At 36.8% G+C, this 72,089-nt stretch overlaps 3 protein-coding genes, 1 long non-coding RNA gene and 1 pseudogene across 7 annotated transcripts; 1 reads left to right on the top strand and 4 right to left on the bottom strand.

Moving 5' to 3' along the window:
• The first annotated feature begins 3,700 nt into the window (after nt 1–3,700).
• LOC124838236 (homeobox protein knotted-1-like 6) lies at nt 3,701–12,595 on the top strand. Of its 2 annotated transcripts, XM_047313789.2 has the most exons (6): nt 3,701–4,102; nt 4,281–4,663; nt 4,814–4,933; nt 5,149–5,284; nt 11,797–12,035; nt 12,226–12,595. In XM_047313789.2, the coding sequence occupies exons 2-6, from the start codon at nt 4,346–4,348 to the stop codon at nt 12,382–12,384; spliced, it is 972 nt and encodes a 323-aa protein (XP_047169745.1). In that variant the 5' UTR covers nt 3,701–4,102; nt 4,281–4,345; the 3' UTR covers nt 12,385–12,595. The 2 variants fall into 2 exon arrangements, with proteins under 2 accessions (XP_047169745.1, XP_087960314.1); XM_088104188.1 differs by lacking the exon at nt 3,701–4,102 and having other exon boundaries at nt 4,119–4,663.
• Nucleotides 12,596–18,131: 5,536 nt separating this feature from the next.
• On the bottom strand, nt 18,132–19,004 carry LOC148206254 (uncharacterized; annotated as a pseudogene).
• A 552-nt stretch (nt 19,005–19,556) lies between these two features.
• Nucleotides 19,557–24,041, bottom strand: LOC124838232 (cysteine-rich receptor-like protein kinase 2). Of its 3 annotated transcripts, none has more exons than XM_088104189.1 (8): nt 23,663–24,041; nt 21,831–22,520; nt 21,607–21,720; nt 21,231–21,370; nt 20,940–21,150; nt 20,610–20,844; nt 20,298–20,448; nt 19,557–20,183 (listed from the first exon to the last, which is right to left on the bottom strand). In XM_088104189.1, exons 1-8 carry the CDS (start codon nt 23,853–23,855, stop codon nt 19,848–19,850), a joined length of 2,070 nt encoding a protein of 689 aa, XP_087960315.1. In that variant the 5' UTR covers nt 23,856–24,041; the 3' UTR covers nt 19,557–19,847. The 3 variants fall into 3 exon arrangements, with proteins under 3 accessions (XP_087960315.1, XP_047169740.1, XP_047169741.1); XM_047313784.2 differs by lacking the exon at nt 23,663–24,041 and adding an exon at nt 23,044–23,598 and having other exon boundaries at nt 19,560–20,183; nt 21,831–22,666; XM_047313785.2 differs by having other exon boundaries at nt 19,561–20,183; nt 21,831–22,666; nt 23,663–23,803.
• Nucleotides 24,042–45,039: 20,998 nt separating this feature from the next.
• Nucleotides 45,040–49,107, bottom strand: LOC124838235 (cysteine-rich receptor-like protein kinase 3). The gene is made up of 7 exons (XM_047313788.2): nt 48,163–49,107; nt 47,409–47,522; nt 47,193–47,332; nt 46,906–47,116; nt 46,580–46,814; nt 45,947–46,091; nt 45,040–45,835 (listed from the first exon to the last, which is right to left on the bottom strand). The coding sequence occupies exons 1-7, from the start codon at nt 48,956–48,958 to the stop codon at nt 45,509–45,511; spliced, it is 1,968 nt and encodes a 655-aa protein (XP_047169744.2). The 5' UTR covers nt 48,959–49,107; the 3' UTR covers nt 45,040–45,508.
• Nucleotides 49,108–49,323: 216 nt separating this feature from the next.
• Nucleotides 49,324–51,972, bottom strand: LOC148206255 (uncharacterized). Its single transcript, XR_015785937.1, has 2 exons — nt 51,761–51,972; nt 49,324–49,577 (listed from the first exon to the last, which is right to left on the bottom strand). It is a non-coding gene; the product is annotated as an uncharacterized LOC148206255 (long non-coding RNA).
• Between the last annotated feature and the right edge of the window lie 20,117 nt (nt 51,973–72,089).

Raw genomic sequence — 72,089 nt, forward strand, 5'->3', positions numbered from 1 at the left:
CCATAGAGCAAGGCATCCCTAAGGCTCAAAGGTTCTTGGAAGCGTATTCAGAAGAATAACAACTTTATCTTCATCTTCCAACCTCACGTCAATATTTTCTAGATCATCAACAATCTTGCTGAATTCTGCAAGCTGCTCCTCTATGGTTCTTGATTCTGTCATCTTGAATGAATAGAGTTGTTGCTTCAAATACAACCTATGAGCCAACGATCTCGTCATGTATAAAGATTCCAACTTCGCCCAAATTCCAGCCGCAGTCTTCTCCTTCGCAACCTCTTAGTGCTTTATCACCCAGACACAATATGATTGCGCTTCTTGCTTTATCAACCATTCTTTTCTTCTCTTCTTGCGACATCGCAACACCCATGTTCAACTCACCCTTCAACGCTTCATCGCATCCCTGCTGTATCAAGATAGCCTCTATCTTGATCTTCCACAGCCCGAAATCATTAAAACCATTGAACTTCTCAATATCGAACTTGGTTGCCATTGCTTCTTGAGTTTCTTGATTCACTGCCCCACGGTGGACGCCAATTGTTGGATTCGAGTGTGAAACGGAGAAACATAAAACCCAAAAAGAAAAGAAGAGAGAACACAAAGTGAAAAATGATCTGAGTATTTTGAGATTGAATTAAATCGGTAAAACAAAGACAAGCTATAATATATAGCTAATCCAAGCGACAGAAATAAAACTGAAGGATGGTAAGCAGTAGAGGCCGAACGTAGGCCGAGTACAGCAAAGACCAAACAGCACAACCAAGAACAAAAAAGAACGTACATAACCGAACGCTCACACTCACAAGAGAACATTCGACCACAAACGACCAGAACAAGCCGAATCATTTAAAAATAATTAAAAAATCATTAATTTGATCTATATAACCATTTATAACTAATTTATGGTATTTCTTTTACATTATTCTGGACAATGATATATACTGATGATCATTATAACTACTATTTTATATCTTTCTGCAACTTGTATCTGATTTTTTGATCACTTTTGAACATTTCACAACAGTCGAAATTGTAGTTTATAATATCGCAAAAAAGAGGTAATTTTAAAAAGTAAATATAACTATAGAAATTCACAAAAAAGCACCCGAGTCAAGTCTTAAACCTTATCGTAACAGCATCTTACAATATCAGATTTCTATCATCAAACCTATTCTGGAGACCTATAAAAGCTAATTCAAAATTAAATATAAAAAAGCACATATGTTTCAATAGTACCAAAATCTATTATACGCGCATAAGAATATATTTTTTTTCTTGCCCTAATTTTTCTTAAGTGTTTATAACTAAAGGATAAACATGTTTATGGTATTATTATCTGATAAATTTCTACACACATAAGAATTTACTGCACAATAAACCCTTTAAATATCTATTTATCTCATAAATCTATTATATTCACATTTGTCTGATCAATATTATATTAATTAAATATTGATACATGCATTTTCCCATGTTTTTTTTTATTAATTTAAGAAGATTTTTAATTGAATTTCTCACTAGAGTTTCCTAAATTAATAATTTTTGTTTCTGCAAAAGATTTTGTGGTCTTCATAGTATGTTTTTATAAATACATATACTCAATTTTGTTTCTAGAACTCTTTTAATAAAAAAAACAGTTTTGTTATTTTTTTAACTTAACTACGTGTTAAATCAATTTTACTTATAAATTTATTTATCTCTACTTAAAAGTTATATTTTTTTTATCTAAACAAATAGTTTTTTTGTAATCAAATTTGTTGAAATAAAACAATAATACATATATTTTCAAAAATTAGTTTCTTAAAGCAAATTCTTTCAATTAATTAATTACAGTTAAGTTAGGAAATATCTTGCTTTCAACCTATAGATTTAGGTGTGAGCAAAATTTACCAATTGACCTGACTATTGTAAAGCTAAACCAAATTTCTAAAGTCATATGAGAGAACTGAATTGATTACCCACAGACATTTTATTATATACTTTTCAATATGTAAATTTTACTTAAGGCAATTGTAATTAAGAGGAATTCAATTTATAAAACCAAATTAATTCAGTCTAGCTTTTGTTTTGAATAGTTCAATTCAGTTTAATATAAAATTGGTTTAGTTCGAATACTTTGGAACAGCTATACAATTTAAAAAAAAAAACCTCCCAATTCTGATGACTTTGCAAACTATGTTTATTTATAAAAAATCTGGAGATACGATCTGTTGAATAAGGAAAAGACTATGTGATAGAAAGGTAGAAGCTATTTTGTAACACGAAGCTTGTTTATTTGAGTGCAGAATTTGAATATATGAGTGGAATGGAATCATTATGATGAACAAATAAGGCTCCTTTCACATATTCCACATAAATATTGGTGCTTTGGTCAAGGTACGCTTTCTCAAACAGGCAAATTAAGACCCATTATTCTATCATAACTAATGTTCTACAACTTTATCTAATAACATCTATAACAGCTTCTACCCTATTTTTTGTAGCTTAAAAGATACGACTTATTCAATTTCACCCACATCGCTTGTCTAAAATCCTTCTGTGTTTCATGCCTATATCATTGTTATTAAATCTCAGTTTCTTTTTTTCTTTTGAAATATGTGTTTCACATCTGCTATGGAAGATTATTTGAAAAGAACAAAGACATCTTCTAAATTGGAGACACAAACGAGTATTGAATATGTCCAAAGTTTGCTCAATAGGGCAATTCTAACAACATAAAAAGGAAAATTAAAGTAGCCGAAGCTTCTTCTCACAACTGAACTTTGTGACTATGCAAAAGTCATGAAATGAAATTGAAAAACGACAGTGAAATATACGACCGATTTAAAGGAAAGGAAAGATCTGATACAGATTGATAGAGAAGGGAGAATTATTTTCAATCATATATATGGAGAGTCTAAATTTAATATTAAGTTTGTTTTTGGACCGATAATTATTTATTTGTTTCAACAAGTTCAACTCACAATTATTTTTCCTTCCATTCTCTGTTCTTAAGTTAACTTTATAATTCTAGTCTAATATCAAGTAAAAATAATAATTAAACACTGTATATATAGAAAGATTTTTAAATTTATTATCTTAAATTTTAAAATTAGAAATTATATTAATTATTTATATAAATTAAACTGATACCTCGTTAGTTACATGTCTTATAAATAACTGGGCGATGATAACAAAATTTAATAAAATTTGAGAAAAATGTTTTCAATTAATGTAATTTTTGTTTTACAAAGTTAGTTTTTTTGTGTGCTAAATATGTTTTTATTTTTTTAATTTTTAATGAAAATTAGAATTAATTTTTTTTTAATTTTGAACTAATTTAATCTTGAGGTTTAAAAAAAGTTAGTTTCTCTACTCAATTAATATTAAAAAATAAAATGTCAACAATTCAAATGTTTTTCTAAAATATGTTTAAAATGTAATTTAATAAAATTTAATTAAAATGATTAAATTCGCATATTTTTATTTTTAAAATTCCGAAACTAAATTAAGTTAAAGTTTTAAAAATAATTTAATTTTAGTTTTCACTAAAAAGTTAAAATACAAAAACATATTTTTTTATTTAAGATGATAATTGTTTAAATAAAGTAATATGTGAACGTAGGCACGTAAAAGGTGTATAATTTTGAACTTGGGAAGTCGTATATGGAAGTTTACGTTTAAGATGATTTTGGGTGAGTGAAGGAGGCAAACAGAAGTGATAGAAAATAAATCACATAACTAAGATGAATCCAAATGCACTACTGAGAATGTGAAGATGAGTGTTTCCTTTGGAAGACATATAGGAGCAAACAGAAGTGATACCACTACCACCTTGGCACAAGTCCTTTTTATTTTCTTAATTTAAGTTTTCGTTTTCGTTTTCGTTTACATCACTACCTGTGCGTGGCTGCTTCTCTCTGTTGTTGTCGTTGCACTTCCTCACCAAAACAAATCACGCTTCTCGATACACCTTTTCTCCTTTCCGTTACTCGCCAATCCTAAACTCGACTGCCATTAATATTAATTTAATCTTATTATTTTATTTCATGTCAGATTAATTTATTATAAAAATACATAATCTTCGTCTTCATCGATAACTGTACCACTGTGCTCACCACCGAACGTAAGTATGCCGATTTCAATTTTTTTCTTCCATTCTCCTCAGTTTTTCTAAAATAAAAACAAACCCACTTAGCGTTAATCATAATCATCGATATAAAACCCACGCTCCACTGAATCCTTCGTAACAGTATAATAATATCCTGATGTTTTGCTGTTTGCTTTGTAATTTCTTCTTCTAGAACACTGACTCTGCGACACTACGAAGACGCCACGGAAAGGTACAGAAGCTAAACCACGCACCGTCATGGAAGACGAAATGTACGGCATGCCATCGACGGCGGAGTACTCGGAGAAAGCCTTGATGACGCCAGAGAGCATATTTCCTGCCGAGTACCACGGGTTCCTAATGTCCTCCGGTAGCCGGATTCCGATGTTCGGATCCGACGAGTTGCTCTCCGCCGCTGTGGCCATCACCGCCGCCAGCGGAGCTGAACCCTACCCGAACGTCGCCGTCGTACCCGAAATTCAGCGCCACCACGACACCTCTTCCCTCATCAAAGCCAAAATCGCCTCTCACCCTCACTACCCTCGTCTCCTCCAAGCCTACATCGATTGCCAGAAGGTAGTTAACCTCTTCAATCCTCACCTTATTTTTCACTGGTTTATTTATTTGTTATAACATTATTTTTACTATTTTGGTTTGGTTTTCTTTCGTTGTTGCAATTGATAACTGTGTGTAACAAATGCGGCTATAACAAACCGTTTTCTTCAGGTGGGAGCGCCTCCAGAAATCGCGTGTTTGTTAGAGGAAATCCGACGAGAAAACGACGTTTGCAAGAGGGACGTTGTTTACACGTGCGTTGGAGCCGATCCCGAACTCGACGAGTTCATGGTCCCCTCCTCCCCTTTCTCCTTCTCTCTCTTTCCTGCTCACGCACGTATATATGTTTATGCACAGATATTTTAACATTTGCATCACATAAACACGCTAACAAACATTAATTAACCGAAGAAGCCGAATAACAGTAATGCGAAAACTTCGTCGCTGTTTTATTATATAGATATTTATTTATTTATTTACTTGTATGAATGTGTCTGATGTTTCAGGAAACCTACTGTGACATGCTGGTGAAATACAAATCCGATCTGACGCGGCCTTTTGACGAAGCTACCACCTTCCTCAACAAGATCGAAACGCAGCTTACGGATCTCTGTACTGGTTTTTCTCTTCCAACCCTTTCCGGTTAGTGGTATTCTTTTTTACTCTTTCTTGTTTTTACTCGGTGTTTGTTGATATCTGCTCTAGCTCGCTGCTGTGTACTCTCTCTCTCCTTTTTTTCACGTTTATTGCGCTTTAGCATTAATTTGTGCAGAAACCAGACTAGAATAGAGGTTTTGCTTGACCCCGTATTCGTTGATTGCTTGAAAACTTGAATACTGCTCGTATAACAATCGTAATTTTCTATGTCCTTGCAAATACTACTGTCGCTAATAATACTACATGACGCGCAGCTTTTGAAACTAGATAAAGAAAAATAAAAGAAAACCCTAATAAACCTATTGGACGGACTTCTCTCTCTCCCTCTCTTCCACTGGTTTATGCATAACTGTTACACTGCTTTCTGCGGTTAAACCCATGTTTGTATGCGCTTTCAATGCGAGACCGTGACCGCGCTTCTTTCGTTGTTGGATGAGGAAGTTTAAATTGTTTTGTTCATTCATGGGTTGCCATGTGTTTGTATATATGACCTTGTTTTTCTGTCTTAACAACATCATCTTTATTGGCTTGCATCGTTGATTAAGTGGCAGGATCTTGGAACCAGCCTTGCTTGGACTTGTTTTAATTCCCTCTTTGTTTACTATTTATTTTCTTTATGTATCTGTCCTGGCCGTGAATTTCTGGTTAGACGAACATCGGACTTTGCATCTGGCTTTCCAATTTTGTTCTTGCAGACATGTTTTTTGGATGCTTTACACTGACCAAAGAAAAGATAGGTGTTATTTGCGAACACCCAGTGGTTTAAAGGGGCATTTTTCGTCCTCACAACTGGCGCATCTCGTCATATGGTCTTTTGTATTATTTTAGTCTTCCTTTTTTGTGTCTTCCAGCCTATAGACTGAGTCTGTTTACAAATCTTCGACACAAGTTAGTATGGATCGTAGCCTAAAAATACTTCGTTTCTGGTTATCCGTTATGATAATGACTCGTGACTGCTATTCAAAACGTGTCCGTGTCCATTCTTGGGAACAATTTCTTCTTGTGACTACGACGTTGTTATCTTTTGCTTCTCTTATGAAGTCCATCTATTATCACGTTTTGGAAATTGACTTTTCTCAATCAAAGTTGTGCATGTCATCAAGACTACTTCTGTAATTCATTGTTAGTTGTTGGTTGGTATTTTAAACATGATGAGTTTTTTTCCTCACGATGCCAAAAACGAGATTAAGGGATGATGACTTTTGGGTCTTGTTAATCCCACTTTTTATATCTGAAATTCACTTCTGTCATGTCTTTAGATGATATAACAGAACGTGTGATTCAACACTCTGACTTAATGCCATGGCACACAGCAAATATGGTGATATCTCATCTCTTTTAAAGAGTGCGGAATATAGATGAGACATTTTCTTCTTTCTATCCTTGAAGATACACGAAATCTGTGGCTCTAGCTGTCTTTCAATAATCTTGTAACTTTTCAATTCGCCCATTTTGGATTTGAGAATCATAGATAACTTGAGCATATATTAGGATGTAATGATGTTTGGTGACTACTCACCTCTTTTTAGGTGTGTGAAATAAGGATGGAGAATTTTCTCTCTATCCTTCCTGTATACACGAAATTTTGGCTTTAATTGTATTTTCTATTATTTTGACTTTTCAATCTGTCCATTTTGGATTTGAGCTCATACATGACTTGTGTACTATATTAGTATTTAACGATGTTTGATCTTATACTTTAAAAGAGTATCGAGTTACAGCTGAGCGTGGGTGATAAAGGTTGTTGTGAGATTTAAAGAAGTCCCCACATCCCCCACGCCCTGGGATTAGCTAACGATATTGTCTCCGGATCTAAAGTAGTTTTAGATTCTTGTAATTTTATGAACTACAAGGCTATGTTAAAAATTATGAGTGAACCCAGTATAATTGTTGTTAGGCTTATTCGGTTTGGCCTTATTACTTTCAACATTAAATTCATGGAGTTTCGAATTATGTTAAATAAGGTTGGAATGCATTGCCTAACTAAACGACTGAAGCCTGTTGGAATATCATGGCTATTCCATCCTTTGTTTCTCATCCTAGACATGATATATATTATCAAACATTAGTAGATATGGATTGCACTGATTTCTATGAGAAGTAACCAACTTGCGTTAGGATTTTCGCCCTTCCTTAATGCTATGGCCAAATTGCTCATTATGTTGAAGCTGGCATACTGTGGGTCTTGGTGATTAATTATATTTTATTTGAAACAGAAACGTTGCAATGCAAAGTATGATCACGTGGGTTATGGTTGGCAGCTAACATAATTTATAATTTTATGTTTGGAAGTACAGATTACCTTTTAAGTGATGTTTTAACTATTAAATTGATTTGTGTTGCATGCTTGGATGGATTCTCCTTGATCATTCTTTTTGCAAACTTATCTTTCTTGAACGTGTGTCTGAAAAGCGAAATTGACAGGACCTGAAATTCCTTGATTTCTTTCCCCTTTGTTCTTTTGATATTTTTATATGCCCTTGTACTGCAATAGCAGCAGTCATCAAAATTGGATCTTGCATTTATAGAAGCAAAAGTGGTGCTAGCTTGAATTTAAAGTTAAGCTGCCAATGCTAAATTTATATTTTACTCGTAGGACTATGTTAAGTTAAACTAAATTTATTGCTTTCTTGAAGCTCCTTTTTTCAAATTATGTAGTTTTGACTATGTTGTCATTGCTGGCTTTTATGTTATTAGATCATTTTTAATTATATTATCAGATTCTTGAATTCAAAATCTAGATTTTGTAAAGAATTTTCTTCATAACACGCTGATGTGAGGTGACTATAATCTTAAATTTAAAAATTTGAATCTTTTATGAGTATTAAGAATAAGATATATTTAATTATTAATAAGTTAGTTTTTTAATTTATAAAGGCCGATGTGTTACTAAAATATTTGTGGAAGTAAATAAAGTAACAAATATGAAATAAAATAAGATATTATAAGATTTATATTAGACGTTTTTATGTTAGTTAACTTTAATCACGGGCTAGTCTTGCAAACTACTAAGCATAACTAATGTGATCCCCAGAAGATCCATTTGTTTGTCTTAATTTGAATATTGCTACCACTAGAATCTTGCATGTAGTAAATGTCAAGTAGCTCTTTACCAATAGTGTGTTTTTAGGCTTTATTAGGCATGCATGGGACTTTCCCTGGGTTAACATTGGTTTGGTGCTTTTCACCGTTGGACACATATCCTTTCGGTTTAAATTTCTAATGCATGATTTGTTTTATAGAGATGGTAAATGCATAGGATGCGAGGAAATTATAGAATAATTGCCTAATTATAGGCACCTCTGCTAAATATAATTTAGCTATATATTAACTTTGCATTGTTATTGCAATGCTATCAAATCGGTCTTTATATATGGTACTTGCATTTGATGATTGGGAGGATTAATTAGATAGAAGTCAGAACTTGAATAAAGTAATATAAAGATAGCGTTAATATATATTGACATGGTTGTTGCATATATTTGTTGTGATGGTTCTTTCCCAAAGCTTGTTGGGTTTTGGAATTACTGCAAAAGCACGAGATAGGAGAAGAGGAGCAGGTATGTGAGGTAGTTAAAGTGTAAATAATGAAATTCCCGTGTGCAGCGGGTGATTTTAGAGTTAAAACTTTCACATGCACTCGCGCAATTGTCGCTGAGATGAAAAGCAGCTTTTATATTGATAGAACGTTCAATGCCATATAGATCTTCCCCACGCACTATTCCGTCCCTGCTCACTTCTGCCATTGCCCTTGGATATTTTGTTCTCTTCTGCCTCCTTGTGGTTGTGGGCCTCCCCTCTCATTTGCCTTCTGAATCTTCAACTACTCATCACATTTGTCCATCTCCAAATCATCTTTCATTTTGGGAAACAGGCCCCCCTCTTGCAAGGAACACAAACCCTATTGTCTTCACTCGGGTTAAACTTTATGCCACAAAATAAATCTACCGTAATTCATTTAAAGGATATGTCTTTTCGTTACCCAAAATAATTTTCTCTACTAATTCGACGCATAATTATGCCATTTATAATTTATTTGGGCAGGTGAAAAAATTACATAAATAACGATTCTGCAATTATAGATACTTTAAACTTTGTAATGAAATCTAATTTTGATAAGTTTGATATATTAGAAACCTACCTATAGACTAATTTAATATTGGATCAAGAATTGTTTTGACTTGTGAAATTTTTATTTTTATAAGCAGATGACATAATGAAAAGTGATTTATTTTTTATATATAAATTTATTATGAAGAATAGTTAATCCATCATGTACAAAACAGATTCACCATCTAGCATTAAATATAAAAGTATAATATATCTAGTGAAATATCGAAAACAGTTGTCTAATTTTGTCTGGTGATCAGAGAGGACAAAAGAGAAAAAAAATGGCTGTTTGGCCCCTCATGTATCTGTGGTCTATTGATGTAGGCGTATTCGTGCTGATTTATTTTGTAGTGATATCCTGGTTTGTCTTCACTCCTGAATTAGGATCAATAATAATACATATTAAACTGTAGTTTTACCAGGGTTTGGAGGGATGAAGATGGGGTTTTTAATTTAGATGAAAAAAAAAGTAAAAGAAATCTTTGTTTTTTTCTTTTATCTTTTCTCAATAAAAAATACATAATTATTCGTGTTTTTTGTCTTCCATTTGTTTTCTCCGATTCCATTTCGAGTGAACATAAAATTAAGAATGGTGGTGTACTCGTGCTTGGGATGCATCATTGTATCCTTTTGAGGCACTCTCCTTTGGCACTGATGACTGACAACCGATGGAACTTGCCTCTGAACACTGATTTCCTTTTTTATTTTCGTTTATTTCTTTCATATCTAGGTCAGGTGTGTACAGTGTACTCCTATGTGCTGGTCAAATCCTTGTCGGATTGAGTGACTATCATCAACATCCACCTGTGTCTATGCCCACTAAACCATCTTTTGCCATTCCCACCAAAGAAGAAGTGGAGGAAGACAACTAATTTTATAAATTTGGTTGGAGAACAAATGGAGGATAATTAATTTTTAAAAATAATTTTATTCATTTTACATTTTTTAAATTGTTTTAAAATATTTTTATTTCTTCTAAAATCAATTTAATTAACATTTTCAAAATATACTTTCTATTTCTTACATATTTATATTTACTACACAATTATATATTTCATTCTTTCTACTTTATTCAAAAGGAATCAAATCATACCGTCACCCTATGGTCAATTATGCCACTGAGTTAAGAGAAAACGGGTAAGGTAACAATTAAATGAAAATTAAGTTAAAAGGATAAGTGAATGTAAAGTACGAGGTATTTTGATGTAAAAAAGAGAAAAGAAAATGGTAATGTTCAACAGATAGTCCTTGGTATTTGTTTAAAGAAAGAGGAAAATTTTTAGAGCTCCACATAAAAAATAAAGTAGAAATTAGGGATAAAAAGGTGAATATGGGGATCTTACTTTTGTTTTGTAGCAGAATATTAAACAGGAGGTGTGGGTTCCATTTGTTAGAATATAAAGAAATGGATTAGGGTGAACTAAACTAGAAAGTAAGGAATGAACTATAAGAAAAATGTGTTTAGTTTAAGGAAAAACGAGAACGGCAAACGGTCAAATAAAAACGTGTTAAATTTAAAATATCTAGTGAATACTAGGTCAATTTGTTTAGCCTCTTTCCTCCACTTTTTTTTGTTTATAACATTCGGATCTTTATTTTTAAACATGTATGGTTTTAATAATCTGTTTTCATGCCTATAGACAAAGGGCTAGGAAACGAGGAAAAATATTTTGGAAATTTTAACACTGAAACTCAATTTTAGTCATTTTCTCATTACGTGTTTAAAAAATATAGCTAATGGTTTTTGTTGTTTTCTTTCAAATTATCTGCGAAAGTGGTTTTTCATAACTAATTAAAGAGGATAAATTTTCATACTGAAAACTATTCTCTCATGATTAATGATACGATAAAAAGTTCAAAATATTAATCGTGAAAAATAGTGTGAAAGAAAATGTCATGTCATATTTTTCTATCTTTTTGTCGTAAAAGATCAATGATTTGATTAGGTTGGAGGTTGTGCAAATCCTTATTTTATTTTCGGAAAACAAATTTAAAAAACTGTTAGTGATCGAATGCAGTGTTAAAAGTTTATTTAGAAGGAAGAATTTTGGAAACTAGGAGTAGTGTTTTTCATCTCAATGAAAAACTTCACCGACCATGTTATGGATCTTTTAAATATTTATTTTTTGAAATGTCTGCTGTCATAAAATTGCCCACGAGTTATATTGTCATTATGGGATGTTTAAGTTAACAAACTTGGGTCTGTGAAAATTTGGCATGTTGTATTTTAATATACTGTTTAATAATGGATCTCTTTTTTGTTATCAATTTGATTAAAACAATGTGTATTATGACTCATCTCTTGAAATGATAAAACTATTACTTCTTTAACAAATGATATCTATAAAAGAGTTATATAGCTTTGGTTTTGTTATTATTTTGACCAGATGATGGAGGTGTATCTTCTGAAGAAGGATTTAGTGCTGGAGATGGTGATTTTCAAGATGAACAAGTGCATAATGAAGATAGAGAGTTGAAGGATAAACTCTTCCGTAAGTTTGGAAGTCATATTGGTTCACTAAAATTAGAATTTTCCAAGAAAAAAAAGAGAGATAAACTGCCAAAAGATGCTAGACAAGTGCTACTTCAGTGGTGGAATATTCACTACAAATGGCCTTATCCTACGGTAATTATTCTCCACTCAAGCTACATTTTCATGGTATAAATCTTTGGAGTAAAAGGTGTTTAGATTTGTTTAATGTTCGTAAAATTGTAGACCCGTTGCATATACAATCTAAAATAGTATGTATGAATGAATATATGGAAAACGTTGGTTTACTTGTCAAACAAAGCCTTGTTTGTGATTGATGTTCCAGGAAGGTGATAAGATTGCACTGGCTAAATCAACTGGGTTAGACCAAAAGCAAATTAACAATTGGTTCATTAATCAAAGAAAGCGTCACTGGAAGCCGTCGGAGAATATGCCGTTTTCTATGGTGGATGGTCTTACCGGTCGGTTCCTTACGGATGAGTGAGGTGGTATCTGCATGGTTCTTCCACTCAAATGTATATCCTCATTAATTATTTCTTGTGCTTTCCTTTGTAAATCCTCAAGGCAGAAGGGATTTGACGTTGTAATATGCTTACTTCCCTGCAAAAGTTAGGGAATAATAATCTATTAGCTTCATTTGTATTCATAAATAACTACTCCTGACATTTGGAAAACAATGGTTTTCTTGTTTTGGTTCCGAGTATATCATCAACCTTTTTCTTTTCTTCTCCTTTTGATAGGTTAAAATATTAGTTTTTTATATTTTCGTTGATCTAGGTTAAAATACTAGTTTTTTATATTTTGATTGATCTTTATTGACTTTCTATTTTTGAAAAATGCGATGATGTAATTTAGTTTTTTTTTTTTTATTAAAGTCATGTCACATATTAGTTTTAGTTTGTGTTTTTTTTTAGTTTTTTTTATGTTTTAATTGTTTTAAAATTAAAAAAATTGTCATGTTGAGTGAAAGACTTTTCGCATGATAGAGGCACTGTGATGTAAGTGATTCTTTTGTGTTATTGTTGTGATGAGTATTATATGAAGAATTTCAATTTAGTTTATGAAGAATTTCAATTTAGTTTATGAAGAATTTAATTTAGTTTTAATTTTTTAAATTAAGGTAATTTTATAATGATAATTTATTAATATTTCTAAAAATATTAAATTTATTTAAATTTATATTTTAAATTAATTTTCATTTAAGTTTTATTTTAAAATTTTAAATATATTTATTTTATATTGATACAAAATGGTTTGAGAATTTTATATTTGAATTTATTAAAATTTTACTTTTAAATTAATTCATATATTTGTATAGAAGTTATTGATATATAATGTTATGCAAATATTTAAAATATAAATTTAAAAATTTGTATACAATTATTTAAATATAAATTTAAATAAAAAAGTAATATTAAAGTTTGATGTAATAATATATTAATTACAAGTACATTAAAATTTTTAAACGAAATTTAAACAAAGTTTAATATAATATATATAAATTTAAATAAATATAATCATATTAAAAGTATTTAATGAAAATATTAATATAATATTTATATAAAAATTAAATTTATCTGATATAAAATTGTTTCATTTTGAAAGAAAAAATTAGAATCGAATTAAATAAAAATAAAACATACATAAACTAAATTGGTATTAGAATATTTAGATTTAAAAGTCAATTTTTTTAATATAATATTAAAATTATGGATTAGAATGCAAGATGTGTGTTTGTTTAGCATATCAATTAACCTCTTAGGGGTGGGTCACTATCAAACTAGCAATTAGTGTCTACTTTCATGTACAAGATGTATATAAGAAGGTGTATTGGAAGTTTCACGTCGATTAAAAATTGATGTAAATATCACCTTGTAAGTTTATTTTGTGTGGTTGAGTTAAACTTACAATTTGCTTCTTAGCACATTTAATGTAATCGTGACACGTGTCTGTCACATTATATTATATCTGCCATGTAGCAAGACTCCCTTTAACATGTGACGGGTTTTTTCATAAAATATTAATGCATAAGTTTCCATCATTAATAATGTATTAATAAAAGCAACTGAAACCAATTAGGCCTTTAATTTTGTTTTCCTCTATAATTAACCTGATTTAGTAATGTCAAATTTTGTAAAGAAATATGAAACTTGTTTGAAACGTCAAATAACCAAATTTAGTTAAAATGATTAAATTTACATATTTATAAAATTAGAGAATTAAATTGACCAAAATTATGAAGATGACTAATTCTAATTTTCACCAAGTTAAGAAACAAAAGCATATTTAATCCTAGTATTGTACACAACTCGTATTCCAATTTTACCCTTTATAGTAGAATTATTGTTAACTGACCTTTTAAGAATAATGATTGTTTTAATTTATTTATTTTTAAATAAAACAACCATTAGTTTCATTTTTTTTCACTATATTTGTAGTTTCTACCATTTAATAATAAAATAGATGTATTTACCATTTAAATAAATTTTGTTATGAAAATATATGAATAATAAAATAGATGTATTTACCATTTAAATAATGTAGTTTAATTTTTCCTCTTCATTATCCATTTTATTAAGAAAATATACGAATAACTTAGATATATTTTTACAGTAATAAAGTAGTATTATTATTCAATTTTATCAAACAAAATGTTGATATTAAATTTTAATTATATTTTCATAAATTTAAATTTATATAACAGAGATATTTTAAAAACAAAATAGTGTATTAAATGGGTAGAGTGGTAGTTATAATATAGATGAGATGCAAATTTTATTTTACTCAATTTAATGAGATTCAATTAAGTATATAATATCACCTACTAAGATGGTATTAGTATTGGAACTCGGGTATAAACTGTTCTCATAGAAAATAACAGAGGGACTTACTTTATTTGATAATGAAAGATGGCTTATATAAGTCTTACAATGAAACTGAAAAGCTTAAAGTGCGCATACTGCACAACAGAAAAATAGGAACAGTAACCGAACACTCCTAATATCTAGATAATAAAAGACTGATTCACCCAATAAAGTAGGGATCTTTTACTAACACACGTAATTAAAAAGCAAAACTAAACTTAATATTAACATTCCCTCTCTTAAGCTATAATAATTATATTTAGCTTATTTTAGTAACTTCTATGACCCCAAGCATGTGTCGGATTCTTTCAAATTGATCAAGCTTTAATGCCTTAGTCATTATATCTACTACTTGCTTATCAGAGGAGCAATAGATCAAACGAATTATGTGGTCATGTACTAAGTCTCTGAGGAAGTGAAATTTCACTGTAATATGCTTACTTCTTCCATGAAAGACAGGATTCTTGGATAATTGAATGGTGGAACTGTTGTCACATAGGATTTCTGTTGCTTCTTTTTCTTCTGATCCAATATGCTCTAATATTTGTCATATCCAAATGCATTGACAAGCGCAAAATGCTGCAGCAATGTATTCAGCCTCAGTGGTAGATAAACTTACCACAGGCTGTTTTTTTTATGCCCATGAGACAACTCCATTCCCAATCAAAAATACTGAGCCGGAAGTACTTCTTCTATCATCTAAGTCTCCAGCATAGTTGCTGTCACTATAAGCTGTCATACCACTGTCTGTTCCCTTTTTGTAAAATATGCCATATTCAATAGTACCTTTGATATATCGTAGGAGCCTTTTTACTGCAGCCCAATGTGACTCCTTTGGGTTTGCCATGTAACGACTGATTAAGCTTACTCCAAACATTAAATCTGGCCGGGTAACTGTTAAATACATGAGGCTTCCAACTGCTTGCTGGAATTTTGTGGTATCCACTGCAGTACCTTGATCATCTTTGGACAGTATTGTACCTGGTACGATGGGGTTTCGCACAAGGTTACTTTTGATCATGTTGAATCGTTCTAGCACATCACGAGCATATTGTCTTTGACAGATAAAAATTCCTGTATTGCTTTGTATAACTTCAATGCCAAGAAATGTCTCATTTTACCCAAATCAGTCATATCAAACTCTCTCTTCATTGAGCTTTTGAATTCATCACACAAACTTTTACTATTCCCAATGAAGATTAGATCATCAACATAGAGACTAATGATGAGAATAGTACCTTTAATTCTTTTCGTGAAGAGGGTGTGTTCACTGGAGCATCTTTCAAATTTCTCTTTTGCAAAATAAGCTTCAATCTTGCTATACCAAGCTCTTGGAGCCTGTTTGAGGCCATACAATGCTTTTTTGAGTCTGTAAATTTGATTTTCACTACCTTTTTGGATAAAGCCTGCTAGTTGTTGGACAAAAACTTCTTCGTGAAGTTCTCCATGTAAGAATGCACTTTTTACATCAAGCTGAAACACATCCCATGTATTTTGAGCAGCCAATGCTAGTAGTATTCTCACAGTGTCAAGTCTAGCAACAGGAGCAAATACTTCTGTATAATCAACTCCATACCTTTGAGCATAACCTTTGGCCACTAGTCTAGCTTTGTACTTCTCTACTTGACCATTTTCATTGAATTTTGTCTTGAAGATCCATTTAACACCAATAGGTGTGACCCCTTCTGGAGGATCTACCAGTTCCCACGTATGATTCTTTTCAATTGCTTTCATTTCTATATTCATAGCTTCCCTCCATTGCGGACTTTTACAAGCCTCTTCATAGGATTGAGGATCTTTAGAGTCTGTAATCATCATTGCTAGTAAATTTGCTTCATCTACCGAGAGATGAGTTTCGTAATCAGCCATCCATACAGGTTGCCTTCGCGTTCTTGTGGTTCTTCCTTCAATTGGAGAATCATCTTGTTCATAATTTGAGGCTGATTCGGGTTCCAACATTTCTAGGTTATCAACACCGTCGGATGTTATTTCGTTTGATGGAGACTCTATATTCCCATTGTCGGTGGCTGCTTCATTTTCCCAGTCAAGAGTTGCGCTTTTCTCTACATTTTCATTCCAATTCCAGCTTTTGTCCTCTTCGAACACCACATCCCTACTCACAATTACCTTTTTTGTAACAGGATCAAACAATTTGTAGGCTTTAGATTCGTCACTTACTCCCAATAGAATGCACGGTTGGCTTTTGTTATCAAGTTTGCTGCGTTTTTTATCTGGAACATGAACGTGAGCGATGCACCCAAACGTTTGAAAATAATCAACTCGAGGTTTGACACCACTCCACATCTCTTCCGAAGTGTATTGATTAATGGCGGAAGTGGGACTTCTGTTCTGAACATGTATACACCATCGCACTGCGTCAGGCCAGAAGGGTTTGGGCACCTGTTTGTCATGTAAAATAATACGAACAACATTCATGATAGTGCAATTTTTTCGTTCTGCAACTCCGTTTTGTTGAGGAGTGTAGGATGCCGTCAATTGCCAGTTGAGTACAAAATTCTACAAATTCCTTGGACGTGAATTCACCACCTCGGTCTATTCTAAGACAGGTGATGTAAACTTCTGCTTCCTTCTCAACACAAGCTTTGAAGCTTTTGAAAGTAGCGAAGGTCTCAAACTTTTCATGTAAAAAATAAATCCAAGCTTTGCGTGAGTAATCATCAATAAAACTTAGAATGTACCGTTTATTGCTGTGTGAGGCTGGTGAAATAGGGACGCAGATGTCAGCGTGAATCAACTGAAGTTTTGTCGAAGCTCTCCATGAACTTTGCTTTGGTATAGGATCTCTGTGTTGTTTACCAATAAGACAGGCAGTGCAAATTGTTCGAGGATGTTTTATTGGTGGTAACCCAATCACCATTTTCTTCTCTACAAGAGTGCTTAATGCATGAAAATGAAGATGCCCAAAGCGTTTATGCCACAGATGCATTTCTTTTTCTGATTCGTCTTCAGCTTGGAGACACCTGGAGTGTTGAGGAGGCATTGAAGCTGAGAGATGGAACATTCTATTACCCTTCATGTTGGTGTGAAGAATCAGGCCTCGCTCAGGATGAAAAATTTTACATGTATCATTTTGAATTAGGATAGCTAGCCCTTTCTCCTAGAGTTGCCCTAGACTTAAGAGATTAGTCTTAAGCTCAAGAACATAATAAACATATGAAATAGTGTGAAAGATGCCATCAATTTGAACACGAATGCTTCCTTTTGCAGTGACAACCATTGTAGTGTTGTTTCCAAGTTTGATTGTTCTGCTGAATTTCTCTTCCTTTACTTCTGTGAACCAGAGCTTATTTCCAGTCATATGGTTGCTACAGCCTGAATCTAGAAACCAGTCTTCCATATGAGCAGATTAGGTTACCTCCTCATACGCTACTAGTAGAAGTTCTTCTTCAGCTTCTTCTGTTTCTTCTTCACATGTTGCATATTGAGCTTTCTTTGCCATCTGAGGACACTCGTATTGAAAATGACCTAGCCTATGACATTGAAAGCATTCAATGAGAGCTCTGTTTAACGATTGTCTCCCGCGACCTCTCCCCCGGTCGCGCCCACTTCTGCCTTGTCCTCGGCCAGCTCCAAATTTGACATCATGAGTGACTTTTAACACTTGCTCTTCTGGTTGAAGATTTTTCATTCTTTGTTCATGGACGAGTAAACTTCCATGAAGTTCATCAATACTCAAAGTGCTCAAATCGTTAGACTCCTCGATCAAACGCACCACGTAGTTAAATTTGGAGGTTAGTGAACACAATACTTTACTAACCACTGTGTTGGAGTCTATCTTCTCACTGTTGGATTTCATCTTGTTGACGATACTGAGTGTGCGTCCCACTATCTACCGTCTCACCATCTTTCATGCTAATAACTCGAACTCGTGCCGCAACGCTTGAAGTTGAGCGCGTTTTACTCTCGTCGATCCCTGCTACTTCTGTTGCATGGACTGCCATATTGCCCTTGATGAGTTTTTGTCCAAGATAGTTTCCAGAATCTCTCGGTCAACGGTCTGGAACAGGTAGTTCTTCACCTTTAGGTCTTTCAGAGTTGCCTCGGTCACACTTTTTCGTTGGGCTTCAGTGGGTGTGGCTTCAAACACAGGTACACCATCTTCTACGAGCTCCCACAATTCCTTGCTTTGTAGGAAGTTTTCCATTGTCATGGCCCAGAAATCATAATGGCCATCAAACCTAGGTATGGCTAGTTGCACAAATTTCTCTGAGATAGACATCCTTTACACTCTCACTCTTGGATGTTTATGATGCTCACACTTTTAATTTCTCACTCTCTGTATCAGGCCCCTTGCGAAGCTCTGATACCAAATTTTGGAACTCGGGTATAAACTGTTCGGATAGAAAATAACAAAGGGACTTACTTTATTTGATAATGAAAGATGGCTTATATAAGCCTTACAATGAAATTGAAAAGCTTAAAGTGCGCATACTGCACAGCAGAAAAATAGGAACAGTAACCGAACACTCCTAATATCTAAATAATAAAAGACTGATTCACCCAATAAAGTAGGAATCTTTTACTGACACACGTAATTAAAAAACAAAACTAAACTTAATATTAACAATTAGTGTCTTTGACAATCTATCTTCAGAAGATTAGTTGTTACTACTGTATTTTATATATTATCGGATTTCTACTCAAGTATTCATCAATATCTACCTTTGCATGAGGGGTTATATTTGAGATCTCACACTCATTTCTATCAGAAAGAAATTACTAATCTATTCATACAAATAAACTAAACTTGATATGATTTATCTACCGAGTAAATCACGTTACAGTGGCGAGTAACATAAAATCACATTTTGAAAAGATAAATTGTACCTTGTAATGAATTTTAGTATAATACATTTTTCTACAATCTCAAAATCATACCTAGATATGGCATTGTTCATCTTGTGTGCAGGCATGAACTTCAAATAGTAACTATTCAAAATTTCAAATACATTGGTAGAAAGCTCCATGGCATAAGCTTGAGCATGGCCAAGTTATTTGGCATGGAGAAATGAATGTTGTCAGCAGGCATATATTTAGTGTGTTTTTCCCTCTATTGCATTAGTTACCTCGGATAAAATGAGCTGTGGGAAATAGTAGCCAATGAATCTGCTACGTTGAAAGGAGAATATGGGTCATCATTTTGGTGATGGAGTTCCATGGTACTTTCATCTATGAAGGGTGGATTGGAAGGTGCTTCCACATGCTCCTCCTTCTTTGTTAGCATCTTTAGTGCCTTTGACATACATGGTCGCAAGGAACACATTTCTTGGGTGCATAGAAGTCCTATCTGCACCACTCTTAAAATATCATTCTTAACATTGCTTCTATGCTTCTCATCCAACAACAGATATGGATCAATTAATTCTTCTGCACTCCCTGATTGAAAATGCTTCCATGTCTGATTTCCTCACAACATAGTATTCAAACACAAGGACAACTCAGTTCACCATCGAATCTTGTCTTACCTACTTTACAAACAATACAACAAAAAAACTCATATTCTGCAACTTACCGTTACTACTAGGCTGTCTGAATATTCTGATGCTTTGCTCCTGTTATTCTGTCTCCCAGTAATTATTTCTAACAGTAACACCCCAAAGCTATATACGTCTGCTTTCTCTGTTAACTGACCGTGTGCTAGGTACTCTGGAGCCATGTAACCTCTGCAGGTCCACAAAATTAAAAAAAAAAAATTTGAATAGCACTACTGAGATATAATACACAGTGGTTACTGTCTTTCTACACTGGCTCTAGCTTTCTAACAAAATTTAGTCTGATGCTCGTATTGTTGACGATAAATGTTCTATTGGTAGAAGATACTTACAAAGTTCCAGCAATAGCTGTGCTAATGTGGCTCTTGTCATCTTCAAAGGACCTAGCCAGACCAAAATCAGCAATTTTAGCGCGAAGCTTTGCATCCAATAAGATGTTGCTGGCTTTTATATCTCTGTGGATTATTCTAATATTGGAGTTCTCATGCAGGTAAACTAATCCTTCAGCTGTCCCGATGATAATGTCATATCTCTTGTTCCAGTTTAGTTCTCTACCCTTGTTTTGATCTTGCAAGTGTAGAAAAAAAATGTATTAAGTTGAAATTTTATGACTAACAATCAAATGGGGAGATTTTCAGATCTGAAAGGAAAAAGCTTGTTACCAAATATGAAGCGATCAAGACTCCTGTTAGGTAGAAATTCATATATAAGAAAACTTTCAGGTCCTGAACAACTGCATCCTAAGAGTCTGACAAGATTTTTGTGTTCCACACTACTAATTATGTTGACTTCATTGTAGAAATCAGCTGCTCTATGCCTGTTGTTGAAATATAATCTCTTGATAGCAATCTCTCTTCCATCAGGCAGAACTCCCTGCAGTTAAGAAAATGTTAAGAATGGCTTTGAAATGTAAAATATGGTGGGGATGTAAGTCTGTATAGGCAAAAACTTACTCTATAAACTGCTCCAAATCCTCCTTGACCAAGCTTGTTAGCTTCATCAAAAGAATTAGTAGCCTTCTCCAGTGTAGAGTATTTGAAGTTCAAGCTGTTGCGGTGAAGACTTTTGGCTAACTTTTCTGCATCATTTGAACCTGAAAAGCAGAATGACAATGAGCTTAAGGAAACTCTAGAAAATATTTGTGCTATAATACAATGGTAATTCCAAATTTTATTAAATAGGTCTGAGATGAATATGAGATGGGGACTATGATATATATATATATATATATATATATATATATATATATATATATATATATATACACATGAGTAATAAGCACATAATCAACACTGTAATAAGCAAATGTATAAAATTTAAATCAGTTACCTCTTCGTTTCATTTGAACGTATCTGTGTTTGCGGATACAAAGCAGAAGGGATACTCCAACCACCAAAACAATAGTTGAACTGACTACTGCAATCACTATCACTAATACATTATCTGCAATGAACACATACTGTTACGTGTAAAATTTTCATAACTCTAAAAGCAGGATCCTCACAAATAACCATAATACTCAATTACAGTGAAGAAAGTTGCAATCTATTTACCTCCTGAACTCCCATTTTCCTCTTCCTTGTTAAGAAAATCTGTGTCTGAGTACCTCATGAAGCATCCAGTGTTAAGTGCTCGCCCTCCTGACCAGGGAAGGCACCCCAATATGGAAGTAGATGCATTCTCAAGACAAGCTTTGCAAGACTTTGCGTCCAAGCTCCTCCAACAATTAGCCAGAACATAAGCTGAGTCATTTGCTGTTCCTGCTACAGCAACCTCCGTCCTAGCATACCCTTTATTGTTTGGTGCAGCTTGAACTGCAGTCATAATAGCCTTCTTCGCTGCTGCTTGAAAAGTTGTATTCTTCCTTGTTGTATTTCCACAAACAGCCTTGTCTCCCGGCCCTGTGTACTCATCAAAGAAGCTGTAGTTTTCAGCCCTCATGAAGCAACCATCAAGGTATATGCGACCACCATTGTAAGGGAAGCATTGGGGAAGAACCGTACGTGCCTCGGCATAACATAAAACACAGTCAAGCAATGAGAGATCACCATAGCACTGAGCCAAGCCGTAGTTAGTGTCAGGTCCTCCTGTCCCTACAACTGCTGTGCCATAACCAGTGATTCTCATCAGTTCACTAATCTTCTCCATCGTTGCAACAAAATTTGGAACAAAGATAGTGGAGTTGTGCTCTAACTTGTGGCCACATGTTGTATTGACAGTATTGGCCCTTGGTTCTGCTATCACTGTTTCCGATAACAACACAGTCTTCATGAGAAGGAAAATAAAGCATTGGAAATAGACAACTGGGGTTGTTCTTTCCATATTCTGTGATGATAGGATCTAATCACTTTCTCTGGTACTGATGAAACTAGGCCTTCTGAACTACGATCTGCAGAAAACAAGTGATAGATCACTTGTCGTGGACATGTCTGAATAAATTTCTACAGAGGTACTTGTAGAAGAAAAATGGAAAAAAGAAAAAAAAAATTGTCCTACAGTTTGCTTTCCTCATTTTCTTCTCTCAAATAATTACCAAGAAACTTATCAAGCAAACCCTATATGATTACATCGTTCACTAAGGAAGAACATTTTACAAAAATAAATGTTGCACGTAATAACACATTTTAGTCAAACATCATTAGTTATTCCTAGTAATGAGATTCCAGAAGTGTTATGTTCCTCAGAAAGGAAGGGCAATGGGAACTCATTTGAAGTTGTGTGAAAAGGCAGAAAACAAAGTCGGCTGACAACTTTCTTGGTCCTTACCTGAACTTCCCAAACAAGTGAAATGGAGAAATTCAGGACCACCAACCAATCCGGACATGATAGCTAACTCACTTCTTTTAAAGTAGAAATATTGATCATTTCACGTAAAGATTGATAGAGAGAATACAATACTTTCTTGTGTCTTTGGCAGCCTGCCAGTATTGAAAAAGCAGATCTTGGGGGCAGTTTATTTTCACACTTGCACAGAGAATAACTTTGGTGAAAGAAACGTATACTTAGTGCTGTTGAAACCGACCAACACTCTGCTAATGGCAAACAAAACAATCAATATGAAAAAAACATTTCTTTTTACTCTTAAAACTGTTCAGAAAAAACGCGGTTGGTGTGGACACTGAAAGTTTTATCTAGAAACTAGAAGGGGGTTGCGTCAGAATCATTTCCATTCACATGGCAGAGCTTTTTCAGGGAAAAAGAAAATAGAAAATGTGTGAAGAAGGAACACAAGTACGCATGATCATAGTAGCTGTATAAAAATGTCATCAAAGACAGCGAAGACAACCAACCAAGTAAAGTGAATTAAAAACGATAATGTTTAATCAATGCTTAACATGTTCTTCCTGTTGAAGTTTGTGAAGCATTAAAGAAGTGAAGTTGTTACCTGTGCTTTGTGTGGTGAAGGCGTGAATGGAGTTGATGTCTCCACCAGATCTCACATCATATTGATTCCATTTTACAGAGGAAATTAGAAAGTCAATGATTATATAGAGTGGTACGGGAGAGACAATGTGGTAGTTTGAATGTTGGTTGAAACTTGAAAAGAAGAGTTGAAAGTAAGCAACACAACGTGACATTATGTTAAGTCGCAAAAGATAGATAATGCATCTACGCGGTTAGGTCCCACATTGACCATCCAAACAAGGGTTCAACTTTATCTTATACCTCATTTTTTTAATAAAAACCAAAATCATATATACACCTTTTATTGTACCAAAGTACACAATATAATTAGTGTTCTAGCGAAAGATTCTCCGATACCAAAATCAGTTGAGAGTAATGACATTTTTCTATCGAACAGTAATAAATGTGCAGTAAATGCAACCTATCTACCACTCACCCTGGATCTGTATTTATAGTTTTCACTATGGGCTTGAGATTAGTGAAAAGTTAATCACGGTCCAAATTCAGCCTAATAGCTTTTAACCTCAACTTACCTTAATCCTGGTTAATTAGTAGTGCGGCCGGTCGGTCTCTCAAAGTTTGGCTTTTGAGCCAACCAATCCCTATAGGCAGCATGGTTAGCAAGCGGTATGACCGGCCGACCTCATCGTTTATCCGGATGACGAGGGCAAGGTTGCGCAATCGCGGACGCACGGGCGATCGCGGACGCATGGGTGTAAGACCCTAGAACCTCATGAACTTACCTAGTTGTAAAAAGTTTAAGTTATAATGTAAAAATAAAGTGCTGTCAGACTTGACATGGTTTACTATTTTAATTATAACTTTTTGTAGAAAATATCAATTTAGCTGATTCTTCTTTTATTGGATAGTAGACTCAAAGAGCTTCGATTTGAGTACTCATACGCGTATTTTCGACTTCGGTAAGGGGGTCAACCGGACTGTCAAAGTTGCGGTAAATTTTGCTGCTGGGGATTTGCGTGAGCAGTAAATTTTTTTGGATTGTAGGCAATGTGAGCTGGCTTGGCTGCGGTTCCTTTTGTGAGAATATTTTGGGGACCCTTTCAGACATTCCCTCCATGTTTTGGGGCTGGAAAGGAGTATGGGGCATTGTTTTATTGAATTATCTTTGCTAAATAACAATTCCATGGGTCCTTGTGTGTCTAGGAATCATTTCCTTTAATTCCAAAGCTGAATGAGTGTTTTGGACAGCAGAGAAAGGCCCTTAGTTAGAGTATTTCGAAATTTCTAAGTGTGCTAAGTGTGGAGATTGTCTTGGCCTGTGAAAGAAGAGAGGGATTCCAAGAAACTAGAGTTCTACCAAGGTTGTGGAAGAGATCAAGTTAAAGTGTTCAAGGCAAAAAGGTAAGGGGGTTTAACTTGGGATATAACATAGTGTATGATGGGTAGAAGGTAACCATACAAATTGTTTCATGCTTTCTTCCTTGTGTGTTGAGATTAAATTTAACATGTTGAAGCATGTGTTTTTCTTCTTGGTTGTGAGTTTTATGAGTTTGAGTATAACATGAGTTTTGGATATAAAACGCAGAATCTAAAACTGAACTGTTGCGATTGTTCCCAGATTTATTTGAGACCCTTCCCGATATCCAAATCAGTCTTGTGAGTAGTCAAATTAAAGATAATTGAGTCTAGTTTCCATAAAAGCAAGAATCAACTCAATTGGAGTTTGGTAGAGAGAGTAATGAGCAAAAGAGTCATCAAAGGTCAAAGCTGAAAATACCTGAGCGTGATTAATGTTTCCGAGTTTTAATGATTTTACTGCAGCTAGCCCTGTAGTCCAAAAATTTAGATTTATATGTCCAAAGAAAGATATTTGAGTCTAGTTTCCAGAAAATCAAGAATCAACTCAATTGGAGTTCGTTAGAGAGAGCAATGAGCAAAAGAGTCATCAAAGGTCAAAGCTGAACATACCTGAGCGTGATTAACGTTTCCGAGTTTTAATGACTTTACTGCAGCTAGCCCTGTGGTCCAAAAATTTAGATTTATATCTCCAAAGAAAGATAATTGAGTCTAGTTTCCAGAAAATTAAGAATCAACTCAATTGGAGTTCGGTAGAGAGAGTAATGAGCAAAAGAATCAACAAAGGTTAAAACTGAGAAGACCAGAGCGTGGTGAAAGTTTCCGCTTTTTAATAATTCTACTGCAGCTAGCCCTGTAGTCCAAAAATTTAGATTTATATGTCCAAGGAAAGATATTTGAGTCTAGTTTCCAACAAAGCAAGAATCAACTTAATTGGAGTTTGGTAGAGAGATTTATGAGTAAAACAGTCAGCAAAGGTTAAAACTGATAAGACCAGAGCGTGGTGAAAGTTTCAGCTTTTTAATAATTTTACTGCAGCTAGATCTGTAGTCCAAAAATTTAGATTTATATGTCCAAAGAAAGATATTTGAGTCTAGTTTCCAATAAAAAAGAAATGAACTCATTTGAAGTTATGTACAGAGAATTATGAGTAAAATAACAAGAAAAGGTCAGTGTAGACATCACTCAATTTTAATCGTTGGGAATACTTATCTACACTCTTTGGCCAAGAGTGTGGGTAAGAGGGTATTGAGAATTCTCTTCCATTGTTGGAAGAGGAAAGAACGAATTATGAGAATGAGAGGACTGAAAGAGATTGAGGTTTGAGTGTGATGGTGAGACTGTGAGAGCAAGCGTTCTGTCATTTCCTTAGAATTCTTGTCGAATCGATGGTGTTCGTATTGCGATACGATAGTGTGTTGAGTCTCTGCAGAGACTGAGATTCGAGTGTCACCCTTTCCTCGTGCGCGGGGACTAGAGGGGGTTGAATGTCTCGCCCAATGACTTCGGCTCGTGTGAGTATAGTGCTCGGTGGGTGCGCCTAACCGAAGTTTTTACTCGTAATTCCTTGAGAGGTCGGGGAGATAGGTCTGAAGTTGCGATGGAGGACGGCTCGAATCGCCCTGTTTTGCGAAACAGGTTTGATACGACAAAATTCAAGGAAACAACAGAAGCTTGAGTAAATGATTGAGTTGTGAGCTTAATATTGTGATGTATTGTAATATTATGATCTTGATAGTCTGAGTGGTGATGGTCTGAGTTACGAGTAGGATATTGTGTTGTATTGTAAGGTTGTAACTAGGATAATCTAAGTTATGATATTTTGATATTTAAATTATATGCTATGTTAGGTTCCTCGTTACTCACCCTGAAATGTTGTGGTTGTGGTTTCCACCTACGATGATCGTACTTGTACGGGAGTAGATGGCGTTGCAGATGAGGCAGAGATGAAGTAGCATGACGAGAGTTATGGGAATGACTATGGGGGACTTATCATGTTTTAAGTAATTTTATGTTTTTGAATATTGAATTTGATATTTGTAAGGTTTTAACTTTATGTTGTAAAATGCTTAAACTTTATGTTGTAAGACGCTTAAACTTTTGATGGTTTATTTCCGCGATGTTAATTGAAGAAAAAAAAAATTGGCGTAAAAGTTTTGATTTCGTTATTTTCTAGTGGCACCCTGATAAGGGGTGTTACATTTGGTATCAGAGCCAGGTTTAAAAAAAAAAAAAATCTTTGGGGCTTTTGGGGAGTGAGCTCGACTAGTACGTTGATGTAATCTTGATATTGCTCGTGTGGTTATTTTTCCCTGCTTATCTTTTGCATTATAAATGAAAAGGATGTCGGGACGACCAAGAAATCCTACTCCAATAGATGTTACTGCGGAGCTGGCGCAAGCAATGCGGCAGATTGCTCAGGTTTTGCAAGCACAACAGGCACAACAGGCTGAGCAGGCACCAAGGCCGAGAGTGGGTATGAACGACTTTTTACGTCACAGTCCTACAAAGTTCAATGGCAAGGCAACTCCAGATGAAGCAGATGACTGGATTTGTAACCTTGAGAAGATATTTGAAGCAATCGAGTGCACTGAGGGGCAGAAGTTAGTGTTTGCTACATATATGTTGGCAGGAGAAGCTGAGTACTGGTGGCGTGGGATGCGGAGGAGCATGGATACCCGAGGGGAAGTTGCTACTTGGGAAGACTTCAGAGCTAGATTCTTGGAGCGTTACTTTCCGGCTAGCGCTAAGCAGCAACGAGAGTCGCAGTTTCTGGCTCTTCAGCAGGGAAGTATGTCTGTTCAAGACTACAAGGAGAGATTTGAGTATTTGGCTCGTTTCTATACTCAGAATATGAGCGAGGATGGGAAGTGTAGAAGGTTTGAGCAAGGATTGCGCCACCATCTTTTGAAGGCACTTGTTCACTTGAAGATCAATGAATTTCCAGAATTAGTGGAGCAGGCCACGATAGCTGAGAGGTTGGATGAGTCTGGGTGTGTGATGAGGAACCAGAAGGGAAGCTTTTCTTTGGGCAAGCCACAGAGGAAACCGTACGAGAGGCCACAACAATTTAGGCCGGGGTTGTTGAAGTGCTTTGAGTGTGGTGGAGATCACCTCCGAAGAAATTGTCCAAAGTTGAGTGACGTCAAGAAGGAGGCGCGAACGTGTTTCACATGTAATAAGCCTGGGCATATATCTCTTTATTGCCCTCAGAAGAGGTCAACTGGTGGAACGCCTCAGAAGTCAGCTAATGGTGAAAAGCCGCAGGTTGCTGGCAGAGTGTTTGCCATGTCTGGAGTAGAAGCCGAGAAGTCAGGTAACCTCATACTTGATACTTGTTCCTTGTTTGGTAGAAATGTGCATGTTCTGTTCGATTCGGGTGCGACGCACTCGTTTATATCATTGTCGTGTGTTGAGAATCTTGGACTCTCTATGTTTGACTTGGGGTGCGAGCTTGTTGTCTCCACTCCAACATCCGGACAAGTTTCAACCAGTTCAATCTGCGTTGGGTGTCCGATTGAGGTGACAGGTCACAAGTCCAGAGTCAATTTGGTGTGCTTACCGCTTGAAGGTCTGGATGTGATCTTGGGGATGGATTGGTTAGCTGATAACCATGTTATGATTGACTGTGGACGTCAGAGAGTAGTCTTCCAAGAACCAGAGGGCATTAAAATGTCAACGTCAAAGGAAGTTGTTCAAGATCTCAAGAGTGGAGCTGTTTGCTTTATGTTGATAGTGAAAGAACAGAAGAAGAGCATAGACGAGCAGATCAGTGGAATACCAGTAGTCGAGGAATATGCTGATGTTTTCCCTGAGGAGGTACCGGGTTTGCCACCGAGTCGTGAAGTGGACTTTGCAATAGATCTAATGCCGGGTACAGGGCCAATATCTGTAGCTCCATATCGCATGGCTCCAGCAGAGTTAGCAGAGTTGAAAAAGCAGATTGAAGATCTGTTAGAGAAGAAGTTCATCAGACCAAGTGTGTCTCCATGGGGTGCGCCGGTGTTGCTAGTGAAAAAGAAAGACGGAAGCTCAAGGTTATGTGTGGATTACCGGCAACTTAATAAAGTCACTATCAAGAACAAGTACCCGTTGCCAAGAATTGATGATTTGTTAGACCAGTTGAAAGGAGCTGGAGTGTTTTCAAAGATTGATCTACGGTCAGGATATCATCAAATTCTTGTCAAGCCTGATGATGTGCAGAAGACAGCGTTTCGTTCACGTTATGGGCACTATGAGTATGTTGTAATGCCTTTCGGTGTAACGAATGCTCCAGCTATATTCATGGATTACATGAATCGTATCTTTCGTTCTTGTTTGGATAAGTTTGTCGTTGTATTCATTGACGATATTCTTATATACTCAAAGAACCGAGAGGAACATGCTGAACATCTACGGGTAGCGTTGGAGATTTTGAGGGAGCACCAGTTGTATGGAAAGCTGTCGAAATGTGAGTTTTGGTTGGATGAAGTTCAATTCCTTGGTCATGTGATATCTGCTCAAGGAATATCAGTCGATCCAGCCAAGGTTGAAGCTGTGTTGAACTGGGAGCGACCTACATCGGTGACGGAGGTAAGGAGTTTTGTTGGACTAGCAGGTTAGTATCGGAAATTTGTAGAGGGTTTCTCCAAGATAGTAGGTCCTCTGACTCAGTTGACGAGGAAGGACCAACCGTTTGTCTGGACTGATGAATGTGAAGCAAGCTTTGAAGATATGAAGAAAAGATTGACAACCGCACCAGTGCTAATTATTCCAGATATAGACAAGGCATTTGAGTTATATTGTGATGCATCATATCAAGGACTGGGATGCGTATTAAGGCAAAATAGAAGACCAGTGGCATATGCTTCTCGCTAGTTGAGGATACACGAGCGGAATTATCCGACACATGACATTGAGTTAGCAGCTGTAGTGTTTGCATTGAAGACTTGGCGTCATTATTTGTTTGGAGCGAAGTTTCAGGTTTTTAGTGACCACAAAAGTTTGAAATACCTGTTTGATCAAAAAGAGTTGAACATGAGGCAGCGGAGGTGGATGGAATATCTGAAGGACTACGACTTTGAGTTGCTTTATCATCCAGGAAAGGCAAATGTCGTGGCGGATGCTCTAAGTAGAAAACGGATTCAGATGTCAGCTCTGATGATCAAAGAGTTAGAGCTGATAGAGAAGTTAAGGGACATGAATCTCGGTGTTATTTTGGGTCGGGATCACATGTGGTGTAGTCATCTCACAATTACGAGTAGTTTCTTGGAACAAGTGAAGTCAGAACAAGAAACTGATCCGGAGCTGCAACAAATTGTGGGGTTGTTAGGAACTGATCAAGCCAAAGATTTTGCTTTATGCCAGAATGGTATTCTTCGATTTCGAGGAAGAGTGTGTGTGCCGGCAACAGCAGAGTTGCGAAAGTTGATATTGGAGGAAGGGCATAAGAGTAGTCTCAGTATACATCCAGGAATGACTAAGATGTATAAAGACCTAAAAGAATCTTTTTGGTGGAGCGGAATGAAGAAGGATGTTGCAGAGTTTGTAGCTTCCTGTTTGGTATGTCAGAAGGCAAAGATCGAACATCAAAGACCAGGTGGAATGTTACAGCAGCTGAATATTCCCCAATGGAAATGGGACGGTATCTCGATGGACTTCGTAACTCACTTACCGAGGTCATCGAAGGGTCACGACTCCATATGGGTAATAGTTGATCGATTGACGAAGAGCGCCCACTTTATATCCATCAATCAGAAGATGTCAATGGAGAAGTTAGTAGAGTTGTACATAAGAGAAATTGTAAGATTGCATGGTGTGCCAGATAACATTGTATCTGACCGGGATCCAAGGTTTACCTCGAGGTTCTGGCAACAGTTACAGGATGCTTTGGGTTCTCGGTTGAGGATGAGTTCAGCATATCACCCTCAAACAGATGGACAGACTGAAAGAACTATTCAGACATTAGAGGACTTGTTGAGGACTTGTGTTTTGGACCATCTTGGAGGTTGGAGTGAGATCTTACCGTTAGTGGAGTTCACATATAACAACAGCTATCATTCTAGCATTGGGATGGCGCCTTTCGAAGCTTTGTATGGGCGAAGATGTCGAACTCCTCTTTGTTGGTTTCAAGATGGGGAAGCAATATCAGTAGGACCTGAGTTGTTGCAACAAACTACTGAAAAGGTGAAATTGATTCAAGAAAGAATGAGAGCAACACAAAGTAGGCAAAAGTCGTACGCTGATCGGAGAAGGAGGCCGCTTGAGTTCAATGAAGGTGATCATGTGTTTTTACGCGTGACGCCGATGGCAGGTGTGGGTAGGGCTATCAAGGCGAGGAAGTTGTCTCCTAAGTTTCTTGGTCCTTATGATATTCTTAGGCGGATTGGACCCGTAGCGTATGAGATAGCGTTACCACCGCAGTTGGCAAACCTGCATAACGTGTTTCACGTGTCTCAATTGAGGAAATACATTCCAGATCCTACTCATGTACTAGAAGTTGATGATATACAAGTTAATGAAGATCTTACAATCAAAGCTGGACCAATCAGAGTGTTGGAGGTGCAGACGAAAAATCTGAGGGGAAAGGAAATTCGCACAGTAAAGGTGTTGTGGAACGAGGAAACCCAAGAGATGACATGGGAGCTTGAAGAGTTTATGAGGAATGAGTACCCATTTCTGTTTGCGTAGTAGCCTTAATTTTCGAGGACGAAAATTTTTGGAGTAGGGGAGAATGTGAGACCCTAGAACCTCATGAACTTACCTAGTTGTAAAAAGTTTAAGTTATAATGTAAAAATAAAGTGCTGTCAGACTTGACATGGTTTACTATTTTAATTATAACTTTTTGTAGAAAATATCAATTTAGCTGATTCTTCTTTTATTGGATAGTAGACTCAAAGAGCTTCGATTTGAGTACTCATACGCGTATTTTCGACTTCAGTAAGGGGGTCAACCGGACTGTCAAAGTTGCGGTAAATTTTGCTGCTGGGGATTTGCGTGAGCAGTAAATTTTTTTGGATTGTAGGCAATGTGAGCTGGCTTGGCTGCGGTTCCTTTTGTGAGAATATTTTGGGGACCCTTTCAGACATTCCCTCTATGTTTTGGGGCTGGAAAGGAGTATGGGGCATTGTTTTATTGAATTATCTTTGCTAAATAACAATTCCATGGGTCCTTGTGTGTCTAGGAATCATTTCCTTTAATTCCAAAGCTGAATGAGTGTTTTGGACAGCAGAGAAAGGCCCTTAGTTAGAGTATTTCGAAATTTCTAAGTGTGCTAAGTGTGGAGATTGTCTTGGCCTGTGAAAGAAGAGAGGGATTCGAAGAAACTAGAGTTCTACCAAGGTTGTGGAAGAGATCAAGTTAAAGTGTTCAAGGCAAAAAGGTAAGGGGGTTTAACTTGGGATATAACATAGTGTATGATGGGTAGAAGGTAACCATACAAATTGTTTCATGCTTTCTTCCTTGTGTGTTGAGATTAAATTTAACATGTTGAAGCATGTGTTTTTCTTCTTGGTTGTGAGTTTTATGAGTTTGAGTATAACATGAGTTTTGGATATAAAACGCAGAATCTAAAACTGAACTGTTGCGATTGTTCCCAGATTTATTTGAGACCCTTCCCGGTATCCAAATCAGTCTTGTGAGTAGTCAAATTAAAGATAATTGAGTCTAGTTTCCATAAAAGCAAGAATCAACTCAATTGGAGTTTGGTAGAGAGAGTAATGAGCAAAAGAGTCATCAAAGGTCAAAGCTGAAAATACCTGAGCGTGATTAATGTTTCCGAGTTTTAATGATTTTACTGCAGCTAGCCCTGTAGTCCAAAAATTTAGATTTATATGTCCAAAGAAAGATATTTGAGTCTAGAAAATCAAGAATCAACTCAATTGGAGTTCGGTAGAGAGAGTAATGAGCAAAAGAGTCATCAAAGGTCAAAGCTGAACATACCTGAGCGTGATTAACGTTTCCGAGTTTTAATGACTTTACTGCAGCTAGCCCTGTGGTCCAAAAATTTAGATTTATATCTCCAAAGAAAGATAATTGAGTCTAGTTTCCAGAAAATTAAGAATCAACTCAATTGGAGTTCGGTAGAGAGAGTAATGAGCAAAAGAATCAACAAAGGTTAAAACTGAGAAGACCAGAGCGTGGTGAAAGTTTCCGCTTTTTAATAATTCTACTGCAGCTAGCCCTGTAGTCCAAAAATTTAGATTTATATGTCCAAGGAAAGATATTTGAGTCTAGTTTCCAACAAAGCAAGAATCAACTTAATTGGAGTTTGGTAGAGAGATTTATGAGTAAAACAGTCAGCAAAGGTTAAAACTGATAAGACCAGAGCGTGGTGAAAGTTTCAGCTTTTTAATAATTTTACTGCAGCTAGATCTGTAGTCCAAAAATTTAGATTTATATGTCCAAAGAAAGATATTTGAGTCTAGTTTCCAATAAAAAAGAAATGAACTCATTTGAAGTTATGTACAGAGAATTATGAGTAAAATAACAAGAAAAGGTCAGTGTAGACATCACTCAATTTTAATCGTTGGGAATACTTATCTACACTCTTTGGCCAAGAGTGTGGGTAAGAGGGTATTGAGAATTCTCTTCCATTGTTGGAAGAGGAAAGAACGAATTATGAGAATGAGAGGACTGAAAGAGATTGAGGTTTGAGTGTGATGGTGAGACTGTGAGAGCAAGCGTTCTGTCATTTCCTTAGAATTCTTGTCGAATCGATGGTGTTCGTATTGCGATACGATAGTGTGTTGAGTCTCTGCAGAGACTGAGATTCGAGTGTCACCCTTTCCTCGTGCGCGGGGACTAGAGGGGGTTGAATGTCTCGCCCAATGACTTCGGCTCGTGTGAGTATAGTGCTCGGTGGGTGCGCCTAACCGAAGTTTTTACTCGTAATTCCTTGAGAGGTCGGGGAGATAGGTCTGAAGTTGCGATGGAGGACGGCTCGAATCGCCCTGTTTTGCGAAACAGGTTTGATACGACAAAATTCAAGGAAACAACAGAAGCTTGAGTAAATGATTGAGTTGTGAGCTTAATATTGTGATGTATTGTAATATTATGATCTTGATAGTCTGAGTGGTGATGGTCTGAGTTACGAGTTGGATATTGTGTTGTATTGTAAGGTTGTAACTAGGATAATCTAAGTTATGATATTTTGATATTTAAATTATATGCTATGTTAGGTTCCTCGTTACTCACCCTGAAATGTTGTGGTTGTGGTTTCCACCTACGATGATCGTACTTGTGGTTGAGTAACGAGGAACCTAACATAGCATATAATTTAAATATCAAAATATCATAACTTAGATTATCCTAGTTACAACCTTACAATACAACACAATATCCAACTCGTAACTCAGACCATCACCACTCAGACTATCAAGATCATAATATTACAATACATCACAATATTAAGCTCACAACTCAATCATTTACTCAAGCTTCTGTTGTTTCCTTGAATTTTGTCGTATCAAACCTGTTTCGCAAAACAGGGCGATTCGAGCCGTCCTCCATCGCAACTTCAGACCTATCTCCCCGACCTCTCAAGGAATTACGAGTAAAAACTTCGGTTAGGCGCACCCACCGAGCACTATACTCACACGAGCCGAAGTCATTGGGCGAGACATTCAACCCCCTCTAGTCCCCGCGCACGAGGAAAGGGTGACACTCGAATCTCAGTCTCCGCAGAGACTCAACACACTATCGTATCGCAATACGAACACCATCGATTCGACAAGAATTCTAAGGAAATGACAGAACGCTTGCTCTCACAGTCTCACCATCACACTCAAACCTCAATCTCTTTCAGTCCTCTCATTCTCATAATTCGTTCTTTCCTCTTCCAACAATGGAAGAGAATTCTCAATACCCTCTTACCCACACTCTTGGCCAAAGAGTGTAGATAAGTATTCCCAACGATTAAAATTGAGTGATGTCTACACTGACCTTTTCTTGTTATTTTACTCATAATTCTCTGTACATAACTTCAAATGAGTTCATTTCTTTTTTATTGGAAACTAGACTCAAATATCTTTCTTTGGACATATAAATCTAAATTTTTGGACTACAGATCTAGCTGCAGTAAAATTATTAAAAAGCTGAAACTTTCACCACGCTCTGGTCTTCTCAGTTTTAACCTTTGCTGACTGTTTTACTCATAAATCTCTCTACCAAACTCCAATTAAGTTGATTCTTGCTTTGTTGGAAACTAGACTCAAATATCTTTCCTTGGACATATAAATCGAAATTTTTGGACTACAGGACTAGCTGCAGTAGAATTATTAAAAAGCGGAAACTTTCACCACGCTCTGGTCTTCTAAGTTTTAACCTTTGTTGATTCTTTTGCTCATTACTCTCTCTACCGAACTCCAATTGAGTTGATTCTTAATTTTCTGGAAACTAGACTCAATTATATTTCTTTGGAGATATAAATCTAAATTTTTGGACCACAGGGCTAGCTGCAGTAAAGTCATTAAAACTCGGAAACGTTAATCACGCTCAGGTATGTTCAGCTTTGACCTTTGATGACTCTTTTGCTCATTACTCTCTCTACCGAACTCCAATTGAGTTGATTCTTGATTTTCTGGACACTAGACTCAAATATCTTTCTTTGGACATATAAATCTAAATTTTTGGACTACAGGGATAACTGCAGTAAAATCATTAAAACTCGGAAACATTAATCACGGTCAGGTATTTTCAGCTTTGACCTTTGATGACTCTTTTGCTCATTACTCTCTCTACCAAACTCCAATTGAGTTGATTCTTGCTTTTATGGAAACTAGACTCAATTATCTTTAATTTGACTACTCACAAGACTGATTTGGATATCGGGAAGGGTCTCAAATAAATCTGGGAACAATCGCAACAGTTCAGTTTTAGATTCTGCGTTTTATATCCAAAACTCATGTTATACTCAAACTCATAAAACTCACAACCAAGAAGAAAAACACATGCTTCAACATGTTAAATTTAATCTCAACACACAAGGAAGAAAGCATGAAACAATTTGTATGGTTACCTTCTACCCATCATACACTATGTTATATCCCAAGTTAAACCCCCTTACCTTTTTGCCTTGAACACTTTAACTTGATCTCTTCCACAACCTTGGTAGAACTCTAGTTTCTTGGAATCCCTCTCTTCTTTCACAGGCCAAGACAATCTCCACACTTAGCACACTTAGAAATTTCGAAATACTCTAACTAAGGGCCTTTCTCTGCTGTCCAAAACACTCATTCAGCTTTGGAATTAAAGGAAATGATTCCTAGACACACAAGGACCCATGGAATTGTTATTTAGCAAAGATAATTCAATAAAACAATGCCCCATACTCCTTTCCAGCCCCAAAACATGGAGGGAATGTCTGAAAGGGTCCCCAAAATATTCTCACAAAAGGAACCGCAGCCAAGCCAGCTCACATTGCCTACAATCCAAAAAAATTTACTGCTCACGCAAATCCCCAGCAGCAAAATTTACCGCAACTTTGACAGTCCGGTTGACCCCCTTACCGAAGTCGAAAATACGCGTATGAGTACTCAAATCGAAGCTCTTTGAGTCTACTATCCAATAAAAGAAGAATCAGCTAAATTGATATTTTCTACAAAAAGTTATAATTAAAATAGTAAACCATGTCAAGTCTGACAGCACTTTATTTTTACATTATAACTTAAACTTTTTACAACTAGGTAAGTTCATGAGGTTCTAGGGTCTTACATTCTCCCCTACTCCAAAAATTTTCGTCCTCGAAAATTAAGGCTACTACGCAAACAGAAATGGGTACTCATTCCTCATAAACTCTTCAAACTCCCATGTCATCTCTTGGGTTTCCTCGTTCCACAACACCTTTACTGTGCGAATTTCCTTTCCCCTCAGATTTTTCGTCTGCACCTCCAACACTCTGATTGGTCCAGCTTTGATTGTAAGATCTTCATTAACTTGTATATCATCAACTTCTAGTACATGAGTAGGATCTGGAATGTATTTCCTCAATTGAGACACGTGAAACACGTTATGCAGGTTTGCCAACTGCGGTGGTAACGCTATCTCATACGCTACGGGTCCAATCCGCCTAAGAATATCATAAGGACCAAGAAACTTAGGAGACAACTTCCTCGCCTTGATAGCCCTACCCACACCTGCCATCGGCGTCACGCGTAAAAACACATGATCACCTTCATTGAACTCAAGCGGCCTCCTTCTCCGATCAGCGTACGACTTTTGCCTACTTTGTGTTGCTCTCATTCTTTCTTGAATCAATTTCACCTTTTCAGTAGTTTGTTGCAACAACTCAGGTCCTACTGATATTGCTTCCCCATCTTGAAACCAACAAAGAGGAGTTCGACATCTTCGCCCATACAAAGCTTCGAAAGGCGCCATCCCAATGCTAGAATGATAGCTGTTGTTATATGTGAACTCCACTAACGGTAAGATCTCACTCCAACCTCCAAGATGGTCCAAAACACAAGTCCTCAACAAGTCCTCTAATGTCTGAATAGTTCTTTCAGTCTGTCCATCTGTTTGAGGGTGATATGCTGAACTCATCCTCAACCGAGAACCCAAAGCATCCTGTAACTGTTGCCAGAACCTCGAGGTAAACCTTGGATCCCGGTCAGATACAATGTTATCTGGCACACCATGCAATCTTACAATTTCTCTTATGTACAACTCTACTAACTTCTCCATTGACATCTTCTGATTGATGGATATAAAGTGGGCGCTCTTCGTCAATCGATCAACTATTACCCATATGGAGTCGTGACCCTTCGATGACCTCGGTAAGTGAGTTACGAAGTCCATCGAGATACTGTCCCATTTCCATTGGGGAATATTCAGCTGCTGTAACATTCCACCTGGTCTTTGATGTTCGATCTTTGCCTTCTGACATACCAAACAGGAAGCTACAAACTCTGCAACATCCTTCTTCATTCCGCTCCACCAAAAAGATTCTTTTAGGTCTTTATACATCTTAGTCATTCCTGGATGTATACTGAGACTACTCTTATGCCCTTCCTCCAATATCAACTTTCGCAACTCTACTGTTGCCGGCACACACACTCTTCCTCGAAATCGAAGAATACCATTCTGGCATAAAGCAAAATCTTTGGCTTGATCAGTTCCTAACAACCCCACAATTTGTTGCAGCTCCGGATCAGTTTCTTGTTCTGACTTCACTTGTTCCAAGAAACTACTCGTAATTGTGAGATGACTACACCACATGTGATCCCGACCCAAAATAACACCGAGATTCATGTCCCTTAACTTCTCTATCAGCTCTAACTCTTTGATCATCAGAGCTGACATCTGAATCCGTTTTCTACTTAGAGCATCCGCCACGACATTTGCCTTTCCTGGATGATAAAGCAACTCAAAGTCGTAGTCCTTCAGATATTCCATCCACCTCCGCTGCCTCATGTTCAACTCTTTTTGATCAAACAGGTATTTCAAACTTTTGTGGTCACTAAAAACCTGAAACTTCGCTCCAAACAAATAATGACGCCAAGTCTTCAATGCAAACACTACAGCTGCTAACTCAATGTCATGTGTCGGATAATTCCGCTCGTGTATCCTCAACTGGCGAGAAGCATATGCCACTGGTCTTCTATTTTGCATTAATACGCATCCCAGTCCTTGATATGATGCATCACAATATAACTCAAATGCCTTGTCTATATCTGGAATAATTAGCACTGGTGCGGTTGTCAATCTTTTCTTCATATCTTCAAAGCTTGCTTCACATTCATCAGTCCAGACAAACGGTTGGTCCTTCCTCGTCAACTGAGTCAGAGGACCTACTATCTTGGAGAAACCCTCTACAAATTTCCGATAGTAACCTGCTAGTCCAACAAAACTCCTTACCTCCGTCACCGATGTAGGCCGCTCCCAGTTCAACACAGCTTCAACCTTGGCTGGATCGACTGATATTCCTTGAGCAGATATCACATGACCAAGGAATTGAACTTCATCCAACCAAAACTCACATTTCGACAGCTTTCCATACAACTGGTGCTCCCTCAAAATCTCCAACGCTACCCGTAGATGTTCAGCATGTTCCTCTCGGTTCTTTGAGTATATAAGAATATCGTCAATGAATACAACGACAAACTTATCCAAACAAGAACGAAAGATACGATTCATGTAATCCATGAATATAGCTGGAGCATTCGTTACACCGAAAGGCATTACAACATACTCATAGTGCCCATAACGTGAACGAAACGCTGTCTTCTGCACATCATCAGGCTTGACAAGAATTTGATGATATCCTGACCGTAGATCAATCTTTGAAAACACTCCAGCTCCTTTCAAATGGTCTAACAAATCATCAATTCTTGGCAACGGGTACTTGTTCTTGATAGTGACTTTATTAAGTTGCCGGTAATCCACACATAACCTTGAGCTTCCGTCTTTCTTTTTCACTAGCAACACCGGCGCACCCCATGGAGACACACTTGGTCTGATGAACTTCTTCTCTAACAGATCTTCAATCTGCTTTTTCAACTCTGCTAACTCTGCTGGAGCCATGCGATATGGAGCTACAGATATTGGCCCTGTACCCGGCATTAGATCTATTGCAAAGTCCACTTCACGACTCGGTGGCAAACCCGGTACCTCCTCAGGGAAAACATCAGCATATTCCTCGACTACTGGTATTCCACTGATCTGCTCGTCTATGCTCTTCTTCAGTTCTTTCACTATCAACATAAAGCAAACAGCTCCACTCTTGAGATCTTGAACAACTTCCTTTGACGTTGACATTTTAATGCCCTCTGGTTCTTGGAAGACTACTCTCTGACGTCCACAGTCAATCATAACATGGTTATCAGCTAACCAATCCATCCCCAAGATCACATCCAGACCTTCAAGCGGTAAGCACACCAAATTGACTCTGGACTTGTGACCCGTCACCTCAATCGGACACCCAACGCAGATTGAACTGGTTGAAACTTGTCCGGATGTTGGAGTGGAGACAACAAGCTCGCACCCCAAGTCAAACATAGAGAGTCCAAGATTCTCAACACACGACAATGATATAAACGAGTGCGTCGCACCCGAATCGAACAGAACATGCACATTTCTACCAAACAAGGAACAAGTATCAAGTATGAGGTTACCTGACTTCTCGGCTTCTACTCCAGACATGGCAAACACTCTGCCAGCAACCTGCGGCTTTTCACCATTAGCTGACTTCTGAGGCGTTCCACCAGTTGACCTCTTCTGAGGGCAATAAAGAGAGATATGCCCAGGCTTATTACATGTGAAACACGTTCGCGCCTCCTTCTTGACGTCACTCAACTTTGGACAATTTCTTCGGAGGTGATCTCCACCACACTCAAAGCACTTCAACAACCCCGACCTAAATTGTTGTGGCCTCTCGTACGGTTTCCTCTGTGGCTTGCCCAAAGAAAAGCTTCCCTTCTGGTTCCTCATCACACGCCCAGACTCATCCAACCTCTCAGCTATCGTGGCCTGCTCCACTAATTCTGGAAATTCATTGATCTTCAAGTGAACAAGTGCCTTCAAAAGATGGTGGCGCAATCCTTGCTCAAACCTTCTGCACTTCCCATCCTCGCTCATATTCTGAGTATAGAAACGAGCCAAATACTCAAATCTCTCCTTGTAGTCTTGAACAGACATACTTCCCTGCTGAAGAGCCAGAAACTGCGACTCTCGTTGCTGCTTAGCGCTAGCCGGAAAGTAACGCTCCAAGAATCTAGCTCTGAAGTCTTCCCAAGTAGCAACTTCCCCTCGGGTATCCATGCTCCTCCGCATCCCACGCCACCAGTACTCAGCTTCTCCTGCCAACATATATGTAGCAAACACTAACTTCTGCCCCTCAGTGCACTCGATTGCTTCAAATATCTTCTCAAGGTTACAAATCCAGTCATCTGCTTCATCTGGAGTTGCCTTGCCATTGAACTTTGTAGGACTGTGACGTAAAAAGTCGTTCATACCCACTCTCGGCCTTGGTGCCTGCTCAGCCTGTTGTGCCTGTTGTGCTTGCAAAACCTGAGCAATCTGCCGCATTGCTTGCGCCAGCTCCGCAGTAGCATCTATTGGAGTAGGATTTCTTGGTCGTCCCGACATCCTTTTCATTTATAATGCAAAAGATAAGCAGGGAAAAATAACCACACGAGCAATATCAAGATTACATCAACGTACTAGTCGAGCTCACTCCCCAAAAGCCCCAAAGATTTTTTTTTTTTTTAAACCTGGCTCTGATACCAAATGTAACACCCCTTATCAGGGTGCCACTAGAAAATAACGAAATCAAAACTTTTACGCCAATTTTTTTTTTCTTCAATTAACATCGCGGAAATAAACCATCAAAAGTTTAAGCGTCTTACAACATAAAGTTTAAGCGTTTTACAACATAAAGTTAAAACCTTACAAATATCAAATTCAATATTCAAAAACATAAAATTACTTAAAACATGATAAGTCCCCCATAGTCATTCCCATAACTCTCATCATGCTACTTCATCTCTGCCTCATCTGCAACGCCATCTACTCCCGTACAAGTACGATCATCGTAGGTGGAAACCACAACCACAACATTTCAGGGTGAGTAACGAGGAACCTAACATAGCATATAATTTAAATATCAAAATATCATAACTTAGATTATCCTAGTTACAACCTTACAATACAACACAATATCCAACTCGTAACTCAGACCATCACCACTCAGACTATCAAGATCATAATATTACAATACATCACAATATTAAGCTCACAACTCAATCATTTACTCAAGCTTCTGTTGTTTCCTTGAATTTTGTCGTATCAAACCTGTTTCGCAAAACAGGGCGATTCGAGCCGTCCTCCATCGCAACTTCAGACCTATCTCCCCGACCTCTCAAGGAATTACGAGTAAAAACTACGGTTAGGCGCACCCACCGAGCACTATACTCACACGAGCCGAAGTCATTGGGCGAGACATTCAACCCCCTCTAGTCCCCGCGCACGAGGAAAGGGTGACACTCGAATCTCAGTCTCCGCAGAGACTCAACACACTATCGTATCGCAATACGAACACCATCGATTCGACAAGAATTCTAAGGAAATGACAGAACGCTTGCTCTCACAGTTTCACCATCACACTCAAACCTCAATCTCTTTCAGTCCTCTCATTCTCATAATTCGTTCTTTCCTCTTCCAACAATGGAAGAGAATTCTCAATACCCTCTTACCCACACTCTTGGCCAAAGAGTGTAGATAAGTATTCCCAACGATTAAAATTGAGTGATGTCTACACTGACCTTTTCTTGTTATTTTACTCATAATTCTCTGTACATAACTTCAAATGAGTTCATTTCTTTTTTATTGGAAACTAGACTCAAATATCTTTCTTTGGACATATAAATCTAAATTTTTGGACTACAGATCTAGCTGCAGTAAAATTATTAAAAAGCTGAAACTTTCACCACGCTCTGGTCTTCTCAGTTTTAACCTTTGCTGACTGTTTTACTCATAAATCTCTCTACCAAACTCCAATTAAGTTGATTCTTGCTTTGTTGGAAACTAGACTCAAATATCTTTCTTTGGACATATAAATCTAAATTTTTGGACTACAGGGCTAGCTGCAGTAGAATTATTAAAAAGCGGAAACTTTCACCACGCTCTGGTCTTCTCAGTTTTAACCTTTGTTGATTCGTTTGCTCATTACTCTCTCTACCGAACTCCAATTGAGTTGATTCTTAATTTTCTGGAAACTAGACTCAATTATCTTTCTTTGGAGATATAAATCTAAATTTTTGGACCACAGGGCTAGCTGCAGTAAAGTCATTAAAACTCGGAAACGTTAATCACGCTCAGGTATGTTCAGCTTTGACCTTTGATGAATCTTTTGCTCATTACTCTCTCTACCAAACTCCAATTGAGTTGATTCTTGCTTTTATGGAAACTAGACTCAATTATCTTTAATTTGACTACTCACAAGACTGATTTGGATATCGGGAAGGGTCTCAAATAAATCTGGGAACAATCGCAACAGTTCAGTTTTAGATTCTGCGTTTTATATCCAAAACTCATGTTATACTCAAACTCATAAAACTCAACCAAGAAGAAAAACACATGCTTCAACATGTTAAATTTAATCTCAACACACAAGGAAGAAAGCATGAAACAATTTGTATGGTTACCTTCTACCCATCATACACTATGTTATATCCCAAGTTAAACCCCCTTACCTTTTTGCCTTGAACACTTTAACTTGATCTCTTCCACAACCTTGGTAGAACTCTAGTTTCTTGGAATCCCTCTCTTCTTTCACAGGCCAAGACAATCTCCACACTTAGCACACTTAGAAATTTCGAAATACTCTAACTAAGGGCCTTTCTCTGCTGTCCAAAACACTCATTCAGCTTTGGAATTAAAGGAAATGATTCCTAGACACACAAGGACCCATGGAATTGTTATTTAGCAAAGATAATTCAATAAAACAATGCCCCATACTCCTTTCCAGCCCCAAAACATGGAGGGAATGTCTGAAAGGGTCCCCAAAATATTCTCACAAAAGGAACCGCAGCCAAGCCAGCTCACATTGCCTACAATCCAAAAAAATTTACTGCTCACGCAAATCCCCAATAGCAAAATTTACCGCAACTTTGACAGTCCGGTTGATCCCCTTACCGAAGTCGAAAATACGCGTATGAGTACTCAAATCGAAGCTCTTTGAGTCTACTATCCAATAAAAGAAGAATCAGTTAAATTGATATTTTCTACAAAAAGTTATAATTAAAATAGTAAACCATGTCAAGTCTAACAGCACTTTATTTTTACATTATAACTTAAACTTTTTACAACTAGGTAAGTTCATGAGGTTCTAGGGTCTTACATCTAGCATTATATTCTTCCTCTCAAAGTTATATATCCTCAAAGTATAAAATTACAAACTAATATGCTACCGTGAAGGAGATCAAATTGAGATCAACCACCTTTAAGTTATTGTGGTACGATGACTTACTTCGTCCCTTTTCTTTTTTATTGTTCCTTTTTTTATGTAAAATTTGTGTTCATTTTTATTTGTTATTTCTTTTAAATGTTAAGATAATATAAATGTTTCTAATAATAATAATAATTGAGAAAAAAGAGTAGGACTATCAAACTAGGCTTTGACTTGCAGATTGGTTCGATAATTAAAATTTGACGGAATGAGTTAGAGTTTTCAGTTTTGTTTCATCTCATCTAACCTACTAAAATGTGATTTGTTACCCCATTAATTGAAATGATTTCTAATGTGTTATGTTACAGAATTATTAAGAATGTATGTATAGATAATTTTATTTTTATTTTTTTAAAATATCATTAAGGATAAACCTTTTCCTAACGTGGATGTTTTAACTCTGAACTTATCTTCTACTATTTTGTACCTTTCAATTTGTCGTTTTTTGCTGTTGACTTTTTTAGTCATTAACACGCTTTCTATCCTTGACGCAAACAAGACGTTACACTTTCATCACAAAAAGGCATACGATAAATTGTTTTTTAAGTAAATAATAGAATGAAATTTAGAAATTTGATAAAAAAATATGAGAGAATGATCTATCAAACCTATTTTTAATATGTATAAAACAAATAAAAAATACAAATTTGAAAAATAGTAAATAGAAAGAATAAATTAATGTAACTTATAGATTGTGATATTCTTCCAGAATATAATGTAGCGGCACATCATGCGGGTCTATCTAGATAAATAATTTGCGTGGTCCTCTCTGCATTTATTTCCATTGCCCATAACTTACCCTGTAGAGTTGAAATTGTCAACTGAGAAAAAAACACCCATACTTTCTACTTTTTAAGACTTGCTTAGTCAAAGAAAAAAACACCCATACGTTGACGAAACAACCATTTTCGATTTTTTTTTCAAAGCAACCATAAAATATACACAAGTTATGCATTTAGCACGGGGAAGGTTTTTCTCAATACCCAAAGACACTGGCAATGAAACAAAATGGCATTTTTATTACTGAACCAAAGGTTTATCGGTATGCATTTAATAGATAATTTTGTTATTTTGTTACCCATATTCAAACAAAATAATAGTAAATAACAATAGTATAAGGTACATAAAATAATTTTCTATTACACAAAAGAATAAAATGTAAATAAATAATAATTTCTGGTGGTTACATGTAAAATTCTTGGTAGTAGATAACTCCATGCAGGTGTTAGTAGAGAACTCAAAGGTTAAAAACATGTAGTATTAATTTAGCAGAGATCAGCCTACTTATTGATTCTTTTGTAAGTGACCTGTGTGATATGAAATGTACATGTTTCGGCAAAATTTAACTTTTTTACCTTGCAGCCATTTGTGAAACTGTTATCTGTATACATAGCAATCGGTCTTAACCGTTGGCATATGATTCATATGAAGGGTTTTGTCACTCTCGATTTAATTCACTTAGACATGCAGAACAGCATTGCCTTGCTTTTTCATGAAAGCAAGCATGCCACAACTTCTATAAGAGTACTTGGGGATTGTGACTGTGAGCACAAATGTAGTACCGGAGAAATGTTGTGTAATTTAATTCATCTAGGTTCAACCAGACTTTCAGTCACGGTGTTTGCTGAAGACTGAGTGTTGGATCCAGGCTGAAAATTATATCCAGGTAAACCAGATCTGCTGAGTTCTGAACTACCAGAATGAATAAATGGCGGTTGGGTCGGCTGAGGAATTTCGTGATTGTGATTAACCATTTTAACTACTAGTGACATCGATGGTCTCAACTCTGCAGAAGCTTGTGCACAAAGCAGTCCTATCTGAAGTAGTCGGCATGCTTCCTCTGCCGGAAAAGGACCCTCAAGGGTCGGATCAACAACTTCAGATAGTCTATTTGATCCATAGAGGCTCCAAACCTTGTACAATGATCATCAACCAAGGGATTCTACTTATGAGAATGCTTGTCTTGTTAAAAATCATTAAATGAAGTAGTATGCCGTAGCAACATGCCAGACGAAAACAATTACCGTTTGTAGGAGAGAGGATGAATTCATAATAAAGGAACTGTTTCTTTTGCCAGTTACAATTTCAATAACTAGAACTCCAAAACTGTAAACATCTGCTTTCTCAGACAACTTCCCACGAATAACATACTCTGGAGCCATATACCCCCTAATACGAACACATGATCAAATGTAAGTGAATCATGCAGGAACAATATATGAATCATGTTTCAAATCTTTAGGATCCAGAAGTCAGCTAAAGGGTTCAAGTATATATCCTTTGTAACATAAGATGTAGAAGTGCTCCTCAACCATGAATTTTTGGAGTGTAAAATATGATTGTTAATACAAACCCCACACAGCGACGCAAAGATTATTAAGAGTGCATAGAAAAGAATCAACCATTTATGTAGACAGAGGAATTATTGGAATACAATGCGGAATAGATAAAAAAATGTCATTATAGAATGCAACATAGCAATCAATTGGTCTTTCACAAAGCTAGTAAGTAGTATGCATTATAAAGAAATAATTAACAGAAGGCATCCAGTATAACGAAAATTCACCTTCTACTTATCTAAGGTCTGTGCAAGATATTTCGCTCATTGATGGCACACACAGAATAACATAAGATGCAGAAGAGGGTCATGCACTTACAGCGTACCAGCAATGGCTGTGCTAATGTGAGACTTATCTTCTGGAAACAATCTAGCAAGTCCAAAATCAGCAATCTTTGGTGTGAAGTCCTCCTCAAGTAGAATGTTGCTCAATTTTATGTCTCTATGAATGATTCTCAAATGTGATTCCTCGTGAAGGTAGGCCAAGCCCTCTGCAATTCCTAATATAATCTTATGCCTGAATTCCCAACTCAGCGGATGAGAAATTCTTCTAACTGGAGAAATTCATAGGATATATGATAAGAAAATTTTCTTTTAAAGAAAGGAACTTTGTTTATGACTGGACATCAGAGATAAAGTTACAACCAGAAAGGTGATCATGGAGGCTCTGATTAGGCACATATTCATAAACAAGAAGGCTTTCAGGTCCTGTAATGCTGCATCCTAAAAGTTTTACAAGATTTTTGTGTTGAATGTCACTTATCAAATTGACCTCATTGAAGAAATGATCCACCCATTGTGTTGTATTGAATCTTAGCCTTTTTATGGCAACAGTAATCCCATCTGGCATAACTCCCTAATTTGCAGCAAAATGTTAGCAACGATTAGTTTGTACAAAATGATAATAAAACATAAGCTCAGAAAATACATACTTTATAAACAGAACCTGACCCCCCTTGTCCTAGCTTATTGGCATCATTGAAGTAATCTGTTGCCTTTTCAAGAATCTCATATGGCATATTTAGCCTGGACTTATTCACTCTGTCGAGAAAGCCACCAAACTGTCTTCTTTCTGAGGTAAGAAGAATTCAAAAACTTTCAGTATTAACATTCTAATAATCTCAGTCCTAAATATCAAATATTGATACCTCTTCTCCTTGTCACAATTTTCTTCCTTATAAAGAAAACAACCGTTGCAACAACCAGCAGAAGAGCCACGGCAGCAGCGGACGCGGCCAGAATTTTAGATAGACTCCGTCGTCCTAACATTAAATGCCAGCAAAACAGCTTTACAGCTTTAGTGACATATTTTATCAGAAAGGTGATTTCTGTAGGTATTTTATTTCTTCACAATAATGCCTATTTTAAAATTAACAAGATAGTTAAATTCCATAAGAAAACATACATCAAGGACAAACGATCCACCCAAAATTACTCTGAACAATAAATCCCTCCTTTTGAAAACCACTCAATGGAACAAAATAAGCAAACATATCTACATAAAATTCTGCATATATGGTATGTTTGAGTCTTCCAGGTTTCAGCAAAATGATCCGTGATCAATTCAACAACATGTTCTGCAATTTTTCACAATCAATGGTTTACAAAATGGTATATAACCTAAATTTGAGCAACATCAAGGTTTTAAGGTATCATAGACTCAAAACATGACCAAATTTGTCGCAAATATCAAGGACGGTGACAAAAGTGTGACCGCAACCTCAATTTAAATCCTTATTTATATTGTCATATACGGCACCGAAAATGCATTCTAATCCACATCAAAATCAGAGGAACGCTAACTAGGATGGGAGAATCAATCATAATAAGCTAACTAAAATCCAACACCATCAATAAAATCAAAGGAAAACGACGTGGAAAAGACAGAGAGGTACAACTGACCATGATTTCCAGAAATTGTAACATCGGTTGAATTGTTATAAAACTTCTGCGCAGAGTACCTCAAGTAACAACCAGCGTTCAGCGCCCTCCCTTCTTGTGTTGCACACGAAGAAATCCTCGTAGCGGCATCCGCCAAACATTTCTTGCAGGCACTTCCGTTCACAAACTCCCAGCATTGAGCCAACCCGTAAACACTCACGTTTTTTCTCTCCACCGACACCACCAAAAACCCATCGTTTTTGGGCGCCACTTCGCTCAGGTTCGTAACTAGCTCCAAAGCGTTGGCCTTATAAATATGGCTACTGCTAGCACCAACACTATTATTACTATTACCGTTAATACTCCCACTGTTGCCGCACACAGTGGTGTCTTGGTCGCCGATGCTCTCGGCGAAGAAGTTGTAGTCGTCGTAGCGGAGGTAGCAGCCGTCGAAGAACAACCTACCACCCCGTGTCCCTTTCTGGAAAGGGAGGCACGAGAGGAGCTGCGTCTTGCACTGCGCCAGGCACACATTGCAGTCCGACTGCGAGAGGTCTTTCATGCACTCACCCATGGCGTAAACGGTGACGTTTCCTGATCCCTTAACCACGGCGCCGTGCTGCCGAGCCGTCGTCAGAGGAGTCAACGCGTCCATCGCCGCCACAAAGTTTGTGACGAAAACTTGGCGCAGAGAAAGGGAGGAAACTGTGCGGTTGGTGCATAGCAGAGCGGCTCTCTGCGCTCTTGGATCGGAAAGAGCAGAAGGTGCGAAGACAGAAAGGAAGAGAAGCAGAAAGGAAACAGAAGAAGGAATCATTGAGGTAAGTTTTTTGTTTTTTCTCTGGATTTTGTTGATGTATAAACTTGCACTGCAAGTTGGTGTTTTGGGAGAAAATAAAATAGTAGGTGACGAAGAACAGAGTGGCTGATAAGAAGATATAAATATAGTTGCTATGATATTAATGGCGGATTAGATGGATTAATAATTCTTTGGATACTATGATTATCCATCTTACTACTTCATTTTTCATTATTGCTTTCTTTTATTCCTAAACTTGCATCTCTGTCACTTTCACACCTTTTTACAATAAATAATTTAACCCTGATCTTACTTCAAGGAATAATAATTTATTTTCGTTGGCAAGGATACTTGTAACGTCCCAATTATATACATCATTCATATATAATAAAGACGTCGTCATGCATAATATAGGAAAGCAGTCAAGAGTAATTTAAGGATTACAGTCATCCTCATAATAGTGCGGAATTGACAACAAGAGTATTAGAATTTCTCCATGAAAATCACGGAGAATTTAAAACTTAAAACGCACACGAGTTCTTCCAAACATTAAGAATTTCGAAATAATACTAGCTAATCTAAGCTGCAGCACTTCCGTCTCCATCAAGGGCTGCTTCCAAAGTATCCTCTCCGTCATCTGCTCCCATCCAAGTGGATGATCATCGCCAAAGAAACATACCCAAACAGCACATAACACAAACAATGCAAGGGTGAGCTAGATATAAAAAGCATGTTATACATACAGCACAGTTAATTCATGCAATCATTCATAGATTCATATAAAATAACAATTAAAGCATACTCATTGATCCATATTTCACACACTCCCATGACATGTAAACATTCATCCAAACATGGTAAACTGACATCACAAGACTTGTTACTTTATATCCCGACTCGTCCGGACTAGAATGATTACCGAGCTATGGCGGGTCTTGCACTCGTAGTGGCTTTATGAAATTTGGGCACTCCCGCCCTGGCACTCCCGCCTTATGAAACTTAGGCACTACCGCCTGGTGGAACTTTTGGGCACTCCCGCCCGGCCACAATCACGAGGTTAATCCGTTATCACTCACCTTGGATCATATGGAAGCATCCAAGACTAGGACCTCCTGCTACTCCTCACCACATGTTCAATCCTCTCTACATGAGAAGAAAGACCATTGGAGATTCAGGATGACCCCCAAAACTGAGCTACCATGTAATCATTCTATACAACCCCAAAACACCACCATGTATCCTCTCCTTGAGGATCATGGAATTACGTTCATGAATCATACTGTTACTTTAAACCTTAACCCAAGTCATGAATAACCAGATACCTCCATAATATCACATTAAATCCAACGTATTTCATACATTCACATAAATCCCATCACAATATATCTTTTCCAAACATTTTGCACATAATTCAATTCAAGAGAAATGAACTTAAAACCCATCACCATTTGCTGACCATTGGATGGGCGAACACTATTCACCGAGCGTTATAAACCGAACGCACTGTGCCAATTGAACGAACGCTCAGAGTATTAACACAATTTGGACGAACGCTAAAACCGAACGCTGAATCACTAGGCCGAACGCTAAAACCGAACGTCATATTGGATTCAACACTATTGGCCGAACGCTGATTGATACTTAGGACGAACGCTATTTCTTAACAGGCCGAACGCTATTTCACTGATGACACCATTAGGCCGAACGCTTATATTAATACCTAGAACGAACGCTATTACCAAAAGGCTGAACGCTACTATGCGAACGCTATAAGATTCAATAGGTCGAGCGCTACTATGATAATTGGACGAACGTTATAAGATTCAATAGGTCGAACGCTAATATTGAATATCTAAAACGAACGCTATTAATTCCATTCTGACCGTGCGGTGCTTAATCCACTCCAAGGAATATTGATCCGAACGCTATGATTTCTAATACTCCAATACCGAACGCTCACATCACAACCATAGGCCGAACGTTCAAGAATTAACCTAAGAATACTACTCAATGTCGAACGTTCATAATCACAACAGTAAAAAGCCGAACGCTCACATCATAATCATACCAAGGCCGAACGACTAAAATTCCAACTTATAATACTAAATAAGACGAACGCTCACAATCAGATTTAGATGAAGGCCGAACGCTCACAATCAGAATTAAACGGCCGAACGCTCAAGATCAATTAATCAGGCCGAACGCTTAACTACCGACACCAATTTCAACACTTTTTGACGAGCGATCAAAGATTAACCTAGACAAGACCGAACGCTTACTATTTACACATACAGAAACAAGGCCAAACGCTCATTAATTCACTAAAACCGAACCTTTAAATTTGAAACCTAAGAATCCATATCAAGGACGAACGACTGCATTCACTAATATCAATTACCGAACGCTCAAGATCACTCTCTGTAATTAAGGATTTATGGACGAACGCTCACAATTCCTAGTTCACTAAGGCCGAGCGCTACACTCACAATTACGAACGTGAACGCTCGTCACAAGAGCGAACGCTCAACATATTTTGGCCTACCACGGTCGAGCCATTAAGGACGAACGTTCAATATTTTGGCCGACCTTGGTCGAGCCATTTTTGACGAACGTCCAATTTGAAACCAAATTGAACGAACGCTCGATAATTTGGACGAACGTCCAATTTGAAGCCAAATTGGACGAACGCGCCTGCAGAATTTCAGAATTTGCAGAAACCCAGAAACGAAACCAGAACCCAAATATTCATCCCATTCTTCCCAGATTTGCATCAAATACAACATATATCATCAATTAAACAAAAGATCTAGCTCCCCTTACCTCTTGAAGACTTCCTTTGTGAATCTTTGGATCTAACTTCTCCAAGACTTGCAGCACCAAGCAATTCCAGCACTCTAAGCTTCACCTCTTTCACAAACTTTGCAGCAAGAACTTCTCTCCCATTTCAGAACCCAGCACCCCCTTTTATCTCCCACGTCTCCAGCTTTTTGAAAGGTGTCAGCAAAGAGAGTAAAACCCGGACGTTTGCTCCCCTTTTGTTGCTGTTTTTCAACATCTAAGCTCCCCATTTTTCCCAATAAAACAAAACCTACTTCCCTCTATGTCAGCTAGTGCCCCTCAGCATTTAATGATCCCCATCCCTTTAAGAAAAAACGAGGCCCTTACATTCTCCCCAACAACAAAAATTTTAGTCCTCGAAAATTTGGCTTATCGAAACAAGTGGGGGTAAGTTTCTCTCATCTCGTCCTCTAACTCCCAGGTAGAGTCGCCCATTCCACTGTTCCAGATAACTTTGACAAGTCGGACAGTTCTTCCTCTAAGTTGCTTGTTTTGACTCCCCTCAATCCTTATTGGTTGCACCTCAATTGACAAATCTTCTCTGACTTGCACATCGTCAACTTCAAGCACATGAGAAGGATCAGACATGTATTTTCTCAGTTGAGATACATGAAACACCGGATGCAAGTTCGCTAACTGAGGTGGCATGGCTATTTCATAAGCTACCGGCCCTATACGTCGTAGGATCTGGTAGGGGCCAAGATATTTAGGAGACAACTTCCTAGCCCGGATTGCTCTCCCTACACCGATAGTAGGAGTCACTCGGAGGAACACATGATCCCCAACTGCAAATTCTAACAGCTTGCGCCTCCGATCCGCATAGGACTTCTGCCTATTCTGAGATGCCCGCATCCTCTCTTGTATAAGCTTCACCTTCTCTGTAGTTTGCTGAACTATCTCTGGTCCCGTCAAAACTGCTTCTCCATCCTGAAACCAACAAAGAGGTGTTCTGCAACGCCTACCATATAACGCTTCAAACGGTGCCATGCCGATACTTGCCTGATAGCTGTTGTTGTAAGTGAACTCAACTAGCGGCAATATCTCATCCCATACTCCTAGGTGATCCAAAATGCAAGTCCTCAACAAATCTTCAAGCGATTGGATCGTCCGTTCAGACTGCCCATCCGTTTGGGGATGATAAGCCGAGCTCATCTGAAGTCTGCTTCCCATCTCACTCTGAAGGGTTTGCCAAAACCTGGATGTGAACCTTGGGTCTCTGTCTGATACAATACTTGAAGGCACCCCATGCAACCTTACTATCTCCTTAACATACAGTTGCGCCAACTTTGCCATAGACATTCTCAAATCAATTGCTAAGAAGTGAGCACTCTTGGTCAATCGGTCCACTATTACCCATATTGCATCATGTCTTCGGACAGTGCGTGGCAAATGTGTAACAAAATCCATAGCGATGCTATCCCATTTCCATTCTGGGATTTCTAATGGTTGCAACAAACCTCCCGGTCTCTGATGCTCTATCTTAGCCTTTTGACATGTTAAACAAGAGGCAACAAACTGAGCCACATCTCTCTTCATACCGGACCACCAAAAAGACTCCTTGAGGTCTTGATACATTTTAGTCATGCCAGGATGCATGCTAAAACGGCTTTTATGACCCTCCTCAAGGATTAATCTCTTCATTTCTGAATTACTAGGGATATAGACCCTACCTTTGAACCTTAAGATACCATCAACCCCCAAGGAAAAATCTTTTCCTTGATCAGTTCCAATCAAACTAGAGAACGTTTGGAGCTCAACATCCTTCGACTGCTCTTCCTTAATATGCTTCAACAAGTCATTGGACACCACCAAATTATTGCATCTGATGCTGTCAGCTTCAAAATCTACCTGCAACCTCAAATCTCTGAAGCTTTCTACCAACTCTAACTCTCTGACCATTAAGGCTGAAATATGCACTGACTTCCTGCTCAATGCATCTGCCACCACATTAGCCTTCCCAGGGTGATAAAGGAGATCAAAGTCAAAATCTTTAAGAAACTCCATCCATCGCCTTTGCCTCATATTAAGTTCTTTCTGATCAAAGAGGTATTTTAGGCTCTTATGATCACTGAACACCTGAAATTGCGCACCATACAGGTAGTGTCTCCAAATCTTCAAAGCAAATACCACAGCTGCGAACTCCAAGTCATGAGTGGGATAATTCTTCTCATGAACCTTGAATTGTCTTGATGCATATGCCACTACCTTCTTCTCCTGCATTAGAACACACCCTAATCCCTGATGAGAGGCATCACAAAAAACCTCAAAAGGTTTACTCGTGTCAGGGATAACCAAAACTGGTGCACTAGTCAACCTTTTCTTTAGCTCTTGGAAGCTAGTCTCGCAACGATCTGTCCATACAAAAGGTTGGTCCTTCCTAGTCAGTTGTGTCAACGGCGCCACAATCCGAGAGAAATTATCAATAAAACGGCGATAGTAGCCCGCTAAACCCACAAAGCTCCTGACTTCTGTAACAGTCTTAGGTCTCTCCCACTGAAGTACTGCTTGCACCTTAGCGGGATCAACAGCAATTCCTCCAGCTGAAATCACATGTCCAAGAAAAGGAACCTCTTCCATCCAAAACTCACACTTGGACAGCTTGGCATACAATCTTCTTTCTCTCAGCACTTCAAGCACTGCCCTAAGGTGATCTTCATGTTCTTCCCGAGTTTTAGAATAGACAAGTATGTCATCTATAAACACCACCACAAACTTGTCCAAGAATGGTCTGAAAATTCGATTCATATAGTCCATGAATATGGCTAGAGCATTAGTCACACCAAAAGGCATAACCACATACTCATAGTGTCCATACCTGGACCTGAATGCCGTCTTCTGCACATCATCGGCTTTCACTAAAATTTGATGGTAACCCGACCTCAAATCAATCTTGGAGAATACCGTAGCTCCGTGCAATTGATCCATCAGATCATCGATCCTTGGCAATGGATACTTGTTCTTGATCGTCAACTTATTCAGCTGTCGATAGTCAACGCACAACCTTGAGCTACCATCCTTCTTCTTTACTAGCAACACTGGCGCACCCCACGGTGAAGCACTCGGTCGGATAAACTGTTTCTCTAACAGTTCTTCAATCTGCTTCTTCAACTCAGCTAGCTCAGCTGGAGCCATCCGATAAGGGGCTATAGACACTGGTCCTGCTCCTGAGACCAGATCAATAGAGAACTCCACTTCTCGCGGAGGAGGTAAACCAGGAACTTCTTCAGGGAAAACATCCATGAATTCCTTCACAACCAGAAGGTCTACACTCTGTTTCCCAAGCGATAAAGAGTTTAAATTAGAAGTCCCGTCCATATGAAACATGATTAGGAAGCAGCTGGCACCCTCGAATATATCCTGCCTCAATACACCGAGCGATAATGACAAGTCTTCATCTTCTTTGGGAAATATTAACTTCTTACCACCGCAATCTAAAAGAATACGATTGGCTGCTAACCAATCCATTCCCAAAATTACCTCTAGCTCCTGCAGAGGTAAGCAAATAAGGTTCACTCTGAACCTTCGCCCTTCTACCTCAATAGGACATCTAGAGCACACATTAGATGTCTTGACTAACCCAGCTGTTGGTGTAGACACCACCAGGTCACACGGAAGCTCTCTGACAACTAAACCAAGCCTCTCCACACAATCCTTAGACACAAAAAGAATGTGTCGCCCCCGAATCAAACAACGTCATACACGAAGCTCCAAATAACAAACAACTGCTGACAATTAAATTACCTGCACTGATTGCTTCAGTCCTAGTCAACGCATAGACTCTCCCGGTTGCCTGAGGTCTGTGCCCACCCCTCTGAATAGATCTGCTAGCCTGGCGTGGCTGTGGTCCCGCCCTCCTAGTAGTAGGACAGTCTTTGGCATAGTGTCCCTCTTGCCTGCAGATATTACACCTCCTATACCCTTCTAACTGAGGGCAAGACATCTGGAGGTGTGGTCCACCACACTTGAAGCATCTTACGGAACTGGCAAAAACTGGATTGCCCCGATGACTGAGAGGAAGAACCCCTGAACCCGGAGTAAGAGGGTCTAGAGAAAGGGGTCCTTCTAGAACTGGAGCCTCCCCGGGATATCATAGGTCCACCAACCCTAAGTGGCTGGTTCTGTTGTCTCTGAGGTCCCTCTGGTTCTCCCTTAGTCTTTTCCATATCACGGGCCATCTCTACCAAAGCGGAGAATTCTCTAATGCATAATCCTTTTACTAGTAACTTTATATCCTTCCTCAAGCCATTCTCAAACTTGCGACACTGCCATTCTTCATCTATTGACATGGTGTAAAAGCGAAGCAGGTGTTTAAAACGATCTGCATACTCCGATACCGATCTGTTGCCCTGAGTCAACTCAAGAAACTCTACCTCCTTAGCAAACCTGACACTATTTGGGAAGTATTCGGTGTAGAATTTAGTTTTGAACAACTCCCAAGTGATAGGAGTCCCGTTCCTCTCCAAGATCGCCTTCACACTATTCCACCAATGTCCAGCTTCTCCTGTCAGCAAGTACTGGGTGTAGGCCAGCTTCTTCTCATCCGAACACCCTTTGGCTTCATAAATTCGCTCCATATCTTGGAACCAATGATCGGCCTCATCCGGACTGCACTTGCCAGTAAACCTGTCGGGATGATGTTGGAGAAAACTCTCCAAGCTCCACTCCTGAACTGGAATGGTAGAAACATCGGGAGTAGGTCTTCCATTAACCATCATTTCCCTGAGGAACTTCTGAGTGTCTTCAGCTGACACTCTTGCAGCTTCTAGGTTTTGAAGAGCGATGGTGTTTTGTTGCACCAAAGCAGCATTCTGAAGTTGCATAGTCTCAAGTACAGCCTCCAATCTTACGGTGTTCTCAGAAGGCTCAGGCTGAGAAGGAGGAGGTGGTGGTGGTCTAGGTGCCATCTTTCTGCTTATACAGAGAAAACACCATTAGTCCAACCCAAGGAAACAAGGACAATCATCTAACACAAGGCTAAGAGTACACAGCACAAGCAGGGCACACACATACCCTACAGGATCCTCTAAGGACAGAAACTGCTCTGATACCATTAATGTAACGTCCCAATTATATACATCATTCATATATAATAAAGACGTCATCATGCATAATATAGGAAAGCAGTCAAGAGTAATTTAAGGATTACAGTCATCCTCATAATAGTGCGGAATTGACAACAAGAGTATTAGAATTTCTCCATGAAAATCACGGAGAATTTAAAACTTAAAACGCACACGAGTTCTTCCAAACATTAAGAATTTCGAAATAATACTAGCTAATCTAAGCTGCAGCACTTCCGTCTCCATCAAGGGCTGCTTCCAAAGTATCCTCTCCGTCATCTGCTCCCATCCAAGTGGATGATCATCGCCAAAGAAACATACCCAAACAGCACATAACACAAACAATGCAAGGGTGAGCTAGATATAAAAAGCATGTTATACATACAGCACAGTTAATTCATGCAATCATTCATAGATTCATATAAAATAACAATTAAAGCATACTCATTGATCCATATTTCACACACTCCCATGACATGTAAACATTCATCCAAACATGGTAAACTGACATCACAAGACTTGTTACTTTATATCCCGACTCGTCCGGACTAGAATGATTACCGAGCTATGGCGGGTCTTGCACTCGTGGTGGCTTTATGAAATTTGGGCACTCCCGCCCTGGCACTCCCGCCTTATGAAACTTAGGCACTACCGCCTGGTGGAACTTTTGGGCACTCCCGCCCGGCCACAATCACGAGGTTAATCCGTTATCACTCACCTTGGATCATATGGAAGCATCCAAGACTAGGACCTCCTGCTACTCCTCACCACATGTTCAATCCTCTCTACATGAGAAGAAAGACCATTGGAGATTCAGGATGACCCCCAAAACTGAGCTACCATGTAATCATTCTATACAACCCCAAAACACCACCATGTATCCTCTCCTTGAGGATCATGGAATTACGTTCATGAATCATACTGTTACTTTAAACCTTAACCCAAGTCATGAATAACCAGATACCTCCATAATATCACATTAAATCCAACGTATTTCATACATTCACATAAATCCCATCACAATATATCTTTTCCAAACATTTTGCACATAATTCAATTCAAGAGAAATGAACTTAAAACCCATCACCATTTGCTGACCATTGGATGGGCGAACACTATTCACCGAGCGTTATAAACCGAACGCACTGTGCCAATTGAACGAACGCTCAGAGTATTAACACAATTTGGACGAACGCTAAAATCGAACGCTGAATCACTAGGCCGAACGCTAAAACCGAACGTCATATTGGATTCAACACTATTGGCCGAACGCTGATTGATACTTAGGACGAACGCTATTTCTTAACAGGCCGAACGCTATTTCACTGATGACACCATTAGGCCGAACGCTTATATTAATACCTAGAACGAACGCTATTACCAAAAGGCTGAACGCTACTATGCGAACGCTATAAGATTCAATAGGTCGAGCGCTACTATGATAATTGGACGAACGCTATAAGATTCAATAGGTCGAACGCTAATATTGAATATCTAAAACGAACGCTATTAATTCCATTCTGACCGTGCGGTGCTTAATCCACTCCAAGGAATATTGATCCGAACGCTATGATTTCTAATACTCCAATACCGAACGCTCACATCACAACCATAGGCCGAACGTTCAAGAATTAACATAAGAATACTACTCAATGTCGAACGTTCATAATCACAACAGTAAAAAGCCGAACGCTCACATCATAATCATACCAAGGCCGAACGACTAAAATTCCAACTTATAATACTAAATAAGACGAACGCTCACAATCAGATTTAGATGAAGGCCGAACGCTCACAATCAGAATTAAACGGCCGAACGCTCAAGATCAATTAATCAGGCCGAACGCTTAACTACCGACACCAATTTCAACACTTTTTGACGAGCGATCAAAGATTAACCTAGACAAGACCGAACGCTTACTATTTACACATACAGAAACAAGGCCAAACGCTCATTAATTCACTAAAACCGAACCTTTAAATTTGAAACCTAAGAATCCATATCAAGGACGAACGACTGCATTCACTAATATCAATTACCGAACGCTCAAGATCACTCTCTGTAATTAAGGATTTATGGACGAACGCTCACAATTCCTAGTTCACTAAGGCCGAGCGCTACACTCACAATTACGAACGTGAACGCTCGTCACAAGAGCGAACGCTCAACATATTTTGGCCTACCACGGTCGAGCCATTAAGGACGAACGTTCAATATTTTGGCCGACCTTGGTCGAGCCATTTTTGACGAACGTCCAATTTGAAACCAAATTGAACGAACGCTCGATAATTTGGACGAACGTCCAATTTGAAGCCAAATTGGACGAACGCGCCTGCAGAATTTCAGAATTTGCAGAAACCCAGAAACGAAACCAGAACCCAAATATTCATCCCATTCTTCCCAGATTTGCATCAAATACAACATATATCATCAATTAAACAAAAGATCTAGCTCCCCTTACCTCTTGAAGACTTCCTTTGTGAATCTTTGGATCTAACTTCTCCAAGACTTGCAGCACCAAGCAATTCCAGCACTCTAAGCTTCACCTCTTTCACAAACTTTGCAGCAAGAACTTCTCTCCCATTTCAGAACCCAGCACCCCCTTTTATCTCCCACGTCTCCAGCTTTTTGAAAGGTGTCAGCAAAGAGAGTAAAACCCGGACGTTTGCTCCCCTTTTGCTGCTGTTTTTCAACATCTAAGCTCCCCATTTTTCCCAATAAAACAAAACCTACTTCCCTCTATGTCAGCTAGTGCCCCTCAGCATTTAATGCTCCCCATCCCTTTAAGAAAAAACGAGGCCCTTACAATACTTCTCTATATAAAATATTAAGATTTGCTTTTTCATATTTAAAAGAAAATTGCATCATCATATTTTAAAAATTTTAGATTGAGTGGTTAATTTATGTTTTATATAATAAGATTATATTTATATATCGGTTTAAGTGTTTGTAAAATAAGAAATTTTTTATCATAAAAAACAGAAATTACGTATTTCGTCCGAGTATTTTTTTTTTATTTCAGTCTTTTCATAAATAACGAATAACTTATTATTTCATATTTTTAAAATTTTAAATTCTATTTTAATCTTTATTGTTCTTTTGTTAAAAATGTACTGTATATGTTTTAAAAATTATAAGAAGTATATCACATGTTTGTTATTTGAGCAATGAAATATAATACTAGGTACGGGAAATAATCATTTTCAATTTTTAAAAGGATAAAAAACAATAAACATTTTACATCAGTAAAAATAAAATTCATATATAATACAAAAACTAAAATTATGTTATTACATAGAGATATGAACTGTGCAAAAATATATATGTTTCTTATTTGTTATAAAAATAAGAAACATCTTTGTGATTATCAAACATTCCCATTCCTACACTTTATAAGTTTTATTATTTTCAAGGAGCACTGACTTCCACACTCCTTCAAAGTAAGATTTTCAAAATAACTTTTTATTGGACACATAATATGTGCACATCGGATGAAGCTACCAAAACTCCAACATTTTCATAGTCCTATGAAGTCTATGAAACATCAACAATTTCTTTCACCCAAGAGTCTTGGTCATCTTTCTAAAAATAGTACTTCTTAATATGACATTTTCTTGAATTTGAAACATTGAACCTGCATCTTAATTTCTTGCTTTGCTTTTCCTGATTAATTTTACTTATCTTATTCTAGTTTATTCTTGAGACTGCAAGCTCAGAAAATATTTCTTCCATATTCTTAGAATTTTGAAGTTTTTGAAATTTTTGGTTCAGATGAAAGTGATGGCTTCTTTCAAAGTAATAAGTTGATATTTTTCAGTAAGACATCTCTGAAATGCTCGAAGGTTTTAGACAAGACATTTAGAAAAATCACAATTTTATCTTCATCTTCAAGTTTTACCCTGATGTTCTCAAGATCATCAATGATCTTATTGAAATAAACAATTTATTCCTAAAGGGATCTTGACTCCATCATTTGAACAAGTAAAGTTGTTGTTTTAAGTACAATCTATGAACTAACGATCTAGTCATGTATAACTACTATGCTTCTTTTCTTGACAATTTTTCTCATAACCTTGTTTTCCAAACATAAAATAAAAACACTTCTGGTTTTATCAACCATGTTCTTCTTCTACGCTTGTGATAAAACTGGTCACAAACTTGCTTTACCCTTCAAGCTTTATCACAATTTTGCTGAATCAAAATAGTTTCTATCTTAATCATTCACAACCCAAAATCATTTGATTTATTGAATTTTTCATTATCAAATTTTGCTGGTATTGTTTCTTAATGAATATAACAATCTTGTCTTGTTTTATATCCAAAGACGATGTCACTTGTTGATTCAAGCAAGAATAAATAAGATGCAAGTAGAAAGAAAAAAAGGAAAGCATAATACTATCTTTTTTATTACGTCATCCACAATAACATAATACATTATAAACATAACAGTATATATAATACAAGAAAAAAACCATAACCAACCACAACCGTTTACGGTTATGCATAAGCAGTAAAGAATTGCAAATAAAAAGTGAACTGCAACAATAAAAAATAATAAACATTTTACATCAGTCAAAATAAAAATTCATATATACTACAGAAACTAAAATAGAGATATGAACTGTGTAAAAATGTATATGTTTCTTCTTTTGTTATAAGAACCTGCAAAAGAATTATAAATATAATATAATAAGGTTTTATAGCTCATAAAAATAATTAACGTAATTTAAATATTAACATTAATGAGTCATCACTTAAATTTATTTGAAAAATTGCATATAATAATTAAGAAAATGAAATGTGAAGTCCATCGTTGAGTTAATAATTAACAAGTGAGAAGCACTGACGTCAACGAGTGGTGCAGACATGACACTGCGTAGTCAGAAAGTAGTGGGTTTTCTTGGACACGTGTCAGGCGATGAATGGTAGTTTTTGAAGTATTGCGTGTGAAAGTTAGCAAGGGAGGCAACATTGTTCAGAGTCAACACGAAATGTGGACTCTACTGATATCGGCCATCCTAACCTACCAACAACATTAATGGAACACATTTAGAATCTTTATTGTTTACACACATTTAATACTTCTATTATTATTTAGAAAATTATTTGTTTTATATTGCAAAAGTACCTGTTTTAATTATGTTATCTTGTTTTATTGAATTAAAAGTTTAATATTTATATAAATATAGTTTTACATTATTAATTTGTCCGTCAGTCTAAATTGAAATAAAAATATATTCTGAGTCAGGATATATTTCTTAGAGAATAACTGTCGAAATATTAAATGTTTTATTTTAAATATAAGTTTAATTAAGACTGTATTATAAGTTACAAGAAGTTAATAAAAGTAATTTGATTTTTATAGATAGAATAGCATTCGTGAGAGAAAAAATAATAATTATATATTGAGAGTAATTAAAAAAATCTAAACGAAATGAGATAATTTTTTATTAATTATTATAATTTATTTTATTTTTATTCAATCAAGCATATCTAGTGGGTAGCGAAAGAAACATTAATTACAGTTATTTTTTATTTTTAAAATAATATATATTAATAAAAATAACTTTTAAAAAATATGAGAGTTAAAAAAGAAAGTAAATAAAGTATTACGGATTGTTACATTTCCACTCACAACAAATGATTAGGTAAACATTTGTTTTGTAGCCTTCTTTAAAAAGGCAGAGGTTTTTTTATTTGCCTTTACCTCTTTTTCAGTAACTTTCTCACTTTTACTTTTTCTATTATACTATTTGACCTTTTTCTTTCATATGGTAATCTCAAATAAATATAAGTAAATTTAGGTCAACGTGGCAACGTAAGTATTTGTTTTTCATTGACTTCATAACATAATTGGGTCCGTAGATGTGAGATGTTTCTTTGAGAGAGAAATTGCTCTCAAATATATGGTGAAGAATGGAAGTTCCAACCAAGATTATTCCTAGAATCATGTTGGCAGAAGTTTTCACACAAATGCATATGCTATGTTTCTTTCAGTATTCCAAAATTATATATTTGTACTTGAAATCGATGTTATAAAAATATTTTTTATTCTTTTAGTAGAATAATGATAAAATATTGAAGGCGACATAAGAGAGAGTCTTCATCATATGTCAACCTTCCGATTCATCCAAATTTGACAAGTTAAATTGTTGTTTTTAGCCTAATACAAAATTTACCTAACCTTAAAAATTAAAATAAATAATAGTTTAAGAGATTATTTTTATATTATATTATTTGAAGATATAAATATACCATAATTTGATGATCTAAATCAATAACAATCACAAATTAATATTTATTATTAATTATAATATAAAAAAAGTTAATATTTAAAAATAATAATCATTTTAAGTCATTGAATTAAAAGTATTAAATAATAAATTTAAGTCTTTTATATATATATATATATATATATATATATATATATATATATATATATATATATATATATATATATATATATATATATATATATATATATATATAAAGGAAAAAAACTAATGAGTTGGCAACGAAGAAGACCAAGATTTTCAACCCATCTTATATCATTTTGTTACTTTAATTATAAGACAATTTAGAATATTTTTACCGGGCTAAGTTGTAAAATTTTACACTAGTTTACTTGTGTAATGTAATCAATAACTAGTACAAGAATAAAAAAGTAAGGTAGTGCAACACTTAGAAATTTTATACTAATATCTAGTGACTTGAGACAATATATAATTGTTCATGTATCTTAAAACATCATATTTCTCATTATTTATGTTACTACCATCGGAGTATTGGACACTATAAAAGAATATTGATATCTGAATGATCTCATGGAAGAATTGATCCGCTTTAGCTCCTTAACTTGATTCATTAAGTAAGGCAACAACGATTGAGGCAAAGGACAGGAGAATGTGGTCGAAGTATATGACATAAAAGTTTCACGGGACTAGGTCAGAGATGGTTGGACCAACCTAACATGGCGCTTCAGATCCCAAGACCTGACTCTGAATAGTTTGTCCAGGTTCAATAGCCTACTCCACCTCCTACACAACCTATGATCCAAAGCCAGATTATCTAGGCACAAGCTAACATGGCTCATGCGAGAAGAAGCATTCATACCATTGTAAGAGGTTTGGCCAAATGGGGAAGCTTTGGGGCAACACAAAAAATATATCAAAGAAGTATCAACTTGATGAGCTAATTCCTACCATGGCGCTTAACTCCTATAACCTTCATAGATGAAGATTTATTTATAGACGACTATATCAAGACAACATAGTAGTCATCACAATAACCATTGCCAATTGACAAGTTCTCAAAATCCTTATCAACTAGGGAAGCTTAGTCAATGTCTATTTTGGCATGCTTTTAAGAAATTGGACATCCCAACCAACCTGATCCAACGCTATCTATAACCCCTACTCAGTTTTCCCAAAAACGAGTGCACCTTAAATATTTTATTGAGTTGCTGACGACCTTTAGGACAGCAAAGGCCCATAACACCGTAATGGTACAATACCTCATAGTGGAGGTTGACACTTCCTACAACATCCTGGTCGAGCGAAAAACATTTGAATAAGCTCGGTGTGGTCGTGTCTACTCTGCACGCGGTGGTGAAGTGCTTGGTAGAGGATCACTTGACCATCATTATCAAAGTTGACTTGAAATAGGCAATAATATGTTAGTTCAATAGGCACAAACATTCCACCCCAAGCAACAACAATATAGCAGTTCACCTCTCTAAAGATAGACCCATCACATTGTGGCAAATAATGCAATCATGCCAATTAATGTTTACAAATCATTAACAAGGAAGCTTAAACAACAACACTCTTGACCTTGATCCTAGGTAGAGTTCCCAGATGATGGTTGACCTTCATTTGATAGACCAATGTAGAGCTACACCTTAGGACTAAGGTGCCCTAGGTTATAGAGGTTGGTGTTAACATGGATGAATAAGTTCACAAATAGATATTGGAAATTCTTAGACAAAACGTGAATGCTTTTGCTTGGTTCCCAATTGACGTGTGCGGTATTGATATTAATTCCTTGTGCCACCACATGTCCATTCTCCCACAGGCTAGACCTGTGGCCCATAGCGCATGTGTGTTGACTACACATATCTCAACAAAGTGTGCCTAAAAGACACATATTTGTAACACCCCTTATCAGGGTGCCACTAGAAAATAACGAAATCAAAACTTTTACGCCAATTTTTTTTTTCTTCAATTAACATCGCGGAAATAAACCATCAAAAGTTTAAGCGTCTTACAACATAAAGTTTAAGCGTTTTACAACATAAAGTTAAAACCTTACAAATATCAAATTCAATATTCAAAAACATAAAATTACTTAAAACATGATAAGTCCCCCATAGTCATTCCCATAACTCTCGTCATGCTACTTCCTCTCTGCCTCATCTACAACGCCATCTACTCCCGTACAAGTACGATCATCGTAGGTGGAAACCACAACCACAACATTTCAGGGTGAGTAACGAGGAACCTAACATAGCATATAATTTAAATATCAAAATATCATAACTTAGATTATCCTAGTTACAACCTTACAATACAACACAATATCCAACTCGTAACTCAGACCATCACCACTCAGACTATCAAGATCATAATATTACAATACATCACAATATTAAGCTCACAACTCAATCATTTACTCAAGCTTCTGTTGTTTCCTTGAATTTTGTCGTATCAAACCTGTTTCGCAAAACAGGGCGATTCGAGCCGTCCTCCATCGCAACTTCAGACCTATCTCCCCGACCTCTCAAGGAATTACGAGTAAAAACTTCGGTTAGGCGCACCCACCGAGCACTATACTCACACGAGCCGAAGTCATTGGGCGAGACATTCAACCCCCTCTAGTCCCCGCGCACGAGGAAAGGGTGACACTCGAATCTCAGTCTCCGCAGAGACTCAACACACTATCGTATCGCAATACGAACACCATCGATTCGACAAGAATTCTAAGGAAATGACAGAACGCTTGCTCTCACAGTTTCACCATCACACTCAAACCTCAATCTCTTTCAGTCCTCTCATTCTCATAATTCGTTCTTTCCTCTTCCAACAATGGAAGAGAATTCTCAATACCCTCTTACCCACACTCTTGGCCAAAGAGTGTAGATAAGTATTCCCAACGATTAAAATTGAGTGATGTCTACACTGACCTTTTCTTGTTATTTTACTCATAATTCTCTGTACATAACTTCAAATGAGTTCATTTCTTTTTTATTGGAAACTAGACTCAAATATCTTTCTTTGGACATAAAAATCTAAATTTTTGGACTACAGATCTAGCTGCAGTAAAATTATTAAAAAGCTGAAACTTTCACCACGCTCTGGTCTTCTCAGTTTTAACCTTTGCTGACTGTTTTACTCATAAATCTCTCTACCAAACTCCAATTAAGTTGATTCTTGCTTTGTTGGAAACTAGACTCAAATATCTTTCCTTGGACATATAAATCTAAATTTTTGGACTACAGGGCTAGCTGCAGTAGAATTATTAAAAAGCGGAAACTTTCACCACGCTCTGGTCTTCTCAGTTTTAACCTTTGTTGATTCTTTTGCTCATTACTCTCTCTACCGAACTCCAATTGAGTTGATTCTTAATTTTCTGGAAACTAGACTCAATTATCTTTCTTTGGAGATATAAATCTAAATTTTTGGACCACAGGGCTAGCTGCAGTAAAGTCATTAAAACTCGGAAACGTTAATCACGCTCAGGTATGTTCAGCTTTGACCTTTGATGACTCTTTTGCTCATTACTCTCTCTACCGAACTCCAATTGAGTTGATTCTTGATTTTCTGGAAACTAGACTCAAATATCTTTCTTTGGACATATAAATCTAAATTTTTGGACTACAGGGCTAGCTGCAGTAAAATCATTAAAACTCGGAAACATTAATCACGGTCAGGTATTTTCAGCTTTGACCTTTGATGACTCTTTTGCTCATTACTCTCTCTACCAAACTCCAATTGAGTTGATTCTTGCTTTTATGGAAACTAGACTCAATTATCTTTAATTTGACTACTCACAAGACTGATTTGGATATCGGGAAGGGTCTCAAATAAATCTGGGAACAATCGCAACAGTTCAGTTTTAGATTCTGCGTTTTATATCCAAAACTCATGTTATACTCAAACTCATAAAACTCACAACCAAGAAGAAAAACACATGCTTCAACATGTTAAATTTAATCTCAACACACAAGGAAGAAAGCATGAAACAATTTGTATGGTTACCTTCTACCCATCATACACTATGTTATATCCCAAGTTAAACCCCCTTACCTTTTTGCCTTGAACACTTTAACTTGATCTCTTCCACAACCTTGGTAGAACTCTAGTTTCTTGGAATCCCTCTCTTCTTTCACAGGCCAAGACAATCTCCACACTTAGCACACTTAGAAATTTCGAAATACTCTAACTAAGGGCCTTTCTCTGCTGTCCAAAACACTCATTCAGCTTTGGAATTAAAGGAAATGATTCCTAGACACACAAGGACCCATGGAATTGTTATTTAGCAAAGATAATTCAATAAAACAATGCCCCATACTCCTTTCCAGCCCCAAAACATGGAGGGAATGTCTGAAAGGGTCCCCAAAATATTCTCACAAAAGGAACCGCAGCCAAGCCAGCTCACATTGCCTACAATCCAAAAAAATTTACTGCTCACGCAAATCCCCAGCAGCAAAATTTACCGCAACTTTGACAGTCCGGTTGACCCCCTTACCGAAGTCGAAAATACGCGTATGAGTACTCAAATCGAAGCTCTTTGAGTCTACTATCCAATAAAAGAAGAATCAGCTAAATTGATATTTTCTACAAAAAGTTATAATTAAAATAGTAAACCATGTCAAGTCTGACAGCACTTTATTTTTTACATTATAACTTAAACTTTTTACAACTAGGTAAGTTCATGAGGTTCTAGGGTCTTACAATATTCACTATCCAGTATTTATTGACTCGTGCACAATATGGAAAGATATGATCTATCGAGCTTCCTAGATACAAACTTAGGGTACAACCAAATTCAAATGTGTGTACCCAATGAGGAGAAGACGACCTTCATGATAGAGGGAGTTAACTTGATGGATAACGTGTTTGTCGAACTCATTAGGAAGATAATGGAGGTCTATGTAGACGATATGGTTGTGAAATCCACGACCACGGTCGACTATCCGATACATCTATAGGTCGTCCTCGACAAGGTACGCCATGATGATATGGGATTAAGCCTAGAAAAATAATTTTTTTTGCAGGTGGCACAAGTTCCTAGAATTCATGATAACCTAGCGATGCATTACTCAACATGAGGAGCTCGACCAACCTGAAAAAGGTCCAAAGTTTGAACGACAGAGTAGTCTCACTCTTCCATTTTCTGCCATGCCTAACATAGAAGGCAAGACCCCTCTTCAAGCTGTTAAATAGAGCTCAAACATTTGTTTGGACAGAGTGTGAGACTATTTTCCAAGAACTAAAGAGGGAATTCGCTATTCTCCCAATTCTCACCACCCCTTAGTCAAACCAACTAATAAAGAATCTTCAACGGGTACGAATTTGAGGAAAAATCCTCTTCAAGAAGGAGGGTATGATAGATGACTATCTCTTGAAACATATATGAGAAGAACTTGAAGAAGAACATTTACAATTCAAAGGATCAATGACAAGGTCAAATATCAAAACACGTTTCCTTGAATCTTGATTCTTATAATCTTCCATAAAGAATGAAATTTAAAGAACATGAAGATCATCAGCACAATTGAAAAATAAATTAGGAAATTAAATAAATTGTATTTTTATTTTAATTACAAACAATTTGTTCCTATTTTTCAAGTTATTTTTGAACCAAATGTCATTGGGCTTTCTTTTAGGGTTTCTTAAGTGCCTTAAACATTTGTACCTATATATAGGGGCACCAAATACATATGTAGGCACTTTTGAGTCATAATATATGCATTTGCGTTTTTGAGAGCGAATTCTCTTGGTTCATGGTTTAAAACTCTAATTCTTATCAAAGATTATCATCTTTGTGGTGAATCTTCCTTGACTTATCAATCTGCTAGATTGTGGCGTCCCCATCTCTGTCTTATTCCACGTTCTTCTCTGATTTATTTTTATTGTGCCCCTTGAGGATTCAAATTCAAAAAAGATCGTACTCTTTCCTAGACAAGATCATATCATCTGGTATCTAGAGCAAGGTTGTGGTTTGAATATCCTCTTTTATCTTATTTTTTTGTCATATTAAAAACAAACCGAAAATCCAATTCCTTTGAGTTTTTAATTTTCATATTTTTTATGTTCTTCTTTTAATTTATGTATTTCTACATTTGATTCGTGGAAATTATCTATTTTTATTTTTTGTATTTTTATGTTAATTGTAGTCCCAATTAAATCTTTACCTTGATCTTGTATGAGTTTTAGTGTTTAAAGGAGAATCTTTGTTTCTATGTTGAACTGCAAATTAAAAAAAAAATATTGTGGATCCTAGTAAAAAAAACAGACAAACATATATTAAAAAAAGGAAGTAAGGATCCAATAGTAAAAAATTATTATGTTGACCATTTGTCTATGAATGTTAATATATTATATTCTGTTTTTTTAGAGTCTTCATGTTGTCTCATTTAAATCTTTTATGGTAGTCCTATAATTTTCTATTTTTATTATTTTAGTGTATTTTAAATATTCCTTGAAGTTTTGTCTAGAGTTTTCTATTTTCTTTGACCTCGTGAGTCAAGATTAAGATCTCGTAACATTTTTCACATTGTTTGTTCACTCTTTGCGTAAGCTACTAGAGTTCTTTGCCAAGTGTTAAGGAGAATTTGAGTGGTAAAATGCGAGAGAGTACATTCAAGAAAAAGCCTATAAGTGTGATACACGAGTGAAACACTTAGATGAGTGAGACATCCTTTTGGAAGTTGTGTGCTCATGAGGTCTTGGTGGAGAATGTCAATGCCTTGGTGTCTAGAATTATAAAGTTAAAAGGTGAAATTTTTAGTATTAAAAGGAACTACAAGCATGACAAAAATGATTTCCCAAGGGTTAGATCAAGTGCTATAAGATGTTCCAAGAAGGCTATGGGCATGAAACTCATCAGTGTCCTAATTGGAATGCAAGTCCCCTGATTACTAATGAAGACCTCAAAAACTACATTTTTTATTTGAAAGAGAAAGAAGAAAAAACTTTGCAAAAATTAGATGCAATGGAAAGAAAACAAGAGCGAAGGCTTAAAAGAGCAAGAGAGTGTGAAGAAAGAGAAAAGAGAGAAAAATAAGAGAAAGAAAAGAGAAAATGTGAAGAAAAAGAAAAGAGAGAAAAAGAGGAGAAAGAAAAGAGAGCGAGAGAGGAGAAAGAAAATAGAGAAAAAGCAAAGAAAGAAAAAAACAAGAGAGGAGAAAGAAAAGAAATGGAGAGAAGAGAAAGAAGAAAAAGAAAGAAAAAGAAGAGAACATCCTAATTTGTCATTAAAAAAAAATACTTACTGGCCTATTTTTGTTTTGTTTCCCAGGGAAGACTTGTTTATCAAGGAACCATGGCATCAATAAGGGAAGGAAGACATGATGACAGAAAAGGAAGACATAAGTCTAGAACTCAAAGAACTTGTGTTTGATAATCTGTTAACTTATTTGTCAATTCATTTGGATATTCAAAGTCATTCTGTTAGTATGGAAACAAGCTTAGAAATATATGCACATGAGTTAGCTTGTTTGACCATCTCTAAAATATTTAAGAATAACCAAAGTCATACTTATAGTTTGATTGTTTACTTGAGCATTGTATCCTTAATTTAAAATCAGTTGATGATATTTGCAGGTGGTTATTTGACCCTAGAGGTAGACCTCCAAATCTTTGATAATAAGAAATCGGCCTCTTCAAGGATCCAAATCTCATTTTAATAGATTTATATTTTGGATTATTTTAGATTTATGTCTTTGATTTATGTTTTTGTTTGTGCGTAGGATCTTCTAGAATTCGGGTCGAATTCCCTCTAAACAGTGGAGAATGACAAAGAATCTTCAAGGGGTACGAATTTGAGGACAAATCCTCTTCAAGAAGGAGGTATGATAGATGATTATCTTCTGAAACATATATGAGAGAACTTGAAGAAGAACATTTGCAATTCAAAGGATCTATGACAAGGTTAAAGATCAAAACACGTCTCCTTGAATCTTGATTTCTATGATCTTCCATAAAGAATGAAATTTAAAGAACATGAACATCATCAGCACAATTGAAAAATAAATTAGGAAATTAAATAAATTGTATTTTTACTTTAATGGCAAACAATTTGTTTCTATTTTTCAAGTTATTTTTGGACCAAATGTCATTGGGCTTTCTTTTAGGGTTTTTTAAGTGCCTTAAACATTTGTATCTATATATAGGGGCACCAAATACATATGTAGATACTTTTGAGTCATAATATATGAATTTGCATTTTTGAGAGAAGATTCTCTTAGTTCTTGGTTTAAAACTCTGATTCTTATTAAAGATTAACATCTTTGTGGCGAATCTTCCTTGACTTATCAATATGCTAGATTGTGGTGTCTCCATCTCTGTCTTATTCCGCGTTCTTCTCTGATTTATTTTTATTGTGCCTCTTGAGGATTCAAATTCAGAAAAGATCGTACTCTTTCCTAGACAGGATCATATCATCCTTTGGTACTATATATGGTCGTATCACACTCGTGGTCAACTCAATAATTGTCATGGAGGAAGAAATGAAGCAATAGCCCATGTACTTCACAAGCCAAATTCTGTAATTTATGGAAGAACGATACCAAACCATAAACAAGTTGGTTCTGACTTTGGTCTTCTCAGCTCATCGACTGTCAATACTACTTCAACAACTTCAACGTTTATGTCCATATAAATTATCCAATCAAACAAATCTTACAAAAGCCAGAATTAGTAGGACGAATGATAATTGGATAGTGGAACTTTCTGAGTTCGAGATCACATATCAAAATAGGGGTTTGATGAAGTCGGATGTCCTAGTAGACTTTCTCATCGAGCTCCTTAGCAAAGGAAATTAGCTCGCATGGTGGTCCTTTAATATTAATAGGTCCTCTAACAAGAAAAGTAATGATGTAGGAATTATACTAGAAGGACCCGACGACCTCATCCTAGAACAAGTTATCCACTTTAATTTTAGTGTGTCCAACAATCAAGCAGAGTATGACGCCTTAATTACTAGACTACAACTAGCCCATAGGCTTAAAGTGAAGAAGTTACGCTGC

This window comes from Vigna umbellata, chromosome 1 (genome assembly GCF_029865625.1).
Source record: "Vigna umbellata cultivar VRB3 chromosome 1, Vumbellata_1.0, whole genome shotgun sequence".
Taxonomy (NCBI): Eukaryota; Viridiplantae; Streptophyta; class Magnoliopsida; order Fabales; family Fabaceae; genus Vigna; species Vigna umbellata.

Bases quoted from the DNA above. Each gene is read 5' to 3' on its own strand.
- LOC124838236 (XM_047313789.2), top strand. From the start codon at position 4,346: ATGGAAGACGAAATGTACGGCATGCCATCGACGGCGGAGTACTCGGAG. The intron at 4,934-5,148 runs GTCCCCTCCTCC...CTGATGTTTCAG, and splicing joins CCGAACTCGACGAGTTCATG to GAAACCTACTGTGACATGCT. The intron at 12,036-12,225 runs GTAATTATTCTC...TTGATGTTCCAG, and splicing joins ACAAATGGCCTTATCCTACG to GAAGGTGATAAGATTGCACT.
- LOC124838232 (XM_088104189.1), bottom strand. From the start codon at position 23,855: ATGTCACGTTGTGTTGCTTACTTTCAACTCTTCTTTTCAAGTTTCAAC. The intron at 21,151-21,230 runs GTAAGTTTTTGC...TCTTAACTGCAG, and splicing joins GATTTGGAGCAGTTTATAGA to GGAGTTCTGCCTGATGGAAG. The intron at 20,845-20,939 runs GTAACAAGCTTT...TACACTTGCAAG, and splicing joins TCTTGATCGCTTCATATTTG to ATCAAAACAAGGGTAGAGAA.
- LOC124838235 (XM_047313788.2), bottom strand. From the start codon at position 48,958: ATGATTCCTTCTTCTGTTTCCTTTCTGCTTCTCTTCCTTTCTGTCTTC. The intron at 46,092-46,579 runs GTAAGTGCATGA...TGTTCGTATTAG, and splicing joins ACAGCCATTGCTGGTACGCT to GGGGTATATGGCTCCAGAGT. The intron at 45,836-45,946 runs GTAATTGTTTTC...TCATTGTACAAG, and splicing joins CATCCTCTCTCCTACAAACG to GTTTGGAGCCTCTATGGATC.